The sequence below is a fragment of the Oryx dammah genome, unplaced genomic scaffold (assembly GCF_014754425.2).
Source record: "Oryx dammah isolate SB20612 unplaced genomic scaffold, SCBI_Odam_1.1 HiC_scaffold_1, whole genome shotgun sequence".
Lineage (NCBI taxonomy): Eukaryota > Metazoa > Chordata > Mammalia > Artiodactyla > Bovidae > Oryx > Oryx dammah.
Window position 1 is genome coordinate 82,844,181 of NW_024070185.1, and position 70,448 is coordinate 82,914,628.

At 49.9% G+C, this 70,448-nt stretch overlaps 2 protein-coding genes across 5 annotated transcripts in view; both read left to right on the top strand.

The window, feature by feature from the left end:
- The first annotated feature begins 10,378 nt into the window (after positions 1-10,378).
- Positions 10,379-51,746, top strand: FGD3 (FYVE, RhoGEF and PH domain containing 3). 4 transcript variants are annotated; one of them, XM_040245670.1, is made up of 19 exons: positions 10,379-10,583; positions 19,303-19,488; positions 19,632-19,722; positions 20,321-20,834; positions 27,604-27,693; positions 28,376-28,512; positions 30,723-30,879; positions 32,095-32,233; positions 32,782-32,840; positions 35,559-35,705; positions 36,009-36,101; positions 37,281-37,360; positions 38,579-38,609; positions 39,530-39,637; positions 41,003-41,065; positions 48,110-48,232; positions 48,546-48,686; positions 50,396-50,542; positions 50,800-51,746. In XM_040245670.1, exons 3-19 carry the CDS (start codon positions 19,709-19,711, stop codon positions 51,043-51,045), a joined length of 2,289 nt encoding a protein of 762 aa, XP_040101604.1. In that variant the 5' UTR covers positions 10,379-10,583; positions 19,303-19,488; positions 19,632-19,708; the 3' UTR covers positions 51,046-51,746. The 4 variants fall into 4 exon arrangements, with proteins under 4 accessions (XP_040101604.1, XP_040101614.1, XP_040101624.1 ...); XM_040245680.1 differs by having other exon boundaries at positions 10,380-10,583; positions 50,803-51,746; XM_040245690.1 differs by lacking the exon at positions 19,632-19,722 and having other exon boundaries at positions 10,380-10,583.
- A 16,788-nt stretch (positions 51,747-68,534) lies between these two features.
- Positions 68,535-70,448, top strand: part of SUSD3 (sushi domain containing 3) — a 23,594-nt gene continuing 21,680 nt past the window's right edge. Inside the window, exon 1 of the mRNA XM_040245918.1 lies at positions 68,535-68,781. Within this exon, the coding sequence (XP_040101852.1) occupies positions 68,694-68,781 (88 nt within the window). The 5' untranslated portion in view covers positions 68,535-68,693. The remainder of the gene's footprint in view (positions 68,782-70,448) is intronic.

Here is a 70,448-nt window from a genome sequence, read left to right on the forward strand (position 1 = left end):
AGTCTTTCCTCAAAAAATTGTTTTTATTAGATCACTTGCCTTTTTTTCTTATTTGATTTGTAGGAATTCTTTTTAACTTATCTTTAACTGAAGGAAAATTGCTTCACAATATTGTGTTGACCTCTGCCATACAGCAACATGAGTCAGTCATAGGTATACATGCGAACCCTCCTTCTTTAACTTCCTTCCCACCTCCCCTCCCCTCCATCCTACTCCTCTAGGTTGTTACAGAGCTCCAGTCTGAGCTCCCTGGGTCATACAGTAAATTCCCATTGGTTATCTACTTTACACATGGTAGTATATATGTTTCCATGTTACTCTCTCCATTTGTCCCAACCTCCCCTTCCTCCCCCACTGCCAACCTGTGTCCATAAGTCTGTTCTCTATGTCTGTGTCTCCATTATTGCCCTGTAAATAGGTTCATCTGTACCATCTTTCTAGATTCCATATATATGTGTTACTATACAATATTTGTTTTTCTCTTTCTGACTTACTTCACTCTGTATAATAGGCTCTAAGTTCATCCTCCTCACTAGAACTGACTCAAATGCATTCCTTTTTATGGCTGAGTAATATTCCATGGTATATATGTACCGCAGCTTCTTTATCCATTCATCTGATGATGGACATCTAGGTTGCTTCTGTGTCCTAGCTATTGTAAATAGTGCTGCAGTGAACATTGGGGTATGTGTGCCTTTTTCAATTTTGGTTTCCTCAGGATATATGCTAAGTAGTGGGATTTCTGGGTCATATGGTAGTTCTACTCCCAGTTTTTTGAGGAATCTCCATACTATCTTTGTAGGAATTCTTTATATAGTCTGGATACAAGTCATTTGTCAAATTGATGTATTACAAATATTTTCTTTCTTTTTATGACTTGCCTTTTCATTTTCTTAAGGGAGCCTCTTGATGCGCACAGGTTGTGCATGTTGATGAAGTTCATTTGTCAAGTTTTTATTGTCTGGCTAGTGTCTTTTATAGCCTAAGACGTTGCTTATTTCGAATGCATCAATGTTTTCACCTGTTTAGTTTCAGTTTTGGTGTTTGCAGTTAAGACTGTGATTCACTTCTAGTTATTTTCACCTGTGTGGTGTGAGTGGTGAGTCAAGGTTCATTTTTCCATATAGATAACCAATTAGTCCAGCTTGTTGAGAGGGTTTTCCTTTCTCATTGACAGCTGTTGGCACTTTTACTAAAAATCAACTGACCAAGTGAACGTGAGTCCATTTCTGGACTCTATTCTGTTCCGTTGATCTATTTCTCTATCTGTATGCCAATATGCTTGGAGATAGTGGAGGATGGAGAAACCCAGCATGCTGTAGTCCATGGGGTCGCAAAGAGTCAAACAGCTCTTTTGCTGTTGACTGAACAACAACAATGCCAGTATCATCACAGTGTCTTGATTTTGTATTTAATATTATTATAGTAATCATTTTACTTAATAAATTAAATCATTTTATATTTTATTGAACTAGTTCTCTGTTGGTGGACATCCACAACACCTCCAATTTTCACCTATTACCATTATGACTGTATTGCATGTCCTTTCTCATCTGTGTGAGCATGAAGGATTGACACCTGGAGTGGGCACGGCTGGGTGGGAGGAGGTATAAGCTGTGTGTTGCCATCCTTGTTTTGGTCGAGGCTCCAGACTGCTTTCCACAGGATGGTGCAGAGCAGGGGAATGGTGCACCCCAGGCACTATACTGCCCCTTTCCAAGTCAACCTCCAGTGTTTGGTGCCTCTGGAGTGCTATCTCATGGCTTGCTTCTGTGCTTTGTCATGGAGACGAACCATATGAGGAAGTAGAATTTTTTGTTTGTTTTAATTATCTTATTCGAAGAAAATGATTAAATGAAAAAATGCCTACAATGATTATATGGCTAGAAAAATAAAATGATACAAGAGAAATCTCACTCCTACCCCTATCTTCATCCCTTTCCTCTAGTTCTGTATAGATAAACCATTTTAAACTGCTTTTAAACATTTTCAAACTTACAGAAAAATTATGAGAATTGATTCAGCAAGTGTCAACATTTTCCCATATTTACTCCCTCCTTCTGTATATATAGGCAGACTTTTTTTGGTCAGAACCATCTTAAAAAAAAAAAAAAAAAAAACCCTCAGAGCTCGCAGATGGAACATTTTGTGGCTAGATACTTCCTAGTGTGTCACTCGGGCTCTGGCCGTTCCACTTTAGTGACTAGCTGTGTCGTCCTTTAAGGCAGTTTTGCCAGACGCTCCTCATTGTGCGAATTTCCCTCTGCAGTTAGCAGGTGGCCATGTGGTTTACCAGTAAGTCCCTCCTAGGTGGGTCTTGCTGTTTCCAGCCTTGCTCTTAGCAGCCTGATGCAGGCAGCTGTTGTATACTTGTGCAGGTGTGCCTGCAGAACTGTGCCGGCAGAATGCCCTCATTCACCAGAGACGTGAATGCCGGGTCAAAGGGCCGATGTGCCGTTTCACTCTCCCACCAGCCATGTGGAAAGAGCCTCTTCCCATGCCTCACCTCCCTCCTCCCTCAGTCTTTCCCAGTCTGAGTGGGAGGAAAATTATCTCAGTGTAGCTGTAATCTGTAGTTCCCTCGTTACGTGTGAGGTGGAGCCGCTTCTCCTTTTCTGTGATTATCTGTTCCTAACCTTTGCCCAGAGCTATTGGGTTCTGGATCATTTCACAGTTCCACTCAGCAGCATCCTCATCTGGCCCAAATGATAGTGGCTCACCTGATGGCAGATCAGATCAGCCATCAAAATCTTTAATCTTTAAGTCATCTGAATCTTAAAAAAATTAAAAAACTGGAACCATTTTGCAATAAAACCAAATTTAGGCTGAGTCAAATTAACAGTAAATAAATTGCTTTACATTTGGTAGCTGTTTTTTATCCTTTTGTCTTTCATGTTGCCTCACTGACACAGGGACCAGACAGTTATTTAGAATGTGAAATGTCATAAGAGACAAGATTTTGAGAGAAAGCTAACTTGCTCATGGCCTTACAACAGGATTGTTCCATCTCATTAAAATATTCAGTACTGAATTTATAATCCCTAGATTATGGAGTAGTTTTAGATGTACAGACAAGCTGCAAAGATAATATAAATTCCTATACCCTTCACCCTGCTTGCCACAACATGGGCATCTACAAAACTAGGTTCCATTTGTCAAGAAATTGGCTTGGGAGAATACCACAAACTACAGTTTTCAATCAGATTTCACCAGCATCCAATCTGGTGTATCATATTTTATTTACTATATTGTTAAGAGGGAAAAGGGATATTCCAATATATTCCCCACCCCTGAACATATATAGCTTTCTCATTAACAAAGTCTCCCACCAGAGTGGTACATTTGTTACAATAGAGCAATTGTAACAGATTGAGCAGTTGAAGAGAGAATTCGTTTCTCTTTGTATAAGTTTTTTTTTTTTTTAACAATGTAACTTTTTATATGAAGAAATAAAGCACCTTAATTCTTATGTTTTTAATGTCTTGTCACAACATAATGAATGAATGCTGGTTTTACTAGTTTTCATCTTTCTATATTTATAGCAACAGTGGGAGATTTTCAATGTTCTGACAAAATTTCTAAAGGTGCTGGAACAATGGTACTTCCCTCTGTTGGTCACAATTACTTTGCAGGCCCTTTCCTTGGTTTTGCACTGCTGTGCAATAGGGGCTGCCTGCTGCCTGGCTGGTTAGAAGGGATTTGCCCGCTCTGGGTCACTGTGATGGCAGAGGATACCCCATCAGGGACGCTGAAGTGGTATTGACTGTGTGGTTCTGATCCCCAAGGACACAGGGGGACTGTGGGCTGGAGGTCGGGGGCACATGCAGGGGCCAATAGCAATGCTGAGAGTAGGGTCTCTGATGGGAGAACAGCGGAGCTGACAGCTCTTGGACCATCTAGAAGAGTGGCTGCCCTGGGTGTATTCCAAGTTGCCTGGTACCAAAGCAGTGATTGCTCAATGCCCATGGTCCAGAATGGACATCTGATAGCTCACAAGAGTGTCCCAGGAGAGGTTGCTTACACCTGCAGTACTGCAGGACAGCAAGAGCTAGTTCAGCTCTGATCAGTACAGGCGAGAGGATGGAGCTACTCCCAGCCCTGCCACTTCCTGGTGACAAGGAAACTGGAGCCTCTGTTCTCTACCCTGCTATGGTCAGAGGATTTGAGATCTTTGACTGCCCACTCAGAATGTATGTGGGTGGGCTAGGCCTCCCCTTTTCTAGCAGGTGCTTTTCCATTGCTGGCAACCATGAGTAAAATCTGAATTTGTTCCCACGGGAAAGTGTCTTAAACATCTTCAGAATCTCACATGGGCTTAGTTACAATCTCAAAGCTCAATGCCACGTACAGTACAGATGAGAGGTGATTTTTGCCCAGAGCTAGTGCTTTTGTTGTCCCCTGTCTGCAGGAAAACCTCAGTGAAACTTGACCACATGTTTGATTCTGCATGTTCTGGGGCCATCAGATGTCCACAGCCAGTGAAACTTCTGCATGATCAGAGGACCCTGGCAGTTGATCTGATTCTGAGCAGCATTTGGGGTGGGCCAATGGGTGCCAAGTTACCTCACAAATCCAGTCCAGGTGGAGTCTGGCTCAGGTATGTGCTTAGTAAATACCAGCTAGGAAAGAAGGGTCTGCTGGCAGGTGTACCAGCAGACAAGAACCATGAAGGGGTACTGGTGATTGCTTGGGAGATGTAGAGCCGGACAGAGAGCAGAGAGGAATGGGATGAACTGGAATCTTCTAGGGCTCTTGTTTGGGTCTCTCTCATCTAATCACAGTGACCTTCAGAAAGGGAGGCATTGCTTCACTTTCATCTCCCAGATATTGTGCAAATTTCCCCTGTGACCATCCCTAACTCACGTCTCCATAGAGAAGGAGTTATGGGAGACACAGTCCAGCTTAGCTCATCAACAGTCTGGAGTCCAGTCCCCTTTATCTGATGGCTACTGGCCCGACTTCTATGCATTTACCTCTCAGATGGGGAAGAGCAAACTGGAAGATCTTGAGAACATTTCTTGAGAGGCCAAGCCTGAAGGGAGCATGTCATTCCCATTGCCCAGGGCTGGCAACACGGCCCACCATCCACAAAGGAGGTTGGGAGTAATAAAATGTGGTCACTTCACTCTCAGTACTGGTCCATATTCCTCATGCTCAAATAAGTGCAGATAAGACACAACTATATGTGGCCATTTTATGTTTAATATTTTATACGATAAAAATATCTGTTTTGGATGACCTCTGTGTCCCTTGAGCTGGGACACAACAGGTGTTGTATACACTCCTGTAGTAAACAGTGAATCAGGGTGTTCAGCTTTAAGCAGGAAACTAATGTACAGAGAGAAAAACAAATATATAGAGAGACTCCATAAACCCTGGATTTTACCACCCAAGTTCTCTTTCTTCACTCTTTCCACTGTTCTTTGTGCAGACCTGTTTGTTGAGGGCACAGCAGTAACACCGGGTAACAATCACAGGACTGGAGGCACACAAAATGCAACCAACACTCACCTCACAAGTCATTCAGCGTATCGCACACCATCAGGTCACAACACAGCTTAGTCAAAGTAGGGAGAAAATAGGAAAGGGGGTAACAAACCACTCCAGGAGAAAGTCCCAGAAGGAGGTATCTCAGCATGAGCATCAGTCTCTGGTCCAGCAGTGGATCCCTTGACCAAGCGTGAGTGGGAAGTGGCTTTGCTCCTGCAGAGCCTCTGGCAGGGCCTTCTGGAACAGCACTCAGCAGTGTGGAGTTGGGTCCTCCAGCAAAGAGGCATTAAGTCATTTGGCTCAGTGGTCTGAGCTTTTAAGAAGTCAGTCAGTAGGTGTAACAGTTACTCCAGGAGTCTTGTCTCTATCAGTCACCCCTTCTGTTCCCAGTCTTTCCTAGGACGCTGCCAAACAAGTGCCTTATCTCTGCTGACACTCTCAATGTATTACACTTAGACACTCAGAGTCCTATGTTGTACATTTCAAAACAACCAATACAGAAATTCACATGTGCCACTGTGACTGCATCTTGAGTTATTTAATGTAGCTTAAGTCCTATGAGTTTCACACAAGATGAGTAGGAATCATAACACAGAAGAAGTCAAATCACGAGATCTTCCTGGGTTCCTCTCTGACCAGTCCCTTATTCCAAGAGACTGTCATATCCTCCTCTGTGTGGGCTTGGGTGCTATGCAGCAGACCCACGTCAGGATATGGGCTGGGCCCCATTCACCGTCCCCCAGACCAGTTCCTCCTGGCTGGTTCTCTTCCTTTGGATCACCTCTTGAGTGAAATGAATGGATATTCCCCTGGTAGGAAGGTCTGCTCAACTACTCTCCCCAGCCTTTGATTCCACAAGTTCCCTTTTAGTAACAGCTTGCAGGGTTCCTCTGCCTTCCTCAGATGGGCGGTCCCTCAGTCTTTGCCAGCTGTCATGCTAGGTGGGGCTGGGAGTTTCTGGGGCAAAGCAGGGACCATGTGGGAGAGCTCTCATGATCAGTGCTGCTTCCTGTGTGGCGAGCAGCTTGGGGGAGAAGTGAGCATCCCCTTTGGAGGATGGATGGGCAGAAGGATGCAGTTTGGGGAACCTAGCCTTCCGCTGAAGAGCCTCTGACTCATGAAGCTATTCAGGGTCATAAAGAGTGAATGGCAGAGCCTTCAACATTGTTACCAGGGAACCCTTCAGGGATGAGGACACAGTTTGAACCACTGGGTCATTAATGGAATAATTGGATAGAGAAATAGGACTGTGTGCCGTTAATACCCTGTAGTCATCTCTTCACTTTGGGCTGATGCCCCATGACCATAAGTCACCCTTCGTGCATTTCCTAATGACCATTTTATATCATTGCATAATGGACCTATCCATTGCATAATGATAGCAGCATTATGCAACTCAGCAGTGGCCACAGGACTGGAAAAGGTCAGTTTTCATTCCAATCCCAAAGAAAGGCAATGCCAAAGAATGCTCAAACTACTGCACAATTGCACTCATCTCACACGCTAGTAAAGTAATGCTCAAAATTCTCCAAGTCAGGCTTCAGCAATACGTGAACCATGAACTTCCAGATGTTCAAGCTGGTTTTAGAAAAGAGAGAGGAACCAGAGATCAAATTACCAATATCCGCTGGATCATCGAAAAAGCAAGAGAGTTCCAGAAAAACATCTATTTCTGCTTTATCGACTATGCCAAAGCCTTTGACTGTGTGGATCACAATAAACTGTGGAAAATTCTGAAATAGATGGGAATACCAGACCACCTGACCTGCCTCTTGAGAAACCTATATGCAGGTCAGGAAGCAACAGTTAGAACTGGACATGGAACAACAGACTGGTTCCAAATAGGAAAAGGAGTCCGTCAAGGCTGTATATTGTCACCCTGCTTATTTAACTTATATGCAGAGTACATCATGAGAAACGCTGGACTGGAAGAAGCACAAGTTGGAATCAAGATTACCGGGAGAAATATCAATAAGCTCAGATATGCAGATGATACCACTCTTATGGCAGAAAGTGAAGAGGAACTCAAAAGCCTCTTGAAAGTGAAAGAGGAGAGTGAAAAAGTTGGCTTAAAGCTCAACATTCAGAAAACGAAGATCATGGCATCTGGTCCCATGACTTCATGGGAAATAGATGGGGAAACACTGGAAACAGTGTCAGACTTCGTTTTTTGGGGCTCCAAAATCACTGCAGATGGTGACTGCAGCCATGAAATTAAAAGATGCTTACTCCTTGGAAGGAAAGTTATGACCAACCTAGATAGCATATTGAAAAGCAGAGACATTACTTTGCCAACAAAGGTCCGTCTAGTCAAGGCTATGGTTTTTCCAGTGGTCATGTATGAATGTGAGAGTTGGACTGTGAAGAAAGCTGAGCGCCGAAGAATTGATGCTTTTGAACTGTGGTGTTGGAGAAGACTCTTGAGAGTCCCTTGGACTGCAAGGAGATCCAACCAGTCCATTCTAAAGATCAACCCCTGGGTCTTCTTTGGAAGGAATGATGAAACTCCAGTACTTTGGCTACCTCATGTGAAGAGTTGACTCATTGGAAAAGACTCTGATGCTGGGAGGGGTTGGGGGCAGGAGGAGAAGGGGACGACAGAGGATGAGATGGCTGGATGGCATCACCGACTCGATGGATGTGAGTCTGAGTGAACTCCGGGAGTTGGTGATGGACAGAGAGGCCTGGCGTGCTGCGATTCCTGGGGTCGCAAAGAGTCAGACACAACTGAGTGACTGAACTGAGCTGATTGCATAACGAAATGTCCAAAACTGAGTGACATCAGACAACACTTACCAACTCAGTTTTGGTGAGTCAGGAATTTTGGTACAGTTTGTCTCTGGCTTGGAGACTTTAGTGAGGTTGTAGTCTTACCCAGAGACTTGACTGGGGCCGGGGGTGCCCTGGCATGTCATTCACTACCTCATGGCAAGTTGGTGCTGGCTGCTGGCTGAGGGCCCAGCTCCTCCCCACATGGGGCTCTCCTTAGAGAGCAACTTAAGCACCATCATGACATGGTGGCTGACTCCCCCAGAGCAAGTGCCCTAAGAGAAAAATGCAGAAGCTGCAATGTGGTGACTGACCTGGTCTCAGAAGTTACCCTTGATATTTCTGCAGTGTCCTATTGACTGCATTACTGCATCAACCCTATTCACAGAGGGCACAGCTGCAGCAGAGTGGGGTCACCAAGATCCCTCTTGGGGCATGGCTGCCACAAACATGCTTCTTACTGGAGGGTGTCACCCACCTCCCAGTGGAGAACCCCCCACCTCCCCTGCCCCAGGATGAGAGGGCACTTTACCCCAGTTCTTTTCAGCATACTCCACCACCACATGACCCATGGGTCATTATACCTGGTCTGCTGCTATGCTGCCAGGGTTCATCTCTGCCTTCTTGGGCCCTTTCTGTACAGCATAGATCTGGGCCTGGGTCTCCAGGTCCTGATGAGGTCCCCTGGCCAATCTTCTGCCTTAGGGATGTCAACAAGGGGAAGGGCTGTGCTGGGTGATGGTGACAGGCACTGTCCTTGCCACCCTGGGCTGGAAGCACTCGGATGGTTGATCTACCCCAGGCCAGGCTCTCTTTCCTCACAAAACTCCAACCACGCATCCTGTACTATCTCCATTTTATGAGAAGAATTGGGGCTCCAAGGGGCTTAGTGATGTATGGAGGTGACACACCCCATCAGCCAGGATGTGAAACCAGGTACCCCTGAGACATAGGCTGTCCTCTCTTCCATCACTTGCTGATTGAGCTGCTCTGAGTCCACAGTAATGGCTGGGGGCCAGGTGGAACTCATCTTAATGTTGGTCTTCAGATTCCTGGAGAAGAGGCACGCATGTATCCTGGAGCTGGACCTGGGTCCAAGGTGGTCCTATCCATAGGGCCTGGCACATGGTGGATTTCTCTGCAATGAATCATGGAGGTGAGCAAGAGCTTATCAGTGTCTTAGTCATAGAATTCTTTAAGTCTTTGGTTGAAAGGAAGAATATCTGGAAGTGAAAGTGGGTAGCATCTCTCACACTACCCCCTCCCAAACAACTGGTAAATATTTAGAAGAATGGAGGGTGGAAGCAAATCCCCTCTCCAGCTGGTGTGGGCATCCCTTGGGAACCTATGGAGAAACATGGCTGTGTGGTCTGCCAAGGGAGGTCAGTGTGGACTGGAGAAATTATCTCATTAACTGGCCCCTTCAATGGTTTCATTCATTATACTCGCATGATCCCTGTGTGTGAGGTACTGCCTCTGAGGGGGCTCTATGGTGACCCCCATACAACAAGGAAACCAAGGTCCAAAGAAATATCTTTGCTTTTTAAAAAACATATAAGGCTGGATGAAGAATCCATCATTTAAACTGCACCAGAATTTGTGGTCTAAGCCTTGTAGCAATCTTGTATCTTCATATATTTACGTTTCACTCTGAAAGCCATGGAGCCCTCTCTGTGGGTGCTAGGAAGGGCTGGATCTGGCTGGAGCAGCCAGATCATCAAATATGGGACAGATCTCAGGAAATTGGAGTGGGGGTGGCGATTGGCTTCACCCCTGGGAGCACCTTGAAACAATCCATTTTCAATTTTCCAACAATCTATGGCCATTTTCACTGTTCCCACCCAAGAAAATTCAAGAAAGCCTCTGGTGACCCATTGGGCCATTTCTTTGATCTAGGAGCCACAGCCTGTATGGTCTGGAGCCAGCCCCACTGCTCAGGCACTGGATGCCCCTTCTCTGAAGGTCTGAGAGACGGGCACCTGGAAGTCTGCTTAGAAAAACCGATGGAAGCAGAGGCAGGATGACTGTAGCCTCCACACCCGGAACCACTTGGGGCACCCAGAGCAGTCTGTTAAACTTTAAACCACCACAGGCCACCTTGCAGCCAGCATCGCCTGGTCCTCGGACAGCATTCCAGCCGGCTGGGGCTGTACCTTTGCATGTGAGGCAAGGGAAGAACCAGTGAGCTTGAGTGTGTGGTAGTGCGGAAATGCAAATGCTCTGTCGTTTAGTGACCCACGTTGCGAAAACAGGCAGAAGGAAGTTGTGTTTTGCTGCTGCCTGAAGTCAGCCCTGGAGAGAAGTACGTGCGCCACAGGAGACAGGTGAGTGGTGCTGGCTCTGGGGTCTTCGCCAGCCCAGAGAGCCTCTGCTGGCCCCGTAAGGGGCACTTCTGGGGTCAGGGAAAGTTCAGAGCAGTAGTCATTTGGGGTCGGATGTCGCTAAGGCAGGAAGCTGCCGTGGTGGCGCCGAGCGGTGTCTTGTGTCCCTTTTGTCTTCCTGTGGTGCCTCTGGCATGATTTGTAGCAAGTCGTTGAGCAGTGAGTGAGCACACTGTTGAGTGTCCTGTGGCAGTTTAGACCCAAGCAAAGATGAACTTGAGGGCCGGGGTCCCTGAATAGACTGGACCTATGGAGGAGGGAAAAGTGGTCCCAAACACAGTCCCTAGAGACTGTGGGGCTTCAGAAGCCTCTGCAATCTGCATTTTAGGTCCTGACAGGGCCTGTCCATGATGGGCTGCTAGGAGGGAAGGCTGAGCCTCTTCAGAACCTCATGCTGTGCCCAGAGAGTGCAGGGTGGTGGCCAGGCCACCCCGACCTCGGGGAGGGTGATGGGCAGCCATGGGGTACCAGAGGCAGCTGTGTTTGTGCTGGTTGTACTGAGGGGGCATGTTCTAGGGCACAACTGTACCCAGAGCACTTGGCTCCCAGGACGCTGTGGCGTTTGCAGTGAGGAGTCCCTGTGATTGCAGACCATCAGCCCGATTATAGTTTCTTGGGGTCAGTGAGGTGCTGTGGGTTCCCCTTGGGAGGTGGAAAGATGGGTCTAGGGTTTTCATTGGAGGAGGGAACCTGAGTATGCAGCAGCAGGTAGCTGGTATCCTGGTGATGTTCATGGCCCACTGGGACATTTGGCTTGCAGTCCCTCCCCCATCTCTGTGACTATGGGCCACTGATTCTACCACCCAGCTTTCCCATATGTGAAGTGGGATCTGAGTTGTGCCAGGCTCCAGAGGTGAGCACAGCCCTGGGAGCCTGAGTGTGCTCAAGGAAGCTCTGCTGTTACTCACATCAGTCCTCAGACAAATCCCATGATGACTTTGCTTCACCATTCTTTTAGGAGAGGAAACTGAGGGCCACAGAGAAACTGAGGCCCATCCCTTGCCCCAGACCATGGACAGTAAGCTGACAAGCTGGGCCCAAACTCAAACCTTTGGAGCCTGGAAATTTGATTGGCAAGTGGTCCTGGGGCTGGGTGGGGCTGGGTGCGGAGGGGAGGAAGTGGTTTGTCTTCGGCTGGGTAGTTGCAGGCCAAGGCCCTGGTTCCGCAACTTGCGCTGACGTCTGTTTCCACACAAAACCAGCACCTCCAAATATGCAGTGGCCCCCAAAGCTGGACAGGACTGTATGTTCTGCACACACAGAAGCCTAGACTGCCGCAGGTCTGTTGAGGTTAGAGCTGAGATGAGGTGTTGAGCAAGGCCCCAGAGGAAGGTTGAGGCCTTGCTGCCCTGAGCCCCTTGAGAGCCTAGGGTGGGGGTTGTTGCTGGACTCAGAACAGTGATCACAGAAGAGTCTCCAGGATCACAGTCAAGTGCCAGGAGTACTGGCCTTGCTGCATCCTTGCCACCTGCTCCAGCTGGGCTCTGATGACCCCACTGACAGATGAGGAAACAGGTCCATGGAAAAGTGGATGAGCCTGGGAGTAAAAATGTAACCCTGGAGCAGTATTGACCTCAGATGTGAAACCCAAACCTGAATGGGGTGTCACTCACCTGCATGGCCCCCCGGCTGCCTACAGCTATGAGATCCATCCTGGCTCCAACCCCCAGATCCTGTCCCCTCCCCTCCAGGCTCACACACCTAGGCACGCTGCCAGCTCTTCAGACGGCATGGCTCTCTCTTGTTTGCTTTGTGCCCTTCTGGGACACTGGTCACTCTGCCTGTGATGCTGTTCTCTCTGTCTGAGTTATTGTTCCCTCTACCTGGGACGCTGTTCCCTCTGTCTGGGTTGCTGTCCCCTGTCTGAGCCCCTGTGTGTGGTAGTGATGACTGGTTGCCTAGGTTTCCAGTGAAGTGGATGGTAACCTACCTTGTACATCAGTTCTGGGGGGTTTGGTGGGGGCTACTTGGAGCCCCTTGGTGCCCAGGACACAGAGCTCTTGCTGGTGCAGCCATGCGGCTTTGGCAGGGCTAGGCCTCCGTTTCACTGTAATTACCAAACAGGGTCACTGTGCAGTTAGAGGAGATGATGTGGGGCTGTCAAGTGACAGACGGTAGGAAATGGGGTTTGACCCCCTGTAATCTTGATTTGCATTTTGTATTTTCAAAAATTTGGACTTGACCAGAGCATATTTTTGTAGGGCTATGTAAAAGTACATATTAGAAGGAAATAAAACTGAGATGTTGATTCAAATTCATCTATTCACTTACTCACTGAACATGCTTACTGAGCCCTGCTGTCTGCCAGGTGGCGGACCACATGAAGGAGGTAAGATTTCCACCTGTGTGGTCTGCAGCCGGTGGGGAGTGGAGTGGGGAGGTGTGGGTGAGCCTGGTGGGTAGGAGCTATGGAGGAGGGGGTTCTCTTCTGAGGAAGGCCTATCACAGAGCAGGGAATGAGTGCGGGGAGCTGGGCTAGGCTGTTCATCTAGAGGGAGGGCCTTGCAAAGGCCCCTGAAGTGGCTCAGTGTGGAGGGAGAGGCAGAGTCATACCTGTGTTAGGGTTTTCAGTGTCAACTGGAAGCTGTTGGAAAGTTCTTATCTGTTTTGATTCATTGCTTTTTTAAATAAAAATTTTAAACACAATCAAAAGTAGAGAGGAATATTTAGTGAGCCCAGGGTGCCCCATGGGAGAGGTCAGAATGGAACAAGGAGCCCCTGTTGCCTCACCCTGAGTGTGGGCCTAGGGATCTTAGGTGCCGTGGGAATAAACACTTTTCCCAAAAAACTTTATTACAAAACATTTAAAAAATACAGCAAAGCTCCAATAATTTTGCAGTGCTCACTCCTGAGATTCTACTTGCTTTATCATACATCCAGCTGCCTATGCAAGAAAAGATTTTACTTTTTTTTCCCAAGGTTGTGATTTTATTTCTGTAGTTGCTTTTGATGTATGGCAATGCATAGTGTCTGTAGTATTTATACTTATTCTCCTTCTAGATAAAAGTAAAATAAAAACAGAAACAAAATATGAATCAGAAATAAGCATAAAAATTTAAAGATAGAAAAAATAGGAAATAAAGAAGAAAAAGAAATATATACATAAGCAAAAAAATTAAGTTGAAGCAGTACAGGGACTTTCCTGGCAGTGGTTAAGACTCCACGCTTTCACTGCAGGGGGCATGGTTTGGAGCCTGGGTTGGTGAACTAAAATCCCACATGCCATGCAGCATGGCCAAAGAAGAGAGAAAGAAAGAAACATCACAGTGATCTGTTTCCCAGACACACCTGCCTGCTTACAGTGCAGCTCTGCTTGTGGGCCTTCTAGTCACAGCTCCTTACATTGTACCCAGTGCATTCTTGGACTTGCTTTCCCTGAACTTCTGTTAACTCAGCTCTGGACACATGTCATCACTACTGGGCTCATAGTGTAATTTTACCAACTCCTACTGTAGCTGAGCAGGCCCTGTGATGGGGAACTAGGAGCTTCAGGTGATGCTAATGGCTGGTGCTCATCAGCCTGGTGAGGTGTCCTACCCATCTTTGTCTGTTCAGTTCAGTTCAGTTCAGTCGTGTCCGACTCTTTGCAACCCCATGAATCGCAGCACGCCAGGCCTCCCTGTCCATCACCAACTCCCGGAGTTCACTCAGATTCATGTCCGTGGAGTCAGTGATGCCATCCAGCCATCTCATCCTCTGTCGTCTCCTTTTCCTCCTGCCCCCAATCCTTCCCAGCATCAGAGTCTTTTCCAATGAGTCAACTCTTCGCATGAGGTGGCCAATGTACTGGAGTTTCAGCCTTAGCATCATTCCTTCCAAAGAAATCCTAGGGCTGATCTCCTTCAGAATGGACTGGTTGGATGCAGTCCAAGGGACTCTCAAGAGTCTTCTCCAACACCACAGTTCAAAAGCATCAATTCTTTGGCGCTCAGCCTTCTTCACAGTCCAACTCTCACATCCATACATGACCACAGGAAAAACCATAGCCTTGACTAGACGGACCTTAGTCGGCAAAGTAATGTCTCTGCTTTTGAATATGCTATCTAGGTTGATCATAGCTTTCCTTCCAAGGAGTAAGCGTCTGTTAGGACCACTAAAAAGCGATGATATAGCCAGTTGGAGGTAGAGTGTTATGTGCTGCCTCGGGCTTTAAGAACCTTTATGGGACTGTTGTTGGGTCCAGTGCTGTTGACCAGTCTCCTTTCCTCCTCACTCTGCTAGCCCCATCCTGCCTTGAAGTCCCATTGACCCCCACTGAATTTTGAAGCATATGGCACCCCAGTGTCTGTGTCCATCTCCAGGTTCTCAGCACACAGGATGGAGACCACAGACTGTACCAGCCAGAGCACTTCCTAGGCTGAGGCCCCAAGACAAGTATTGTGCTTCTGGATCCTAACACTGGAGTACAGGCACCTCTGGGTCATGGAGCAGCTTTGCAGACATGCCATCAATTGTTGCATCTGGCAGGGCCTGCACAACCAGACCTTTGTCACCGCTGATAGAGCCTCGTAGGTTTCTGCAGCCTTATCCCCCAGCCTGCAACCTGCATGTAGGTGTGTGCAGCATAGCAGTTTCTGGTATTGCCCCATGGTGCTTTCAGTACTGTTTGGATTACCTCCTTCACATAACCAACCACCCCACTGAGCACTATCATCTCTCACGATTCTGGGACTGGTGGGGTGCATTCCAGTGGCTCTCATTCAGGGTTTCTCTGGGACTGTAGCCAGTCAGGGCTAGAACTGTTTCAAAGGCTTCCTCTCTGGCTCACACCTCTGATGGTTGCTGATAGCTGTCAGCTGAGGCCCCATGTTCCGGGGCTACTAAGCCATGTCAGTGACAAACCTGTGGAGATCCCTGCCCACTTGGGGCCTCCAAGGTACCAGGCGACAGGCAGCAAGTGAGATGGGCATAGTATTGATTTTAGTGGGAGCTCCTGCACTGCGTCCGTAGTGGGGACGTCCAGCGTCAGGTGGAGCAGAATCGTGGCCCGTCTGCAGGACTATCCCTGCTTGTGTCAGGCAGCTGCCAAGCAGTTTGGGGACTCCAGGACAGGGACCACACCCCTCCTGCCACCCTATCCACTGGCTGCACAGTGCACTTGGTAGTGGGGCACATTTAATTTCTCTGTGCTTCTCCAGTCCCCACGCCTCCCCTGGTCCCAGGTTTGGGGCCTTTGATACTGGCTGGTGGCAGCCTTGGGTGTCAGGGGCCCTGGGCCCTGGCTGAGTTCAGTAGCAGGCTCAACTCACCTAGGGTCAGCTCTCTCAGCTCAGAGAGCTTAGGGCTTTGAAGAGAGAGGTGAGTGGCTGGGAAGATAGAAACGACAAATGCTCCTTGGCTCCTGCATGGTTTTACATCTTTGGCCTTGGGCATGTCAGAATGAGCCTGGAACCCAGTCCAGGGGGTTCAGAGCAGCATGTCTGGTAGACTCAACTCCTGGGTGCTGATTCCCCTAGGCTACATGGCCAGGATCAGTTTTGGCATCCTTGTCTGAGACTACAACTGAGCAAGCACACAAAAGCGCTCAGCACGTCCCCAGGCACATGGAGTATGTGTGTGTGTGTGTGTGTGTGTGTGTGTGTGATTGGATGTATGTTTATGTGTATCTGTGTGTGTGCATGTGCATGTGTGTACATGTGTGTGTATGGTGGGCACCCTTGCACGTGTGCATCCTCGGCCCTAACCCTCCCTCAGCCCTCTGCTCCTCTGAGCTGTGAGGAGGGGAGGCTATAACTGGACTGGCCGGCCCTGCGCTCACCTCAGCCTTGGAAAGGCAGCAGGGAGACCAGCTGAGGCTGCGGGCTGTAGCCTGCAGCTTCCTAAGTCAGATTAGAGGGTGGTCTCAGCTGTTCTGCAGCCAGAACCACCCTCCACCAGGTACTCTGCTCCCTGGAGGACACCTTTATGCTGAGCCCTGGGTTTCCCAGTCTGGCCAAGCCTTGATCAGCTGCCCTTGCACAAAAACCCTTGCAAGATAAGATGGCCACGCCTGAAGGACCTCCAGAGGAAGGGTACAGTTCCTCTCCTTGACGGGGATCCAGGCAAGCCAGGCTGCTGCAGCCTCCCCAGGCTCTGGGCCTGCCACACCCCTTGCCACCGTCCTCTACATAGTTCATGGTTCCTTCTGTAACAAGGAAAATGACACTGATGAATGTTAGCAACTCACCAAGTCTATGTAACTCAGAGGTGTCACCTTCCTTGAAGTATAGTCAACATACAATTAACTGCATATGTTTAAGATGTACGATTGGATGTTTCAGCATACACACACGTACACACACACATGTGATGAGCACATCTGTCAACTCTGCAAGGCTTCTTTGTGTTCCATCGTAACCCCCACACCACACATACCCCTCCTTCCAGGCAACATCCTGGTCTGCTTTCTGGCATCACATGTTAGGGTACATTTCCTAGAATTCTAAATGGAAAAACAAGTAGGCACCTTTGTCTTTTTTTCACTTGAAATAATTTTTTCTAGATTCATCCATATTAGTGAGAAGTATTCCCTTTTCCCCTCAGTGATCAAAAGGTTTGTGTAGAATTGATATCAACTTTGGTCATTTTTTTCTCAAGTATTTTTCAAGCTCACTCCTTTTTAACACTCCACATATGTATTCTGGTTACACACATACTAGGCTGCTCATAGTTTTTCTGCATCTCACAATTCATTCTCTCTCTTTCACTTTAGAAAGCTTCTATAGTCTCTCCAAACTCACTAATTTTTCTTCTTTAATGTCTAATCTGCCATCAGTCCCTTCCAGTGGGTTTTGATCTCACACCTTGTGTTTTCCATCTTTAGAAATTGGATATGCATCTTTTTTTATTTACCATGTCTCTGCTGACCTTTTGAATATAAAACAGGTACTGCTGCTGCCTTAAAGAACTTGTCTGCTAATTCTAGCATCTGTATCCGATATGGGTCAATTGCAATTCATTGACTTTTCCTCCTCACTGTGGGTTGTGTATTCCTGCCCTCTATGTCTGGTAATTTTTGGTTGGATGCCAGACACTGTAAATTTCACCTTACTGGATTCTGAATATGTCTGTGCTTCTATAATTGTCCTGGAGCATTGTTTAGAAATGTTATTAAGTTGCTTGTAAACAGAGAGAGTTTCCTGTTAAAATTCATCAGTATTCGTTATAGAGCTCACCGAGGGGCTAATTATGCCCCCACACTGAGGCAAGACCCTTTCAAGTTATCTAAGTCCCTATGGATATTGGGGTTTTCAGTCTGGCTGGTGGAAACAGGATTATTCCCTGCCTTGTGTGAGCCTGAGTTGATGTTGCCTTTGATCCTTTCAGGTAGTTCTTTCTCAAGTCTTGTAGTTTCCTTGCACATGCACTGAGCTATCCCGAGGGCCCTCGTTGGTTCTCTGTGCTCCCTCTGTGCAGCTCTCTCTCTAGCCCTCTACCCTGTGACATCCAGCTGCTTTGGTGTTCCTGGATGCCCAGCGCTGTCTCCTCACTTAGGGGTCGACCTGGGATCCCCTTCTCCAGGCAGGAAATTGGTGTGACAGAGGGCTGACTGCACATGTTTCCACCTTCAGAAGCACTGTGCTTTGCTGCCTGGTGTAAGGTGTCTCTCAAACTGCTGTTTCGTATGCTTTATCCATGATTAGTTGTTTCAGGTGAGAGAGTAGCTCCAGCTAATTCAGTCTTGACCAGAAGCAGGAAGCCCTGAGGTGTGACTGCAGCAGGCTCAACCTGGCACCGGATGGCTGCAGTAGATATGCCAAAGCTGAGTGTGTGGCCTGAATTCCATCTGGCATATTTTTACTGCTGTGTCATGTCTGATTTCTGGAAACTGGAGATTATCTCCTGTGCTATGGGAAGAATGCGGCAAAGCATGCATTTTCTGTTTAGAAATATTGATATTCCTCCCCATTAAGTTCTTGAAGAATGTGGCAGTAGCAATACTAAATGTGCACCCTGCGCTGCTTTTGGCGTCACTTGACTCAGAAGGAATCTGATTGCACTGGGAGACAAGAGGGCAGGAGACTCACAGGGGCTGGATCTCTGCTTGGCTCCTGGGGCCTCACCAGCCCTCAAGGCCTAGTGCATGCAGAGGTGGGTCACACTTCTCTTCTGGGCACACTCTGCCAGGAGGCCCTTCTGCTGCATGGGTGGCCAAGGGTCAGGCTTCGGGACGCCTTTTTGATTGTGTGTCTTGAGGGGAGGGGGACCTGTGCCTCCACTGATGGTTCTTTATTTTGTTTAGTGAGAGAGGAAGGGGAGGTGTGAAGAAGCCACTGACAGCAGAGCTGATTGTGACTGTCAGCAAAGGGAGTGCATGTGTCTGGGAGGGCCTGCTGGGTCCCCTCAGTCATGATGGGCACTGCACACTCGAAGGGACCCTTTCTCCTTGAGTCATGGCATGACTGGGGACAGGCTCAATTCTGGCCCCAGTTTTAAGCCAGCCCTAGAAGCTGCTACATGCCACAGCCGTTGTCATACATGCTCCCCTGGGCTAGGGGCCAGGGAATCAGCCGTGCTGCATCTACCCATAGGCCTCTACGACCTGCTCAGGGGTCCCCTGCACTGAGAGGTGTCCTGAAGCCTCCCTACCATCTTCTCCCTGGAGAACTAGGTCTGTCACCCACGTTGCTCTCAGTGCCAGTGGAGGAGGTGGTTGACATTCTCTTTTCACCATTTTTTTTAGAACCTCCTGAACTGCTCCACTTCGAAACTGCTGGGCAAGAAAAAGATTTTCAGCAAATCCCTCACCCCCCACCCGCCGTCTCGTGCAAGGCCTTGGCCGGCCAACCGAAAGGACCCAGAAGGCAGCCGGCAGGGAGCCTGGCACCCGCCCTTCACCTCAGTGCCCTGTGCAGTCTGCCAGCCTCAGGTAACCCACTTGCTGCCCAGGAATCAGTGGCTGCTGTTCCTGGTCCCTGCCTCTTCTGCAGCCCCACTGTGGCTTCAAGTAGAAGATCTGGGGGGATGTCAGTCTCCTGCAGTCTAGTCTCACCTTTGACCCTCTCTGTGCAGGTCTGACACTTGACTGACTGACACTTGAAGGGACGTTTCCTCCACAAGGTTTTCCAGAAGAGGCACCATGTGAGAGCATGGAACAGCCCCAGTGCGTAAACGCAGCAGCAGGAGGAATTTGGGACCAAGATCCAGGCTCCTCAGCCCCTGGGTCTCTGGAAAGTGTCAGGTCACCTGTCAGACAGAATATCTCCAGTGATGTTGAGGGAGGGTCTTGATGGGGATCCTGCCTCACCTCAGAGCTACCTTGTAGGTTAGAGTGTCACGGATGCCAGAGCAGGGTGCAGACCAGATCCACTGTGCTCAAGATGGTTTTTGCTCTTATTGTATGCTTTTATTTCTAATTCATTGAGGAGCAGGTAGCTTCATGCTGCAGGATTCATTCCTCCCTCTCCTGTCTTTTTCTTTCACCCTCTCTTTTTTCTTTCCTTTCTTCCTTCCTTTGTCTCTTTTTCTCTCTCTTTCTTTTTCCCTCTCTCCCTCCCTCCATCCCTCTCTATCTTCCTTTTTTCTTTATGAAGAAATTAACTTTTAAAATAAAATGCTCTGTATTTGCCCTTGCCCGAAAAGCAGCTGAGGCTGACAGGGGTGCTCAAGTGCAGCCCCGTGTTGACTTTCTCCAGAGGGCCCTACCTGGGGGCTGCTCCACAGCCTGGCTGGCACTGACTTCACTCATTTCTCCCTGACAGGAAGCCCCCAGGCAGCCCCTCACAGAGATCAGACAACTCAGCTTTGAGGATGGAGCCAGGCGGGGGGTCCTCAACACCCCCGGCCCCCAGTGTCACCATGGAAGAGCCAGATGCTGGGCCTAATAACTCCTCCCTGGAGCAACCAAGCACAGACCCAGGGAAGCTCCCAGCGCTCCCTGTCGGGCCTGGAACTCACTACAGGGAGCCTGCCTCTGGGAGCCTTGGCAGCCAGGCCTCTGCTGGGGACATGAGCTCAGTGGGTGAAGCCAGCAGCTCTAAGATCCCTAACCGGGACAGTGGGATAGACAGCCCGTCCTGCAGCGTGGTTGGCGAGCACTTCTGTGAGGACAGCGGTGAGGCAGGCCCAAGTACCATCATCAAAGGGCCACACCCAGGGACAGCCCTGGGCAGCAAGTCTCCACAGGAGGAGGCTGATAGCGATGCAGGCGAGGGCAGCAGTGAGGAGCCAGACCCCGAGAACAACCCTTCTAAGGTTGACACGGATCCAGCCAAGGTAGGTCACCTTCCTGCACCAGGTGTCAGGGGCTGCAGGGCCCTTCTCTGAGGGTATTGGAGGTCTACAGGGTCATCACTTAGCCTGGTGCCAGTAGCAGGGTGCACACTTAAACACCACTCTCAAAGAAGCCCCTGCAATGGGTTGGTGGGCAGGCCCGATGGCAGGACCACACAAGCAGGGGTCTCCCCGACACATCAGGCAATGATCTCACTCCTGAGCCTCAGTTCCATGGCCACACAGTGGCCCAGTCTTAATGGAAACAGCGCTGCCACCAGCTCTGTTCACCGATGCTTGCTGCCTGCCTTGTGGAACCCTCATAAAGAAGGCAGCGTGGTTATCATGTTGTTTTATGAATGGGAAAACACTACGCATGGGGTGTACAGAGGCAGGAAGGGAGCCCAGGCATGGGAGTAGAGCCCCATGCAGGTGGCCCAGGGAAGCAGGTATGCTCATGCAGGGTTAGAGAAAGCTCATCTGTGTTCCTTTAGCATTTTGGGCTCTGGGCTCTGCACTGGGACTCATGGGGACATGGGAGTAAAGCTGATAGCGCTGGGTTAGAGGGACCTCATGTGCATGGGAGAACAGCATAGGTAAGCTGCAAGTGACTAGGTCTCAAGAGAAGCGCAGGTGGCCTTTGGTTGGAGATGGTATTGACAAATATGGCTGCATCAAGAGGCAGGTTTGTGGGCAAACGGCAGCCACAGGCCTACGCTGTTGTAGTCTCAGCGAGTGGGCTGGGGGCATATTTTAATATAGGTTTTATTATTATTCAGGAATGGCGAAGCCAACAAATCAGGAGATGACTTCTGTGTAAAGACAGTTTATTACTCATAGCACATGAAAAGAGGGGGCACATCATACCAAGGAGAACCAGAGAGAAACTCACCAGGGTGGGTCAGGAGACAGAGGGGGTGGAAATTGTGAGCAAGAATCTTTTTTAATCACTTAATGATTTTTTTAAATTGAAGTATAGTTGATGTACAAGTACTATTTAAGTTGCAGTAGAGTCTTTATTGTGATTTCTGAAGAGATGGATGGGTGAGACCGAGTAAGCAGGCTTAAGATTGGCCAGTCTGAATAATTTCAGTGGGCTCTGTGTACAGGGGCTGTCCCTGGATACCTCACACCTGGTCCTGTGTGATTCAGGAAAGAAGATGGTTTGCTGCGGGCTCTGGATGGGTTGGTTTGCACTTGAAAGACACTTTTTGTCTTGCTGGTGAATCCTTTATATCTCTAGGAATCAGTGTACCTTGGGAGGGACAGTATCTCCAGGGTCAGCAAGGCCCCAAAGCTTTGGTATTGAGATAATATTGGTCTTGTAGAATGAGTTAGTCAGTGTTCTTCATTCTTTGAATTTTTTGGAAAAATTTGAGAACAATTGGTGTTAATTTCCCAGTGAAACCATCTGTTCCTGGGCTTTTCTTTGTTGAGAAGTTTCTTTATTGTTTATTTAACCTCCTTATTCGTTATTGGTCCTTGCATGTTTTCTGTTTCTTTATGATTCAATCTTGGTAGGTTGTGTTTCTAGGAATTTATCTACGTCTTCTAATTTATTCAACTGTTTCATTGTCCATCTCTATGATTCCTTGTATTCTGTGGTATCGGTTGTAATGTTTCCTCTTTCATTTTATTTATTTGATTTCTCTCTCATTTTTTTTGGTTTGTCAATTTTGTTCATCTTTTCAAAAAACAACTCTTAGCTTTGTTGTTTTTTTAAATGTATTTCTACTCTCTGTTTTATCTCTGCTCTAATCTGTTAGTTCCTTCCTCCTGATTCCTTTGGGTTTAGTGTGTTATTTTTCTAATCTTGAGGTACAAAGTTAGGTTGTTGATTTGAGATCTTGCCTCCTTATACATGTATGCATTTACAGCTGTAAATGCCCATCTTAGCACTGCTTTTACCACGTTCTGTAAGTTTTTATATGTTGTGTTTTTACTTTCATCTCTCTCAAGCTATTTTCTAATTTCCTTTGTGACTTCTTTGACTGTTGTTTACTACTACTACTACTACTACTAAGTCACTTCAGTCATGTCCGACTCTGTGCGACCCCATAGACAGCAGCCCACGAGGCTCCCCCGTCCCTGGGATTCTCCAGGTAAGAACACTGGAGTGGGTTGCCATTTCCTTCTCCAATGTATGAAAGTGAAAACTGAAAGTGAAGTCGCTCAGTCGTGTCCGACCCTCAGCAACCCCATGGACTGTTGTTTAAGAGTGTACTATCTAATTTCCAGAAATCTGTGGATTTTCCAGGTTTTCCTGTGCTGTTGATTTCTGGTTTCATTCTGATGTGATTGGAAAAGATATTTCATATGATTTCAGTCTTCTTCAATTTGTTAATATTTGTTTTGTGGCCTAACACATGGTCTGATCTTGAGGGTTTCCATGTGCACTTGAGAAGAATGTATGTTCTGCCATTATTAGATAGAGTGCTCTATATATGTCTGTTAGGTTCATTCAGACACTTTTGTTCAAATCCCTTGCTTCTTTATTGATATTTTGCATGTCCTATCCAGTATTGAAAGTAGAGTACTGAAGTCTCCTACAGTTATTTTGTTGTAATCAGCTTCTTTCTTCTAATCTGTCGAAGTTAGCTTCATATATTTAGGTGTTATGAGGTAAAGAACCTGCCTACAATTCAGGAGACCCAGGTTCGATTCCTGGTTTGGGAAGATCCCCTGGAGAAGGAAATGGCAACCCACTCCAGTATTCTTGCCTGGAGAATCCAATGGACAGAGGAGCCTGATAGGCTACAGTCCATGGGGTTGCAAGAGTCGGACATGACTTAGCAAGTAAACCACCACCACCATGAGGTTTGATGCATATTTATAATTTTTATATCTTCTTGGTGAATTGATCCTTTTATCATTATATAATGTCTTTGTATTGTGTAAGGTTTTTTATTTAAAGTCCATTTTGTCTGATGTAAGTAGGCCACTCAATCTATCTGTCGACTGTTTCCAGGAAGTATCTTTTTACGTCTTTCACTTACAGCCCATGTATATCCTTAAGTCTGAAGTGAGTTTCTTCTCTGTGCTCAGTCACTCAGTTATGTTTGACTCTCTGTGACCCCATGGACTGTAGCCTGCCAGGTTCCTCTGTCCATGGAATTTCCCAGGCAAGAATATTGGAGTGGGTTGCCATTTCCTCCTCCAGATCTTCCCAACCCAGGGATCAAACTCTCATCTTCTGGATCTCCTGCTTTGACAGGTTGATTCTTTACCACTGAGCCACCTTGGAAGCCCGAGGTAGCATATAACTGAATGCTGTTTGTTTTTTTTTTAATCTGTTCAACCAATCCATATCTTTTGTTGGGGAGTTTAAATCATTTACATTTAAACAAATTACTGATATGGAAGAACTCACTATTGCTTTTTTCATTGTTTTCTATATGTTTTGTAACTTTTTTTTCCATCTCTTAGTGCTTTCCTCTTTTAAGTTTAACTGATTTTTTTGTAATAATATGCCTTGATTCCCTTCTCATTGATGCTTGTGTATATTCTATATATTTTTTCTATTGCAATTACATAAAATATTTACAGTTATAGCATTGTATTTTAAGCTGGTAAAAACTTACTTCAATGGTAAACAAAAACTCTGCTTTACAGCTGTCCCTACCAGATGATCTATGTAATATCACAAATTACATGTTTATATGAACAGTATGCCCTTTCACATAGATTTATAGTTTTTAAATGTTTTTGTCCTTTTTGTGTTATTTTGTACCAAAAATTATGGTAGTATAGCTTACTATATTTGTTTATGCATTTATTTTTATTGAAGAACTTTATATTCTTGTAAACTTCATGTTGCTATCTACCATCTTTTCACAACTTAAAGGACTTCCTTCAGCATTTCTTGTATAGCAAGTCTAGTGATAATGAACTCTTTATCTTTTGCTTATTTGAGAAAGTCTTTATTCTTCATTTTTGAAGAACCACTTTGTTGAATAAGGTATTCTTGGTTGACAGCTGTTTTTTTTTTTTTTTCTTCTTCTTCTTCAGCCCTTTAAATATAGTATCCCACTGACCCCCTTGCCACCTTTTTAAATAATAGGTCCCAGTGTGGTTCTTTGGATTTGTCCTAGTTGGAGTTCAGTGAGATTCTTGAATTTGCACGTCCATTTCATTTGGGAGACATTTTCAGCCAATAATTTATCAAGTAAACTCTCTGCTCCTTTCACTCTCTTATTCTGGGACTCCCATAATGCATATATGGTCAATTTGATAGTATTCCATGAACTTCTTAGGCTCTCTTTGCTTTTCTTCATTGTTTTTCTTTTTGTTTCTCTGACTTTCAAATGACCTAGATTGAATTTTTTAGTCTAGTTATTGAAATTTTCAGCTCTAGAATTTCTGTTTGGCTCTTTTTAATAGTTTCTATATCTTTAATTCGGAGAAGGCAGTGGCACCCCACTCCAGTACTCTTGCCTGGAAAATCCCATGGACGAAGGATCCTAGTAGGCTGCAGTCCATGGGGTCGCTGAGGGTCGGACATGACTGAGCGACTTCACTTTCACTTTTCACCTTCATGCATTGGAGAAGGAAATGGCAACCCACTCCAGTATTCTTGCCTAGAGAATCCCCAGGATGGGGGAGCCTGGTGGGCTTCCGTCTATGGGGTCGCACAGAGTCAGACACGACTGAAGCGACTTAGCAGCATATCTTTAATTATATTTTCATTTAGTTAATGCATCACTTTCCCGATTTCACTTAGTTGTCTATTTGTGTTCCTTTTTTTTTTTTTTAGCTCATTGAGCATCTATATGACAGGTATTTAATATTTTTTTATAGGCAGCTCATAGATCTATGCTTCTTTAGGGTTTGTTTCTGAAATTTTATTTTGTTCCTTTAATCACATCACGTTTCCCTATTTCTTTGTAATATTTTGCTGGAATTTGGGCATCTGAAAAACAACCACCTCTCCAGTCTTCACATGCTGGCTTTGTGCAGGGAAAAATCTTAGCCAGTCAGGCTAGAAGTTCTAAAACTTAGTAAACTTTGCTCCTCTGGCATCTCTCTGCAGATCATCAGCTCTAACATGCTTCTTGCCTCAGTTTTCAGTGTCTTTCAAACTCTGGCACTGGTCATGATAGCATTCCAAGTCTGGCAAGACAGAAACCATCCCTCAGGCAACTTCCAGATGAGACAGAACCCTGGATGTACAGTTCATTCCTTTGCTTTCATCCTGAGGGAGGAGTATCATGGGGAAGGGGAGTTCCTCCCAGTCATGCCATGCTATTTTGCTTGGAGGAGGAACGTAAAAGGGTGTTCCAAACACCAGCTGTCATTCGCCGCTTGATAGAATCTCTTCTTCGTTTTAAAATGGCTTGGAAGCCATAGTTTCTCAGCTATCTTGAGATTTCACAGAGGTATTCTTAGTTGTATATTGTTAACTCCATGTCTATGTAGGAGAAGGGGGGCCTGGAGCTTTCTTTTTTGTAAACTTATTTTCTTGAAGCATAGTTGATTTCCAATGTTATGTTATTTTTTACTGTATAGTAAATTGATTCAGTTATGCATTCTTTTTAATATGTTTTCCACTATGGCTTATCACAGGAATTGGATATAGTTCCCTATGCTATACACTAGAACCTTGTTGTTTATCCATTCTATATACTATATATAGTAGTTTGCATTTGCTAATCCCAGACTCCCAGTTCATCCCTCCTACACCTCAGCCTTCTCCTTGGCAATCACAAGTCTGTTCACTATATCTGTGAGCCTGTTTTTGTTTCATAGATAAGTTCATTTGTGTCATATTTCATATTCCACTTATAAGCGATATCCCTGGAGGAGGGCGTGGCAACCCACTCCAGTATTCTTGCCTGGAGAATCCTCATGGACAGGGAGCCTGGCGGGCTACAGTCCATCAGGGTGCAAAGAGTCGGACACAACTGAGCAACTAAGCATATAAATGATAATCACATGGTCTTTCTCTGTCCGACTTACTTCACTTAGTATGATAATATCTAGTCCATGTTGCTGCAAATGGCTTTATGTCACTCTTTACTGGCTGAGCAATATTCCCTTGTATATATGCACCACCTCTTCTTTATCCATTTATCTGTTGATGAACATTTAGGTTGTTTCTGTGTCTTGGCTATTATAAACAGTGCTGCAATATACACTGGGGTACATGTACCTTTTTAAATTCTAGTTTTCTCTGGACATATGCCCAGGAGTGGGATTATAAGATGATATGGCAACTCTGTTTTTAGTTTTTTGAGGAATCTCCATATTGGCTACATCAATTTATATCCTCACCAATAGTGTAGGAGAGTTGCCTTTTCTCCACACCCTCTCTAATATTCTTATTTGTCGACTTTTTAATGACTGATGACCACTCTGACCAGTGTGAGGTGATACCCTCATTATAGTTTTGGTTTGCTTTTCTGTAATAATTAATGATGTTGAGCATCTTTTCATGTGTCTATTGGGAGGGCTGATAGCTTTCTAATTTGCCATCTTGATGATGTCATTCCACAGTATATTTTGATGTGGCTATTGTAGCCGCTCTGCAGTCAAAGCCCTGGGAGGATAGAGTTTTCTCCTGGCTGCAGAAGATTTGAGGGGATTGGTAAAAACTATTCTGTCTCCCCCAGAAACCTCCCTGGAAATTCTATCTGTGAGCACTGAGCCTCACATCCCAGTTCCAGCAGCTTCCTCTGATCTTTGGGGGCCTGTGGTCATCCCTAGTATGCAGTATCAGATGCTGCCTCCCCCAAACTCACCATCCCTAGGTGAGTTATAGCTCTTTTCTTCACAGTGCTCTGAGCCTCAGAAGTTGCTCCACATTGCCCAGGAGCTCCTGCACACGGAGGAGACCTATGTGAAGCGGCTGCACCTGCTAGACCAGGTAACCCTCCCGGCTTGGAGCCTGCCTTTGTTGACTTCCAGAATTTCAATGAGCAGTTTCAGAGGCAAACTTTCTATCCTAGCATTGGTTAGGCCTTGCAGTTGGAATATGACTGACATGAATACTGAAACTTGGATATATTTAAATCTCCTCCAGAAATTTTTAGTTTTTGCTTTCACAGCTTGTGGCTCTGGGGGAACGGTCTTGTCTGGTCACCTTGGGGTTTTTTCTTCATGGCAGTTAAATTATCTGAGTATGTAGATGCTCTATGACAGTGGGTGGCACCCTCCCTCTTCACCTGGCAACATGGGGTTTATGAGCACAGGAAGTAAAACTCCAATAGAAACCAGGTTTTGACAGGTACTGCTTCTGTTTGTGGCTCACAAAGCAGAGACAGAAAATCAGGACCATCCATTGCCCATGAAAGGCAGATGGAAGAAAGATGGTCTGTCTCACTCTAGAGGGGACTGTCCCTGCCTCACTCCCAATTCTTGGCCATCAGTAAGCTTGCTTTAAGACCATAAGGTTCTTTAAGGCAGTTTGATGAAGCAGAAGTTTCATTAAGAAAACATAAGGCAATGGCAGCCTCTCCTGAGCTCCCACGTCTGTAGCAGAAGCATGATTGTAACCATTTGCAGTGACCCACATTTAGTGACCACTGCAAGGGCTTCTCCATGCCTAGGTTTTCTGCACCCAGCTGACAGAAGCAGGGATCCCTTCAGAAGTCACCACAGGCATCTTTTCTAATATCTCCTCCATCTATCGCTTCCACGGGCAGTTCCTCCTGCCTGAGCTGCAGGCGCGGATCACGAATGAGTGGTAAGTGCAACTCAAGGTGCCTGGGAAAGTGGAGGGGCTGACATTTCCCCAGGAGTTTGGTTCCTATGCCTTTGGAGATTGAAATTCATGGTGATCCTGTTGCAGTGTTTTGTTGTATATTCCCTGCCAAACAGCCTTTAAATCTGGGATTTGCATGCCCCCAAACCAGGAGCTACCTGGGAGACATGTCTCCTAGGGTCCTAGGCTCTCTTTTGCAGGGTCCTGGGCCAACCCTGACCCCATGGCCTCTCAGTGTCTTAGCTTCTTCATCTGCAAATTGGTGGTGGTGGTTTAGTCGCTAAGTCATGTCCGACTCTTGCGACCCCATGGACTGTAGCGCACCAGGTTCCTCTGTCCATGGGATTTTCCGGGCAAGAATACTGGAGTGGGTTGCCATTTCCTTCTCCAGGGGATCTTCCCAACCCAGGAATCGAACCCAGGTCTCCTCCATTGCAGGCAGATTTTTTACCGACTGAGCTATGAAAGAGACTTTAATACCTGCTCAGGGCTTTGTTAGTTGCTCAGTTGTATCCAGCTGTTTGCAAACCCATGGACTGTAGCCCACCAGGCTTCTCTGTCCATGGAATTCCCCAGGCAAGAATACTGGAGTGAGTTGCCATTCCCTTCAGGACTTCCCTGATTGTTCAGCTATAAAGAATTTGCCTGCAATGCAGGAGGCCTGGGTTCAATCTCTAGGTTGGGAAGATCCCCTGGAGAAGGGATTGGCTACCCACACCAGTATTCTTGCCTCGAGAATTCCATGAACAGGGGAGCCTGGCAGGCTAGAGTCCACAGGGTCGCAAAAGAGTCAGATGTGACTGAGCACCTTGAGCAGGTGCTACTGTAAATAGAATTCTCTGGGCTTCCCTGGTGGCTCAGTCAATGAAAAATCTGCCTGCAATTCAGGAGACTGCAGTGCATGAGATGTGGATTTGACTGATAGGTCAGAAAGAGCCCCTGGAGAAGAAACTGGCAAAACACTCCAGTATTCTTGTCCGGGAAATCCCATGGACAGAGAAGCCTGGTGGGCTACAGTCCATGGGGTCGCAGGAGTCAAACATGACTTAACAACTAAAACCACTAAACCAGGGCTTTGTGGAATTTAAATGTGGTTTGATGTCTGCAAACACCAGTGAATAGACCATGCTTATGGGTTTATTTTCCCTCCTAGTATATACTGCACCTCTGCTTGAAAAAATGAGATGTTTTTCTCTCTCGTGAGTGTCCCCAGAGGGCTGTCCCTTGGTCCCTCTGCTGCTTCCATTTATTTGTAGCAGAGGGACAGCTCAGCTGCAAGGCCTGTGGTGTCCCCAAGAGTCCATTCTCTAAGCTAGAGTCATGCCAGAGAGAACACAGAGGCCAGGGGCCAGGGGCTTGACTGGGGGTTGTCCCTGCATCTGCAAGGCTCAGCAAGCATCCAAGTCAATTTGTAAATATTTAGAAGGACATGCTCCACTTGCAGAGCAGGTTATACTGTGTACAAGGCCATGAGGTTAAAGCTCAGCGCTGGATTGCCTTTCTGGCTAATGCAGTGCACACCTGCTAGAAATGACTTTCCCCCTCAAGGCCCTGAAGAGACTGTCAGTACACAGACACTCCTTGTATAATAATGGTGCAAGAGTCCAGGGGGTTCCCCTCTGCCTTTGAAAGCCCGTTCCTAGTAATGCTGCAGAGGATGACTTTTTGCCTGTGCCCTTTTTTCTTCTTTTGGATTATTTCTTTAGGGTAAATCCCCCACAGTTCTAAAGTCTAATATATTAATATATTTTTGGTTCCTTTAAATTTATTTCTAAATCCCTGTCCAAACCATTCATTGTTACACAGTGCTGCTTTCCCATGATATTGCCGGAATTAGATCATCCTATTGCTCCTAATCGTTGCTCATGTAGAAGTATAATGGGGTTTTCTTGGTTCTTTTCGATAACTGTGGCTCATCAAGTGGTTCCATTATCACTAACAGCTCCTGGTTTTGAGCAATGGTTCTGTGACTGCACTGTTGAAGTACTTCACATGATCTTCTAGGTAACACACTATTTTCCATCCCATGTGATATAGGAGAGGAAAGTAAGGCTTGGAGAGGGTGACCAGTTTGCCCACCATCACACAGACTTGGAAGGCAGGCCATTGTCCCATAGCTCCCTGTGGAGTCCCTGTCCCACCCTGGCCCTTCACCGGAAGTATGTGTGTAATGATTTCATTCCCTGGTGAAGGGATGTGAACCCCCGACTTGGAGACATCCTGCAGAAGCTGGCCCCATTCCTCAAGATGTATGGTGAATATGTCAAGAACTTCGATCGGGCTATGGAGCTGGTGAGCACCTGGACCCAGCGCTCACTGGTATTTAAAGACATTGTCCAAAGCATCCAGGTACGTGGCCCCACCTCTGCTTCATGGGCATAGTGATGGGTTTGTGTTTCAACATGAAGGAAATCAGTAAAATTGTGGGATGTGTCCAGATGCTCTACTAATGCTTTGATCTTTAAAATAACTCCAAGAGACAAACCATCATTTTCATTTCATGGAAGAGGAAACTGTGGCTCAAAAAGTTTGTGTGATCCTGTCATCACAAACTATTATTCAATAGGACCAGGATCCAAATGCCAGTCTCCCTCCAGAGCATCCCTCAGTGGCTGGTACAAACACTTAGGAAAATGTTGCATCAATATTTTCTTTCTCTTTTTCTGTAAACAGACTGTTCACAGCTCTGGTTGCTATTGTCTACTGCCCTGTTGGTCTTTTTCTTACTAATTCATGCAGATTTTACATGATAAGAATGTCAGTTGTTAACTATCAAATGTGTTGCAAATTATTTTTCCCCACTGATGTTTTATTTTTTAACTTTATTTATGATTTTGTTTTCCATACAAAATTTGAGGGTTTTAATTGGGCACATTCACCAATTTTAAATAAAGTAATTCTTTTAAAAATATTTTAAGTATGAGCCACCTGCACACACATGCATACATGCACATATGTAACACGTGTGTACACACACATGTTCACACATGCATACATGCACCTACATTCCTCACTGTACCCTGGAGAGTTCATGGGCACTGAGCCCTCTGTGCTAAGGCTTTGAAGGACAGGTTCAGATTTGGGGTGGCCCCTTGATAACTTTCTGGGTCTTCCTCAGATCCCACTGTAATCAGATCACTCATGACTTCTTAGTATAGAGTCCTGGATCTGCCTGCATCTCTCAGCATCCCCATCTCTCCCCAGAGAGGATAGCTCTGATTCTGAGTGCTTCTTTCTCCCCTTTTACCTGCCACCCCTACACCCTCACCCCCTCACTTACAGCTGGGCCCTCCCAGCTGTCCGCACAGAACAGTCTCCAATGAGGATGTATATAAAAATGCCAGCACTGGGTCTAGAGCAGGCCTGCCTGGGGTGCAGCTCCTCACTCCATTGTTCAACCTCTCCAAGCCTCAGTTTCCTCTGTGTAAGATGTGGCCTGCAGTCAGTCGATTGTGGGTACTCCAGGCAGCCTTCTGGGGGCTGAAAAAGCTGGAAGTGTGGAGTGTGCCTGGGAGCCACGTGCCTGCCCATGGGTGCCCCACACCTCCTCTCTCTACCCCACAGAAGCAGGAGGTGTGCGGAAACCTGACCCTGCAGCACCACATGCTGGAACCTGTGCAGAGGGTCCCCCGCTATGAGCTGCTGCTCAAGGACTATCTGAAGAGGCTCCCAGAGGACGCCCCAGACTGGAAGGATGCAGAGAGTGAGCTGGCCTGGGCCGTGGGAGTTGGGGCTCCTGCTGAAAACCCACATCGAGAGAGACAAACAGGCAGAAAGATAGAGACAAAGAGGCAGAGACAGAGAGACAGAGACAGAGAGAAGGAAAGAGTTCCAACTGACCCCTAACAGGAAGCGACCAAGTGAGTGTAAGGGAAACCTCCCCTGCCCCCACTGCAGTGTGAGGAGAGGATGATATTCCTGTGGAGGGAACTGCTAAGTGCTGGCAGAGCTTAGGGCTCATGGAGGACCTTGTGGGACTGGCAAGGCTGCGCCTGGTGCACGGGCAGCAGCTGGTGGGCAGCAGGGGGCAGGATCTGCACAGGGGAATGGGACGCCAGCCTTGGCAGACCGCCAGCAAATGGGACACGTCTGCAAGCTTGCACTGCCCCACCCTGGGCCAGTTCTCATGAGCACCTGGTACAGCCATGGAAAAGGACAGGAGCAGGGCAGAGCCTGGCGCTCAGCCTCATGGGGTGAAGACCTGCGGAGCCGCCCAGTTTCCTGTAGCTAGATTCTGGCGTCTTTCTGCAGGGTCCTTGGAGCTCATCTCCACAGCTGCCAACCACTCCAACGCTGCCATTCGGAAAATGGTGAGTGTGGGCATTCCCAGAAGATGCCTAAGGAACCAGCAGTTTAGGGCAGGGCAAGCACAGGGTGGGCCAAGCATCATCAGTATGCATTCTCACCCACATGCCCCCAGGAAGACAGAGGCTCTGCTGAGAGCTATACAGGCCTGCCCCTTACTAGCTTGATGATTGCTAGTTATATAGTACCCTGTGCCTCAGTTTCCCCATTTGTAAAATGAGGTCACTGACAAAACTTGTCTCCTTGGGGATCCTGGGGATCAAATCACACTTCATAAAGTGCTCAGTTCAGTGTTACTTCTCAGAATTAGCATCACTCATTTGATTGTTCATTCATTCATTCAAGCTCTGTCAGCTAGGGCTGCTATAACAAAGTATTGTAGACTAGACAGCTTAAACAGCAGACATTTACCCTAACCATTCTGGAGGCTGGAAGTCCAAGATCAAGGTGCTGATGGATTTGATTCCTGGCTTGTAGATAGCCACCTTCTTGCTGTTCTCACATGGCAAAAAGAAAGCAAGTTCTCTGATGTCTCTCTTATTAGGACTGTAATCTCATCATGATCCCCTCTCCCACTCCATGACCATGACCTCATCTTAACTTAATCATCTACCAAAGGCCCCATCTCCAAATACAGCCTGAAGGTGTATTTGATGATCTTGTTGATCTAACGCCTCTGAGCAATGGGGTCTGCAGATGGGGAGGCCTCCTAGCTCATACCAACGCCTTTTGACCCAGCTGGCATTGTTTCATCACAGCCCTTGTTTGGCCTGCACACTGCCTGGACATAGTGTAAGAATTTCTAAGTCCTTATCCAGAGTTTTAGATCAGGGCATTTCACAGGAGAATCCAAATTCTTGGCTTTACCAGAAAACTCTGAAAGCCCCAGGGCCACACTTCAACCTGGGATGAGATGTGGTATCTTCTCAGAGAGCCGGCTCTCCAGGCTGCCACAGTCCCTATCCAGCCCTGGTTCCCTTAGTCCTCGGACCTATTTACTTTCACGTGGGCACTGCTGTTTTTTGAGAGGAGAAAGAAAGGGAAATATTTCTTTGACCCCACATCTTTCAACAGCGAGAAATGAGAGATGGGCAGCCTGTTTTGGGGCAGCTCTTGTCATGTGTGATCCATGTCCTATGTCCTCCTACCCGACTTTCCCCAGCATTGGGTCTGCTTTGGGGGTACCCACAGCAACCCCAACAGGCAACGTTTCACTCTAGATCCTTTTTAATCTAATTTCCCGTCTTTTTCTCCCCAATACTAAATCTAATGGAGGAGAAAGAACTGCTTCATGGAACTCCATGGTCATGGGGTCACATAGAGCCCATGGCCTTTTGGAGGAGCCGCTGTGGGCCTACATCTCTGAGGGGTATGGGATGGACTCCTGTCACACTATACCATATTCACCATGTGGCAGTTCTCACTTCAAGTCTGGTGAGGCCTCTGTGACAGTCTGGGGGCTCTTCGCAGGTGCAGGGGATGGTTTATCAGTGTGTGCTCACAGGAGCCTCTTCATGCTTCCACCTATCTATCTGTAATCTCCTCATCTTGGACCACCACTGCAGCCTCCCCACCAGTCTCCCTGGACTCTGATCCACCTTTCTCTGCTCAGAGCCTTCTATGGGTTGCTTATTTTGTCACTCTCTGTTCTGAGCCCTCCTGAGCTGCCATTCCCTCCCAGGTACACACACAAGCTCTCCAACAGGCCGTCTGCCTACCCAGCCTCCAGGACACACAGGCCCTTTGGCCCTGCCTTGTCTGTTCCTGCTTAATCTCTATGATGGGGTCCCCTTTCTGCTCCCACGTCCATATCTACCACCTGTTTCCATACCAGCAACAGAAGGGCCAACTAAACCAGCCTGCTTCCAGGGCGTGCAGATTTAGGCTGGTCAGATCTAAGGGCAGTGGCTGCTGTAGCATGGTGTATCCACTCTCCTTGTTTCTGGGTTAATATTCCTTAGGCTCAGTTCTGCCTTTTGCTGTGTTCATTCCTTCATTCCTGGCTTAGGCGCCTCTCAGCCCAGAGCTGGAACAATGAACTGCCTATCCTCTCCCATCATACCCCAGGGGAGCTGGTTGATCATATGACCACACAACCAGTCTTGAGGCCGGAGGGAGATGACCTGAGTCTAGGAAGAGGTCTGGTCTTATCATGGCCCTGGGCCATCTGAGGGTGGAGCAGGAAAGCCGGTAAGGCTAAAACACAAGAGGGGCCCAACATATCTCCTCTGACCCAAGGCCTTCACTGCCTCCCCACAGAAGGTGCTGGCATGCAGTGTGGAGGCCAAGAGAGCCAGTCCCTTTCTCTAGCTGAAGCACCTCCAGCAACTTACTTAATTTCTCTGTCTCTCAGTTTCTCTGTCTAAAGGTTGAAGACAATAATGGGATCTGCCTCATAGAACCTGTGCTAGAATTAGGTTAACTACACCATGTGTATTAAATACACTATGTGTAGAACAGGGCAGGGCCCATAGCAATGGTGCTAGCTGCTGTTATAATTGAATAGTTATTAATAATATGCGAGGTGAACTTCTGTTCTTCAGTGCCCAACTTGAGTGTCACTCGTGTTTCCCCTCACATCTGGTTGTACACAGGCTCATGGTACCATCTTGGTTCTGGTCCACACTTGGAGGCCAGGGTTCCACTCATCTCTGGGTCCCCAGCCCTGGCAGGCCTCCAGTCCCTGTGGTTGTGCAGCTGCCTGAGCCCTGTGTCTCTCTTAGGAGAAAATGCACAAGCTTTTGGAAGTGTACGAGAGACTGGGTGGGGAGGAGGACATCGTCAACCCTGCGAATGAGCTGATCAAGGAGGGCCACATCCAGAAGCTGTCGGCCAAGAATGGCACCACTCAGGACCGCCACCTCTTCCTGGTGAGCCCCCATCCAATCACACCAGCCCTGCCCACTCCTGCCCAACCCAGCTGCACGCCTCACCCAGCCCAGACGCAGAGTCCTGGCCCACCGGCAGCCCAGACCCAACCAGCAGCAAAGCCACGCCCAGCCGCTAAGCCACACCCTCAGCCCACCCCCTAGCGTGCCCTCGCCACGCCCACATTCAGCCCAGCCAACCCAGCCCTGTCCACCACCGCCAGGGCCACGCCCCACCTCCTCCCTAGGGTACTCCTCTCTGGGGTCAGACACCCCTCATCGCGTGCCTGCCCGTCCCTATCGCAGTTCAACAGCATGATCCTTTACTGTGTGCCCAAACTGCGGCTTATGGGCCAGAAGTTCAGTGTCCGGGAGAAGATGGACATTTCCGGCCTCCAGGTGGGTGAGCCCCTCCCACACAATCTGTTCCCCTGGGAAAGCACGGAGCAGGTGTAGGGACACAGGGCGCTAGCCACTCACTGCTGTGCGACTGGTCATCTGCCTGCTTCTCTGAGCCTTGCTTCTGTCCTGATCCAGGCGTGCAGGAACATCTCTTGAGTCCTGGCACCCTGGACAGAGTGGGCAGGATCCCAGCCCCTCCGCTGGGCCTACCTGCCAGCACGTGTAGGCTTCATGTTGGCTGGCTGAAGAGCCATGGCAGGCCCAGGCTGTCTCCTGTCCCCAGCACTCAGGCCCTCCTTTACAGACTCTAAGGGAAGCTTGAGGTGAATACAGATGGGGTGCCCATCCTGTCTGTTCTTTGGTCCTTGGTCCTATGCTCCCTCCACTCCTGCACCAATCTGGAACCTGGATGAGGTTCTGCTGACATCTGTACCCCAAAGCCAGACAGCCTGTTGTTCTTGCTGTCCCTCTTCCTTGAGTCCATCTGTGTCTTATGCTGTGGGGCTACTGGAGCTGGAATCAGTGCCCCTTCTCCTGTGGGGGAGTACTTTGAATTAACAGGCACTCCAAAAATGCTGGCTAAATCAAAGTACTTAGTTATTCTGAAAAGTAAAGATTTGCTAGTGATACCAAAAAAAGAAAAAAAAATCCCTTCTAATAGTGGCCTGCCTGTGGGCCACATCCAGCTGAAGGAATGCGGGGTCTAGGGGATGAAGGATGGCTCCTTGTTGCAGATGTCCCTCGATCCAAGGTACCTGCCCATGGGGCCTCAGAAACCCCTGCAGAGAAGTGGGGATCCTCCTGGCTCTTCTAAGATTTCCATCCTGTGTGTCAGGAGTGTCTGGGGGTACCCTGTGGGGAAAGGCAGTGGCACTGACTTCTTGGGAAACCCCAAGAACAGACACATTTGGCCGGCACAGTTCCAAGAACAGTGGATGAGTGGTCCTAGCCCTGCCTGGGCAGGTCAGTGGTCCACCCACCCCCATGGACTGACTCATACAGTCTCCAGCAGCAACCATGACCCTAAGCTGGACACCTTCCCTGCAGACCCTCTGGGTCCCCTCTGCCCCCTTCTCAGGGAAAACCCTCCAAGTCTGAGTGACAGTGTGAGTCCACAGTCCAGGACCTGCTAAGTGACACACTGTTTTTGTTTTGTCCTTGGTTGTATGCCTTTAGGTACAGGATATCGTCAAGTCAAGTGCAGCCCACACATTCATCATAACTGGAAAGAAAAGATCCCTGGAGCTACAAACTCGGTAGGGTCAGTTGCCTCGGTATCTGTGAGCTGTGTGAGCTGTGTGAATGTGTTTGACCTGAAATTTTAGCAGATGGCTTCCCTTTCTAAACTGGATAACCTTTTGATGTGTTTTTATTTATTCATTTAACTGGCTTATTTGTGGTTTAAAATGTTAACAGTACTAAGGGGAAGTCAGTGAAAATTAGGCCTCTACCCACCTCTTGTATCCCACCCCCAGCAGACATTTTTAACCATCTCTGAAGTATCCTTCTGGAATTTTTGTCCCCATACATACATACATGTATCTATTTTTTTTAAATCACAGATGACCATTTTCTGTCTAATTTGTTCTACATTTTGCTTTTTTCACTCAATTTATCAGAAATCATCCCATATATGATGATCATTTTCTATAATTTTCCCGTATGGTCATTGGCTGGTTCCCACTGATGGGCATCTAGGCTCCTCTGGGGTCTTGTTGTTGCTAATGGTGCTGCAAGCAGTGTCCATGAACCAAGCTTTGTACAGATGTGTTGTTATGTACATCGGACAGATTCTTGAAGTGGAACTGCTGGCCAAAGGGTAGCACACCCACTTTAAATTTTGGTGGCTATTATCACACTACCTTCTAAGATGGTGCCAGGCTCTCTCTGACTTGCAGCAGTACATGAGAGAGCCCATTTATGACCCACTGTGGCCCAGGGAGGTATTGATTTATATCCACTGCAGAGGGCTCTGCATACCAAGCTTAACCACATACAGTCACACCTGACTTCGTCTGGGCATACCTGAACCGTCCTGAACCCACATGGCCATACCTAACTCCACTTGGCCACACTCAACCTGACTGCACTTGGTGATACTGGCCTCATTGTCCCAGAGCCACTCTTCCAAGCCTTGAATTGTACTTCCAGGCAGTGAGCAGCTCAGGCATTTGCTGCAGAGCTGAGAGGAGTCGATGGTTTATAGTGAGTATCTAAGACAAAATTAGGACTTCCCTGGTGGCTCAGATGGTAAAGCATCTGCCTACAATGTGGGAGACCCGGGTTCGATCCCTGGGTCAGGAAGCTCCCCTGGAGAAGGAAATGGCAACCCACTCCAGTGCTCTTGCCTGGAAAATCCCATGGATGGAGGAGCCTGGTAGGCTACAGCCCATGGGGTTGCAAAGAGTTCGACAAGACTGAGTCTTTCACTTTCACTTTCAAGACAAAATAAAATACTGTTTTGGCTTTTTTAGGACGGAAGAGGAGAAGAAAGAATGGATTCAGGTAAAGTTCCTAAAGTTTTAAAGTCACCAAATGACCGAATTCTTGAGCAGCATATTAATTTCATTCTGGAGCAAGGGATGGGATGGCCCTGTGGCCCTTCAGGTGTTACCCATCCATCTATCCACCTTGAAGTGATAGATTGACCAAGCTTCTAAGTACCTTCAGACTCCACAAAACTTTGAATCCATTCTCTTATTTGGGGCTCCTCCTCAGTAAACAAATAAATGTAAAGGCCTGGAAGTGGGAATGCAGGGAGGTGCCTTCACCCTGGGGAGAATCTCTACTGGCTGGCAGTTTGAAGGTGGGTCTGTGTCACCTTTCTCTCCGTGGCTGGCAGGAGCGATGCATTGTGTGGAAAGAGCAGTTTGACTTCCAGGATGGAGTCTGCACTTCCAGTGACAGGCCAGGAAGCATCATGGGGCAGCCAGAGCAGGCTCAGCTCAGAGTTGGCCACGGTGGGGACATCGGTCAGGAGGGCCAAGGCAGTGTGAAGACCAAGGCAGAGAGCAGGGTGGGCAGACCACCGCCAAATGCTAACCGTTAGGGAAGTGTGGCTCACAACATTCATAGGAGAGAAACCTGAGTGAGAAGAGAAAAAGGAAATGCAAACAGATGCTAGATGGTAATGCAGTTGCAGGAAATGGGAACACAGCCTCAAATCCATATAAAATGTTCCCAGAGAGTGTCTGCTTTTGGCCTGGCGCGCTGCATGTGGGGTGGCATTGGGATCCATGGGAACTGGAGTGGGGACCTGGTCAGTCACTGGTCACATCCCTGAGCCTTGTTTCCTCACCTTATGGGGGGGCGATTGCCGAAATGTGAGGCTGTTGGCCAGGGGAAAAGGCAATGGCCATAGTGCCCTGTCCTGACCTTCCTGGAATGCTCTCTGAAGGCCCTTGTTCTTTGTGGTTTTGTTTCAGGTCATTCAAGCCACCATTGAGAAGCACAAGCAGAACAGCCAGACTTTCAAGGCCTTCAGTGGCTCCTTCAGCCAGGATGAGAACTCCCCCCTCACTCCAGAACCCCCTGTGAGAGCTGGCACCAGCTGGGTGACCTAGGCCCTTTCCACAAGGACTGGTATCTGGGAGGGAAGCTGGTCCCCACACTCTCCTCGTGCTCACTTTTACTGAGCATCCATGTGAGGACCCCTGCTGCCCGCAGGTGTGGTCAGCACTCAGAATGGAGGGAGGGAAAGACAGGGCTGGATGAAGCTGCTACATGATCCACTCCACTGTCCTCTCACGTGCACTAGGGGTTGTGATCGTATCAGCAGGGGTGGCTTCCTCCCAATGGGGAGTCATCCCCAGGCCTGGGGGGGGGCAAGGAAGCAGGATCCCCACCCACGGCCAGATAGGTGGCCCTAGGCCTTGGCCATCCCCTCTGTGTTCAGTTCAGTTCAGTTCAGTCACTCAGTTGTGTCCGACTCTTTGCGACCCCATGAATTGCAGCACACCAGGCCTCCCTGTCCATCACCAACTCCCGGAGTTCACTCAAACTCATATCCATCAAGTCGGTGATGCCATCCAGCCATCTCATCCTCTGTCATCCCCTTCTCCTCCTGCCCCCAGTCCCTCCCAGCATCAGAGTCTTTTCCAATGAGTCAACTCTTCACATGAGGTGGCCAAAGTACTAGAGTTTCAGCTCTAGCATCAGTCCTTCCAATGAACACCCAGGACTGATCTCCTTTAGAACGGACTGGTTGGATCTCCTTGCAGTCCAAGGGACTCTCTGTGTGGGCACAACCAAACATGACTTCATGGTGAGGGTCCTCAGAGACATCCCTGATGCCCAGCCCAGACTGGCTCAACAGCTCTGAGTCCAGACACCAGGCCTGGTTGGTCCTCCCTGTGGCCCACAGGCCACCTCATTATCCACTTAAATATTTGCATCAAATCTCCATTTTGTCGCTTTTTGGACTATTTTGGAAGAAAACTGTGTCATACCCAGGCAGGAAAAGCACTGTCTCCTAGCTTGAAGAGAGGTGACCTGCAAACAGGATCCCATTGCCCCACCCCATACCTGCTATTAAAGTCGATGCAGAGGCAGAGCCTGACCACAGGGCACTGAGCTCTCCATGGATGCTGAGGGAGGAGCTAGAACCCAGGGCCACCTCACATGGTGTGATGTAGCCAGCCAGGCCCAATGGGCCTTGAGAAGCTTCATACCTGCCCACCTTCCCAGCTGGGAAATGATAACTCTCCTGGGATGCCTTCAGTCCTCAGCCAGACCAGGGAGGGGCTGATTGTCAAAATCACAGCAAATGCTAGGCCCCAACAGTCTTTCTCCTGACACTGTGATCAGACGGAAGAATTGGTGATGTTCCAATATCACACTGGATGTCAGCATGTGGCCATGGGACCTCTGCTCATGCCAGCTGTCTCTGTCCTTTCCAGATGATGAGCCCCAGCTCCGAGGTGCCCGCAGTGCCAGCCAACAGTGGAGGGGGAGCCTCAGGGGTGAGTGACCCCTTCAGCTGTTGGCATGGGTGGGAGGTGGAAGTTGGGGTCAGATCAGGGTGACCTGAGGGTGAGTCCTTAGGAGTAAGCCTTCCCGTTACTCCATGAGACCTGGGTCCTTACAGTGATGGCCTCTGGGGCCTGTTGGGAGAGGGCTGGGGTAAGCCTGCTGGGACCCAAATGTCCATTTTTGGGGGTGGGTGGAGGTTACACAGCTAAGATCTTCTGAAGACTTGTGCTCTTTACCGTGAAAAGAATAGCCCTGGATGAATGTGCATCAAGGTGGTGCCTGGCCCTCAGGATGCTCAATCAGTGTGGGCAAAGATGCTGTGTCCAGGGACAGCCTATGTCCTTGTCCCCACTCGGACAGGGCCAGGTCATGGGACTATGCCTGAGTCCCGCCCACTCTGTCGGTTGGGAGATTAAGCAGGAGGGCAAATGTGTGTGCCTCGCATGCAGTGAGTATACAGTACAGGGGAGCGTCATTATTAACCCCTGGGCCTAATTGTCATGAAGTCTGATGACAGTTATAACCCTAGACTACCAGGGAGGTCTGTACCCCGCATCCTGAGAGGGGATTCTCCTGGGCACCCTCGCTTTGCCCTTGTGTGTGCATGCTCGGTCGTGTCTGACTCTTTGTGACCCTATGGACTGTAGCCCGCCAGGCTCCTCTGTCCATAGGATTTTCCAGGCAAGAGTACTGGAGTGGGTGGCCGTTTCCTTCTCCAGGGGATCTTCCCAACCCAGGGATCGAACCAGAATCTCCAGGCAGAGTCTTTACCACTAGCCCCACCTGGCCCTATTCCTCAGTTTTCCAGGCTCAAAAGAATGAGTGGGGGCCTGAGGCCCAGCCTGACACCTAACAGGGTATTTGCTCCTAGAAAGGAACATCTCCTGTGGGTGGGTCAGTACTGTCCCCACCTTCTCTCCCCCATGCCTGCCTCTCCTTCCCTCCCCCACTTCTCTTTCTCACACCCTTATCGGGACCATTCCCTTGGGGGCAGGTGCACCCCAGTCGGACAGCAAAGTCTGCCTGAATTTAGCACCAACTTCTAGAGTTCCTTCTTTCCTGGCTACAAGGGCCACCCTGCTGGTCATTACCGCCATCCTGGGTTGGCGGTTGTGAAGGACAGCTCATTTTAGGAAGCAGAAATGGGCTTGACAGGTAAGGAGACCTAGCCTTCGACTCCAAACTTCGTGGTGTGACTGGACTTGCCTGGGACAGCAGCAGAGGGAGGGACAGCTGCCTAGCTTGTCATGGGGAGTAAGTGTTCCTGTCCTGACTTAGATTTTCAATAAGAAAACTAATCTCCTCCTCCCACAACATCCATGCATTGATAGCACTGAGCCCCTGCTGAGGCCCCAGAACAGAAAGGGTGACCCCTGGCTCTGTTACAAGAGCAGAGGCTTTGCCAGGTCACACATGACCCCTGACCTGACATGTCTTGGATTGCAGGCACTGGGAAAACCTTGAGAAGTTCTTGGGCTCTGAGGGAAAGATATAGTTTTTCTAGAGCAAGATGGGGTTCAGGGACCAGTTGAGAGGAAGGGAACCCCCTTATTTGAGTGCTACTTCTGCCACACAGTATGCTGTGGGGGTCAAAAGCAGCCTGTGCTAATTTGTTCGAACTCAAAATCAGGAAATCTAAAAGCCACATAGTCAGTAGGGGAGAGATGGTCTTATCACAGCCCTTCAAACTCCCTGAGGGGCTTCCTGCATCGTGACCCTGTCTTGGTTGGCAGGGGGTGGGGGTCAGGGGGTGCACTGAGGAGGATCCAGTGCCAAGGCAGGGAGAGAGAAGCAGGAGGTGTGGCTGGCACACAGGGCAGGCAGTGCCCACTGGAGAATCTTCTAGCTGGAAGGACCTGAAGGCCACATGTTTAATGTTTTAACCTGTGAGTGGGTCCTGACATGAGGCCTTGGGCAATTCCTCACCCTCCACCCTTACTTTCTCGTGGATAGAAGAGAGACAGAAACTACGTCAGATGCCTGTTGGCCACCTGGGTGCCCCTCCAAGTGGTTGCCCAACTCCTTTTATAGGTGAAGAGGTAACTGGGAGCCCCTGAGGGTCAGGGCCTCAGCCCAGTCCAGGGGTCCGCTAGGCCAGGCTGCAGACCTGCTGAGACAGCGACACTCAGTCAGTGGATGAGCCAGGCCGCCCCTCCTTCTCCCACCTGGGGGCTCAGCCTTCTCAGGGCTCTGCAGCATCTCTGACTCGCAGATGCTTGAGATCACAGTTCAAGTTCAGGCTTCCTTGTCCCAGTCCGTTTACCCACCCCAAGCCAGGCTGGGGCCCTACAATAGACAGACATCTGTTAGCAACAGACGTGTAGCTCTGGCCCCGGCACAGGTGGCCTGGCCATGGTTTTTCTCATTTGTGTCTCGGAGAGCACAGATTTTAGTGGACTCAGGGCGACTCAGTGAAGCTCCTGTTATATAAGGCGAGTCCAAGACATACTCAGCGGATATTTGTGGAAAGCACCCAAAAGTGGATTTTAATTCTGACACTAGAAAGAGCGATTTTTGCTACAACATGCCAGATGTCAGCTTTTGGAGAGGAAATGTAACTTCACTCTTGGTGTGCTGGTTTGATTTCCTGGTGTTGTCCTCAGACACATAGTTTCCACAAGCCATCTTTCCTAAGAGAAGCTAAACCAGGAAGTTTTGCAAGGGGACCTTGCAGAAGCCCAAGACTTCCCTGTTCTGTAAAAGTTACATCTCTCTTCTCAGAAGCACAGAAATGTCAGAGTCCTCGACCCACTGTGACCACACATGGACCCCTCCACGATGCCGAGGAAGGCCCCGCCCCTGCCACCCTCTCCTCAGCGTGCACAGATTTAGTACAACCCACACTCCAGGGCCCTGGGACAGAGCTGCCCACGAGAGGAAGAGGGGCTGGGCCTCACTGGGCAGGGCCTAAGACGTAGGCCTATGTCCACACCCTTCAGGACGGATGATAACTGTGTGGCTCTGTCTTCCGGTGCTGGTTGTCAGGACCACTGTTTGGGACCCACTTCTTAACCTGAATTTTCCTCCTGCTTCCCTGCTTTATAAGTGAATCTGCTGAAGAGAAAATGCTTAGTGGAACAGGCCCTGGCACATGCCTCCTTCCAGGCCCACGCTTGCTTGTTTGGAGTGCTGCGGGTGGAGGCACTTGGCTGTTACTGGAGAAGGCCACAGTTCCACACCTCCCCGGTTAGACTTGGCCCAGCCTTTCCAATGTCTCCATACCCAGAGAGAAAATCTAAGCCTCTCCCTTTTGTTGGCCTATTCTGTATTCTCATCCAAACAGCAAGTATGGTTGGCCAAGAAGACCTGTCCCCAACAACGCAGGTGGGCTCACCCCAGCCACCTGGTCACCAACTTTCGGTGCTGGGAACTGTGTGGGGTAGTGTATCAGTGGTGGGTCACAGCGGCTTATAGTCCTCAGCATGGAGGGAGCTGGTACCTAGCCTGAACCCTGTCTGAGCACTGAGCTGCTGCCTGACAAAGGAAGCCAGGAGGGTTGCTCTGCCGAGCCCCAGCCCCAAGATGCCCTGCTCTGGGAACTGCCCTCTGTCCCTTTGGCCAGGACAGGGTCCCTGCTGTCCTGGTGACCTTCACAGGCCGAGCTCATGGCCACACACCTCTGGCCCACTACAGCCTCTCCTCCATCTTGTGGGCCAGCTCTGCCCCTTCAGCCCCCTGCCTACCCCCTGGCCCTCAGGGATACCCCGGAAGCCCCTTTGGTCCTCTGGTGTTCTCTGCAATTGTGCAGTGCTGTTTTCAGGGTCTGGAGAGCTGAGGTTCTATGGCACACGTCAGGGCTTGAAGGCAAGCCAGTGGATCCAGCCACCCTACCTCTGACCACTCCCATCCCAAGTGCCCTTGGTGTCCTCACCTGGAAAATGGGAATGACGGGGTCACCATGAAGATTGGTGGAGGGCTGGGGCTGCTGGGGCTGCTGCAGACCCGGGGATGGCCCCTCCCTTCTCTCCTCTTGTCTGAGCCCTAGCAGTTCTGGAGATGGTCTCCAAGGAAAGAACCCCGAGTGGGGCAGACAAATGTGTCTCAGGGCTACAGTGTGGCTGGCAGCCCGTGTTGGATGGCAGGGTGGCCTTGGGTGAGATGTGTGGCTGTGGGGAGCATCAGTGTTGCTTGTTGGGTCTGTGCCACCTGTTCTCCACCCACAGAGCTCTGAGGTCCTGAGCTGCATGGAATAAACTGAGAGGGGGACATCTTAAACCCAGTGTCCGTGGGGCCAGGGGTCATGAGATGGAGGAGAAGCGGGGAGGTCTTAGGCAGAATAAGTGTTCCTGTGACCCTCAGAGGCACCAGCTGTCTCAGGGCTCCTAGTACCAGGTGGCCGGAGCTGGCTTCACAGTGGTGGGGCCCACAGTGGGGACTATGAGCAGAGGCAGCAGAGCTGGGGAGCATAGGCCTGTGCTCAGGCTGCTTAACAAAGCACCACAGACACGTATTCGCTCACAGTTCTGAAGGCTGCAAATCCAGGATCAAGGTGTTGGCAGGGCTGGTTTCTCCTGAGGCCTGGCAACTTAAAAACATACAACTTAAGAGTTGAATTTGAGTTTTATTCAGGGTCTTACTGAAGACTGTGGCCCAGCAGACAACTCTGAGAAACTGATTCTAAGAGAAGGGGGGAGGAGCCAGGATATGAATGGATTTTTTTTGGCTAGGACATACATGTGGTCAGACACACATCTTAGTAAAAGATGACTGCTAATCATAAAGAACACATATCTCAAGTTACACTTTTGGTGTTTTCCTGTGCATGGGAAGATACAAGAATCTGGGGTCTTTGAAATTCTTTCTGAGACGTGCCTCTATCTTGGGGCCTGTTTATCCAGCACACAGAATGTCTCCTCTTGTATTTTCATTCTGGCCACACTGTCATGACTGCAGCGGTTGTGTCTAAAGCTTATCTAACTGGACAATGAGTGATGGCCTTTGTTCTTGCCTTGTTTACAGGCATCTCTCTTTGGCATATAGATAGCCATCTTTCCCCTGTGTCTTCCCATAGTCTTGCCTCTGAGCGTGTCCATGTTCTAATCTCCTCTTCTTGTAAGGACACCAGTTATGTTGGATTAAGGCCTCATTTACCCAAGTGACCTCATTTTACTTTAATCACCTTTTTCAAGGCCCTCTCTCCAACTACAGTCACATTCCAAGGTGCTGGGGATTAGAACTGCAAACTATGACTTCTGGGGGACACAATTCAGCACAAGCCCCTCCTTTCTGTCTCCTCACCCCTGACCAGTGCATCTCTTTCTCCTTAAGTTTGCAGAGTTTATATTAAACCTATTTCTAGCTTATTTTGTTCAGATGTTTATTACAGAAGTTTCGGACACACCGAAGTAAATAACAGGCAGCGAGCCCCGCCTCAGCCGTCTGGAGCAACTTCAGCTCTGTGCTTGGTCCCTTACTCCACTCTACAGATGAGGAAGCCAGGCTTGGAGAGGAAAAGTGACTCATGCAGGGTCCCACAGCTGAGGAGGGGCGGGGCAGGGCTCTGGAGTTTCCCCTAACTTGCACTCCTGCTAATCAGCTGGGGAAACCTAATCAGACAACCCTTCTGAGCCCCAATCCCAGCCTCACTGCATGGTCAGTGCCCCTCCCGCCCTCACTCCTGCCTGCCTCCCACTCACCTCCCAAGCCGCTGCATCAGATGGGGCTGGGGTCCTAGGCACAACTGATGTCACTATGGCCAGGGGGTAGGTGGCCAGAGCAGACCACACCAGCTCTCAAACTTCTGTTCATAGTGCAGAGGGGACAGTCCTCGATGGGAGTGTGAGGTGGGGGGTGGGGGTGCTGGGGGTGCTGGGCAGTGAGTGACTGATTTGCTTTCTATATGTTTTTTGGTTTTCTTCTTCTTTCACAAGCTCTTCTGGTGAACAATTGAAACAATCCAGATAAGAAAGTCAGATAAGAGTAACTCTACCCCAAACAGCCAATAGGATCATCAGGGTGTGCTTCCTTCCAGTCTGTTTTTCATGCATGTACCCTTTTTGGTATAAACATCACATGCTACTGTATGTTATTTTGCTATTTGCTTGTTTCCCTTAGCTGTAGACCTCAATACCTTTAATCTTCCTATATGTCACCTTGACATCTACCTCCCAGGCATGATTCATGTACCTGTTCCTTAGTTTTAAACTGCATCAGATTCTTGAAAATTTGTAAATATATGCTTACCATAAAAGGAATAAATACTTTCAAGAAAAAAGTAAAGTGATAGAAGAAAATGAAAACCTCTCTCCCACTGCTGCCTGCCACTCCCAATTTCTCTTGGCTCCAAGGACTTTGATGTGGTTCTTATAAATCTTTTTGAGAAACCTTACACAAAACAGCTTGTTTATACGTTAAAGAAAACAAAACAAAAGTAAAAGGATTTTATAGTGTGTTCTTGTGACTTGTCTTAAAGGTATTTTAACCTCTCTGAACACACACCACATTATGTTTCATGACTTCCTGTTGTTTCTCTTCTCTGGCTGAAAAGACTCATCAGTGCCCTCCTTTGTGGGAAATTCAGGCAGCATCAGAGGAGACAGAGAGGGGAGTCCAGCCCCCTGACCCTACTCCTCCACCCCAGGAGAGTGCTCTCACATGTGTTGGGTGGGCAACTGCAGGCACCACACTCTGGGGCCCAGTGAAGGATAAGAGTGTGGAAGCAAGGGCCACCTGGCCGGATGCTGGGTGCAGACACCCGGGTCCTCGGTGTCTGGACTTTGGTGCAGAGCAGCCACCATTTCCCCTGGTGTGGGTTCCGGTTGTTATCTCTGCAGACACAGCAGGGTTATGTCACTGACCTTTGTGCAAGTCATTCCAAGCATAGCGTTCCTGATCCTCTTGGAATTTCACTCTGTGTGATAGCAGGGCAGCTTCTGGGGAGCGAGGCTGAACAGGGGGCCATGGCCAGCGTGGCTCCTGCTTAACTCCCTTCTGCACGTCCAGCTTTCTTGCCCCGCATGTGCGTTGCCTGTGTGTCACACAGCTGCCACTCCACACGTGCTGGGAAGCTGACTGCAGCGGTTTGCCTCCAACAGTCTGAGCCCAGGAGAGGGTCCTCTAAGACCAGACGTGACAAGGAGAAGCAGGGCTGCAGCAGCTGTGGTGAGACCTTCAACTCCATCACCAAAAGGAAACACCACTGCAAGCTGTGTGGGGCGGTGAGTCCAGGTGGGAAGGGGCCAACAGTTGGGACCTCCATGTGCTTCATTCCTCCTCTCAATCTTCTTTCCATGCACACAGACCCCTTGGATTCTGGACCCTCCGAGCAAGAAGGCAGGGCCTGGAGGCCCAAAGGGGTCCAGCCCCGGGGCCTCTGCCTGCTGGACAAGGCTCCTGATCCCCAGGCTTGTGGGCAAGCCCTTCCCCTCCACATGATGTCACATCTCTCTTGGTCACTGTGGCCCTTCCAGCCTCCTTCTGGACAGTCTTCTGTCCCTGGGTGGTAGGGTCACAGGTGCCCTTGTCTTGTAGGTCATCTGTGCGAAGTGCTCTGAGTTCAAGGCTGAGAACGGCAGGCAGAGCCGTGTCTGCAAAGAGTGTTTCCTGACCCAGCCAGTAGCCCACTTGAGCCTCAGCCTTGAGGAGCCCCTGGAGCCCAAGCAGAGCACAGAGGTAGGTGGGCTGGGGCTGGTGAGCCTTCCAGACACAAGGCCCCAGAAGTCTTAACAGATGGTGCTCCCAGAGCTGTTGGCTTCTCTGGGACCAGGACTGATGAGGCTCAGTTGGATCCATAGGCCACTGCAGGCAGCTAGCAACTGAATGCCAAATATCTCCTTTGTGCTTGTTGAGCTTCATAGGGTCTAGTCATAGTTGAGAGCTTGGGAATCATTTGCACCCTGGAGTTAGATGGTGCATTAGTCAGCTCAGGCTGAATAACAAATACCACAGGCTGGGCAGCTTAAACAACAGAAACTTATTTCATCATAGTACTTAAGGCTGGAATTCCGAAATCAAGGGATCAGCAAGCTGGTTTCAATTGCGGTCTCTCTCCTTGGTTTGTCGATGGACTTATTCTCCGTGTCTTCACATGGTGCTCTCTCTATGGGTATCCTAATCTCACCTGTGAGGACACTGGTCATATTGGATTGGAGCCCATACATATAACCTCATTTTAACTTAATTACCTCCTTAGAGGCCTCATCTCCAAACACAGTCTCACTGTGTGTGGGGGGGTGGGGGAGGGGTGGCACTTAGGGCTTCAACATATAGGTTTAAGGGCAGACAGTTCAGCCCACAGCAGATGGGAACACATTTCATCTTCACTCACGGTCACCCTCATTGAAGGCCTGGAGGCCCTGCTGAAGTGAGATGTTGCTCCCACCTTGACCAAGCCATCAGGGCGGCAGGGACATTGAGGACACCCGCCCCCTTCTCATCTACTGTTCTCTGGAGATGGCTGCTGCCCTCCAGGCCCTCCTTGAAGGGCACTGTCTCTATTTGATGAAGTAACAGGAAAGCTGGAAAAAGAGGATATGACTTTCCAAAAAAGTGCATTTTTCCATTCTCTCCACATAACATAGTCCATGATTCTCAAGGCCAGCTGCACATTGGGGTCTTCTGGGAAGCTATTTATAATGTTCATTTCCCTTCCTAAAGGTTCTGGGGAAGGTTATCCAGGTGAGTCAGGACTCTGATTCGTGCCCCAGTTAAGAGTCTCTGTATGTCTTAGAGGTTAAGTGCATTGGTGTATTAGAACTGAGTGTAGTATTATCTCGACAGAGGAGAGAGGGGTCCCTTGCATAGCTCCCTTGGCCTTCTCATCCATGCATTTTAAATGCTGTGTCTGGGAGACCTGTGTCCCAGGTCCAAGCAGGAACCGGTTTTATCAGGTGTGTCTGAGGGATTTTCTGATGACCTAGGGGTTGTGTCCATGACTGCTCTAAACACGTCAGAAGAGAGAGAAGGGTGTGTGTGATGTTTGATGTGCATGTGAATGAATGTGTATGTGTGGTGTGTGAGGTGTGTGGTGTGTGAGGTGTGTGTGGTATGTGTGTGGTGTTATGTGTGAGGGCTGCTATGTGGGTGTGTGTGTACAGATAAATCACCAAAAGCCACCACATTCTGGTCTCCTGCAGTTCCAGTGTTTCCTACTCTGCCTTTATTTCTGTCTTTGACCTTTCTTGTGGTCTCACTCCCTAGAGGGTCCAGCCCAACCCCAAGTGGCCTTGCAGTGACCCTGGGCAAAGTCAGGTGGGCCTAGGCCTTTGTCCAGTCTGTCTTCCTGTCCTGCCTCTCTCCCCCCAGAGCCTTGGCCCTGATGCTTTCCCAGGAGAGTAGCTCTTATAAGTGAGACTCACCTGACTTGTCCTCTGCGTTCCCAGAAGCCAGTCGCTGCGGACCCCCAACCCAGCCTGCTCTGCGGCCCCCTGCAGGTGTCAGATGGCAGCACAGCATGGAGCAAGGCGTGGGCTGCCATCTCTGAGTCGGACTCCCTGGAGTTGGTGCTGCACCTCCACGGAGGCAGCCAGGTGTGTGCTCTGTCCACTGGGCCATGCTGGGGGTGGGGGTTCACCCTGCTCCGGCAACCAGAACCTCAGGCCCATGCCCATATAGGCCTGGGCCATGCTGCATGGGACCAACTTCACTTGGAGGGTGGCTCATGTGACCCTAGGGCCTGTTTCCCCGACTGTCCAGAATCACTTTTCTGCTGCCTACTTGTGGGAGGTGGTATTTAGTGATGCCAGGACTCCAGAAGCTAGGGTGCTGATGCTCCTCTACTTTTCAGCAGGATGGCCAGCTGCTCCATGCCATCCCCCTCTCCGGCTGCAGGGTGACTGTGCTGGAGCCTGCAGAGAGACTGGATGCCAGGCACGTGTGGCAGCTGCAGCAGGCCCAGCAGTCTTTGTACCTGAGCGCCCCATCTGCCGAGCTGCAGCAGCGGTGGCTGGAGGCTCTCAGCTCAGCAGCCCATGGGCGTTCATCCCAGGCCAGCCTGGGGGCCCAGCAGCCCCAGGCTCCAGCTGCCCCATGAGCTGAGTCTCTGCCATCTTTCCTAACTGTACAGCCTTCACAGCAGGGCCTATGCTCTTCTGAGAGGTGGTGTCAAGGCCACACATGGGCATGAAGAGAACCTGGACCTCTGAGGGGCCAACAGGCCGCACAGCACTTTGCTCTGGAGAGTTCCTCCATGTCAGAGAGGAGAAAAATGAGGCCCAGAGAAGGGCAGCCAACTGTCTAGGTCATCCAGCATGTCTCTCAAAGACCTGGGCTTCTGCCTGCAGGCCCCGTCGTGTGGCCCAGAGTAGGGCATAGGGTGACTGTCAAGTAAAGTCTGTCTGAGTGGGCCATGAGCAGTCACCTGTGCCAGAAGACAGAAGGAGCTCATGGGCGGTGCCCAGGGACATCTGGTGGATGTCTACAGTCATGCCATCCCTCCCAGTGACTGCCCACCATCTACACCATCTACATCCATGCGAGCTGAACCAGACCTGGCCCCTGGACTCCACCTCTCTTCTCTTTCCTCTCCCAGCGACTGGGCACAGCATTGTAGTTTTCTACTTCATTTGGAGATGCCCAAGGGGGCGAGTGGTACGTTCCTAAATAACCATGCTGCAAAACTATAGGGGGACCACACAGGCATTGTGTGGGGCCCCGAGATTTGTGCCTGCCTCCCCTGGTGGGTGGTGGACAGTGCTTATCTGCATAAATAAATAAATAAATGCTGGCAGCCAACAGGTGGACATAGCCTTGGGGCAGGGTCTCCGCACAGTGGGCCTGCTGGTGGTTGGACGGAGAATGAGGGTCACAGGGGCACAGCCAGTAATCGGGGCCTGGACCCCCATACAGGCCTGCAGGGTGCAAGTCACACTCCTGTGGGTGCCCCAGGATGCAGCGGCATCCAATGGCGAGGCCTCAGACAAGGTGCCATGCCTGGACAATTGCAGTGTTGCTGCTCATGCTAGCAGGGTGGACAGGACTGTTTGCCCCTGTAGCAAGTGGAGCCAGACTTAGCTATGGGATCGTGGGGTGCTGGGCACTCACAAAGTCGACAGGAAGGTCTATTTGGACCAGAGCCTTGGGAGAGAGCTGAGGGACTTAGGGAGTGATGAGTGAGGGGTATCCAGTCCCTTGGGATCCCCATCTCTCCAACATCCACAAGGCACCCTGCAGGGATGTCTGTCACTGCCCAGTTGTGGGCAGAGTTGCAGGGCACCTACCTGGAGGCTGAGAGGGCCATTGTGAGAGCCAGAAATGGATGACTGGTTGTGGGTGAGGTGGGGGTTGGGCTCTGGTGAGGAATGGCAGGGCCTAGGTGAGGTGAGTAGAGTCCAAGTGAGGCGGTGGGCCATAGGTAAGGTAGGCAGGGTCGGTGAGGTGCAGGTGAGGTAGGAGAGAGCACAGGTAGAGACACAGGTGATGCGGGCAGGGCACAGGTGAGCTTATGCATGAGTCAGTGCCATCCCCTGCATGCCCACCCTGCGATGCCTGCATGCTGCAGCAGCTGTATACCTGGGCCTCAGTCCTGCACCTGTGACAGCCCACCCACCCTGCAGTGGGTGTTCTGACGCTGCTTGATAACAGCAACCTGCCCACTGGGAAGGGGAGGCCAGGCCCTTCCAACTGTGCTCTTATTCAAGGAAACACAGCAAAGCCCTACGCAGGGAGCCAAGGCAGGTGTCAGAGGCAGTGAAGGGACCAGCCAGCCCCTCCCCACTGGTCCCGCCCCTTCCCCCTCGGAGCGAGGGGGCCTGGTGGGGCTCCTTCTCAGGGTCAACTCTGTAACACTCCCATCTTACCTAAATCCCAGAATGTTCCCACTTGATAGCTGAGGAAACTGAGTCACAGAAAGGACTCCTCCAAGAGTTTCACAGCTCCAGACGGAGTGCACATCCAGAATTGACCCACTGGACATGATGCCACTCTGCCAGTCTGAGGGGTCAAGACTGGGCCCCCTATTCAGGGTCCTCACCCAGGGCTGCCACTGTGGGTTCTGCCACTGTGGCCAGTTCCCCAGTGAGCTCTTGGGCTCCAGGGCAGGCCTGAGCCCTATCCTCTCTGACCCAACAGCTTGGGGGGCCTGGCATACAGGTATCCATGGTAATTTCAGGAGGGTCCTGTCCTCATTCAGCACATGGAAAGGCTGGTGAGGTGGCCATTCTGTCCCTAGCAGCTCGGGGTCCACCAGGACATTGCATTCCATCACAGTCCATCGGAGAGTGTCCTGGGGCCAACTGCAAGGGTGAAAGCAGGAGGCGTTCCATCGGCTGTGGCTGCAGCAGGACTGGGGAAAATGTCCTCGCTGTCCAGTTTGGACAGTGCTGGGCCCTGAAGATGCAGAGGAAAGGAAATCCCTGTTTGGAGTGGCTATTCCCATTGAGACACTGAGGAGAAAACGTGCAGCCATGGAAGAGAGAAGCAGGGTGTGTGTGTGTCGGCGAGGGGTGGTGGCAAGAGGTACCTGGAAGCCTCACTCCTGACCAGGACATGGGGAGGGGTTACAAAGAGGATGCCTAAGTTGAGGGCAGGGCCACCAAGATCTGGAGGAGCCAGTGAGACACAGTGAGGAGAAGGAGCCTGGGGGAGAAAAGGCCTGGTCATGGGGTCTCCACAGGGTCTTTTTTGGTGATGCTCCAGGAGGCGAGAGCCATGGGGCAGGCCTGGCGAGTCTTAATAGACCCAGTTGGCTGCAATAGGGATAACCAGGGCAGAGATGGAGACAGGGCCAGGTATCTCAACACAGACCCCCATGATGGGCACACCAGCAGTCATGGTGATATAGGGACGCTTCTGCCAACTGTGCCCACGCAGGCATGGACCTATGTGGCCAGAGCTTCCAGCTTTTCAGATGAAAGAAACTTGAATGTTCTTATGAAACATCCCAATAAATGTTAACTATTGTATAGTTTGAAGTCATGGGGTGGGTGGCCAGTGGATGGCTCCAGGGATCTCCCCGGCTAGGGGCATCTGGCCTGCCCTGAGCCCTCTGGATGCCCCAGTAAGGACTGGGAAAAGCAGGCTGCCTGCCTGAGTCTCCACACCATATGTCTGGGTGACTTTGAGACTGGGCTTCCTCCCACGCACACATTGCCAACATCTGTCCACCCTCATCTTGTCCCAATAACCCAGGGCCTGCCCACACCACACTGCCCACCCACAGAGCGGGGAGGTGGATGCACACTGGCTTTTAGCTTCTTCACTGTCCTTCCTTTTCAATCATCTCCTCCTCCCCAAGTCCAGCTCCCAATCCTGCAGGACAGGAGGCCATCACCCTGTCCTAAAGAATGCCAGTCCGGGCAGGAAAAGGTCTGAGGTACCCAACTGCCACAGGAATCAAAGGCCTGAGCTAAAAGTCTTCTGTCCCTCCAGGGGCTGCTGCCTGCAGTGTGAGGAGCACATGTCCCCACTAAGGCCACGTGGGATGTTGGCTGTGTCCCTCATAGTCGTGGGAAGAGGAAGGAGCCACCATACACAAGGGCCTGCTGCAGCCAGGCACCCAGCCCAGCCATTAGCTGAAAAGAATTATAACTCAGGGAGTGTCTTAGTAGTAATGAAACAAAGACCCAGAGAGGGAAATACACTTGCCCAAGGTCACACAGTGAATCAGAGACCCAGCTGGGTCACCCATTCACTCTCTGTCCATTTCTTCATGCAGCAAGCACTGACGGCATGCCTGTGTGCTGGGCACTAGGGTGCCAGCCACTCGGATCTCTGGGACTCAGGGGTTGAATAATGCCCTGTAGCCTTTGACTCTGCCACATTTCCAGCCTCATTTTCTCCTGCCCTCCCTTGCTCCCCTGCTGCTTCATCCTGACCTCAGATTACCAGGCTCCAGTCACTGGGTCTTCAGAACATACTAGTCTCCCTCCCATCTCAGGAAATTTGCACATGCTGTTCCTCTGCCTGGGGGTTCTTCCTTCATGACTTTGCAAGAGTCTGCTCCATGAACCTCAGTAGAGCCCTTGCCCTAATCTCTCTAGTTTTTGTTTGGGTATTTGCCTTCTTGTTTAATCTCTGTCTCCTCATCTAGAACAGAAGCTCCGAGGGCAGAATGAAGCACCTATGATAGCACCTGGCAGAAAATAAGTACTCAGTTAATATCTGCCAACAGCATTAGTGAAAGTTCAGGGATTTTGCTCTTGCCATGCAGCCCCAGAGCCTTTGGGGCTGGAATCCTCTTTTAACAGATCTTCTCTAGTGGCTCAGATGGTAAAACGTCTGCCTAAAATGCAGGAGACCTGGGTTTGATCCCTGGGTCAGGAAGATCCCCTGGAGAAGGAAATGGCAACTCCAGTATTCTTGCCTGGAAAATCCCATGGATGGAGGAGCCTGGTAGGTTTCAGTCCATGGGGTGGCAAAGAGTCAGACACGACTGAGCGACTTCACTTCACTCACTTTAACAGATCAGGAAACAGAACCAATGGCTGCCTGGAATGATAAATGCCCAGTGGCTCTCCTGCCCACTCTGAGGTCCCCAGGTATCCAGGACATAGCCAGGTTCTCCTCAGACATCTGGTCCCATTGCAGAGAATAGCACATGAGACCCAGAAAGCTGCCACACCCCCAGAAAATCACTGGGACCCAAATGGGTCTGACTTACACCTGTGCCCATCCCTCACTGCCCTCCCAGGGGACAGCAGACCCCTGTACACATGGAGGTGGTAGGATCAGCCCCTGAGCCCCGGCTCACACTCCCAGGCCTTGGGGGGCTCTAATCCTCATCCCCTAGATGCTCACAGGGCCTTCCCACCTCCTGGGGTCTGACAGGGCCCTGGAATCCAAGCCCTTCTGAGCAGCTGGTCCAGGTGCTGGGCATCCAGGAAGGAGGGGGGGCTCACCTCCTCAAGAGCTGCTGCCATGTGTCTGTAGACAAGATCTCTCTGAACGATCCTCCTGGGAGCCCAGCTGGCAACTGAGAGTGGCTGTTCTGTCGCCCATTCCTGTTAGTCACCTCCCCTTCCTCGTGGGGTTCCCAGGGGGCTGTGGATGGTCCCAGAGGACTTCAGGTGGTCACAGGGGATTCAGGTGGTCCTGAGGGGCTCCAGAGGTTTCTGAGGGCCCAAGGTGGGTCTCTAGTTTGTCTCGGGGGACTCCAGGTGGTCCTCAGGAAGTCCAGATGGTCCCTGTGAGGCTCCAGGTCTCCCCAGGGAGCTCAGGTATTCCTAAGTACTCCAAGTGATCCGAGGAGCTCCAGGTGGTCCCAAGGCAACCAGGTGTGACAGGAGGCCTGGCTCCCCACCAGTCACATACCCTCCTACATCCACCCCTGCCCCCCAATTATAAGAGGGAAAACGGAGGGCCAGAGAGGTGGGTAGGACTAAGGCAAGCCGTGGGGAGCAGCCAGGAACCCACCCCAGCAGGATGGCAAGTACCAGGTGGTGCCAAGGAGAAGAGCTGGTGGCTCAGGTGGGCCATCTGGCCCCAAGACCCTAGAAAGGGAAGGTGTGCAGAAGGCCTCCATCTGGGCCCCTATACCACAGGCTCACCGCCAGCTCTCCACTCCCTCTGCTGGGGTTGGTCCAAGACGGCCATGTGACCCAAGACAGTCAGTCTCCCTTTGAGGGTGGAGGGGGACCATCCTGGAACAAGATGAGAGGGCCTCCCAGCGAGCCCAGACTAGGATAGGAGAAAAGAGGGGAAGAAACACATCTCTGACTTTGCCTGAAGCAGCAGCGGCGAACTAATAAAGTTCATCTGGAGTCCTATTTCTTCTATGGCCTTGCCCCACCCAACAGCACCCACAGACATGGACCAGCCTGCATCCTCCAAAATGTCTTGCCTTGACCCTATATTCCCAACAGAATCCAGGCTGGCAGTATCCCTGAGAGGGACAAAACCCTCCCCTTTCCTGCCAGGACCAGGCCTGCCCCTGGGGGGCCTAGTCATCAGCACTCCAGTTCTGCCTGCTGAAAATGCGCATGCCACATCTCATGAATCTATCTTCATCTTGGAGGGCCACTTCCCTGTGCTCTATCCAAACTCAGAGAGGAAATTATAGCCCCCCGGAACATCTGCCCCCAAGGGGCACTGGAAACCTGACACCAGAGCAGCCCACCTCCAGAGAAAAATACTGGAGTAATTCCCAAAGCATCCCCACTTCCCAGAGGCAGGGCGTGGCCATTCTCTGTGTGTGGTCCTAAGCCCAGAGTCCTCCAGCATTCCCTCCTTCCTCCCAAAACCTCAGAGGAAGGGACCATTATCTTCACTCCATTCGCAGAGGGGGACACTGCAGCTCATCACTGAGAGTCCTGTCTTAAGTGGGTTCCCAGTAGCTCACAGAGGAGGGGAACATGTCTTAGGTGGGGGCCCACTGGCTCCCAGCAGGGGGCCTGTGTCTTATAACTTTCTCTCAGTAGCAGATTCTGCTACACAGATAGAATGCAAGGAGTTTATTTGGGAGGCAACCCAGGAAGAATAGTAGCGGAATGGAGAATGAGGCAGAAAAGGGAAGAAAGCCAACACAAGTTGGCTTCCTGAGTTGAATAGTGTCCCTCATCCCAAATCCATGTTTACCTGAAACCTCAGAATGCGATTTTACCTGCAAGTATATTTTTCACAGATGAACTTAGTTAAAATGAGGATCAAGTGGACCCTAAACCCAATGATTGGTGTCCTTATAAGAAGAGGACAGGACGCACAAGGAAGGCCTTGTGATGACGGAGGCAGAGACTGGCATGTCGCAACTATGAGCCAAGGAACAGCAAAGTTCACCCGGAGTGACCAGAAGCTCACTCTGGTGTGTGTGGCATAGAAGGATCCTTTCCTAGAGCTTCCAGAGTGTACACAGCCCTGACAATATCTTGATTTCAGACTACTGGCCTCCAGAACTTTGAAAGGATAAATTTCTGTGGTGTTAAGCCACTAAATTTGTACAACAGCTCTACCAAACTATTTTGTAGATTTTGTAGATTTTGTACCAGGAAGGGGGATGCTGCTATAACAGATATCTAAAAATGTAGCTGCGGAACTGGGTAATGTGTAGATGCTGGAAGAGTTTTGAGGCACATGATAGAAAATGCCTAGATTTCCTTGAAGACATTGTTGGTAGAGATACGGACAGCAAAGGTGATTCTGGTGAGACCGAGGTCTGAAAGAAGTGAGGACTCTTGGTCATATACCTGAAGAAAACCATAATTCAAAAAGATACACACACCTCCATGTTTATTGCAGCACTGTTTACAATAGCAAAGACATGGAAGCAATCTAAATGGATAAAGTAGGCATGATAGCAGCAACATGCATAGACCTAGAGATATCTCACACTAAGTGAAATAAGACAGACAGAAAAAGACAAACATCATGATGTTGCTTATATGTAGAATCAAAAAACAAACAAAAACCACACAAATGAACCCATATATAAAACAGAAATAAATGCACAGACATAGAAAACAAATTTATGTTTACCAAAGGGGAGAGTGGGAGAGAGGAATACATTAGGAGTTTGGGATTAACATATACATACTATATATAAAACAGGTAACTGATGAGGACCTACTGTATAGAACAGAGAGCTATACTCAATATTTTGCAATAACCTATAAGGGGAAATGATCTGAAAAAAAAATATATGTATGTATAACTGGACCACTTTTCTCTACTGGTGTATGACATTGTACATTTTTACTTCAATTAAAAAAAAGAAAAACCTCCAAAAAGCAAAAGAAAAGAAAGAAGTGAGGAGAATGTAGAGAAAGTTTCTATTGTCTCAGAGAATACATATATGATCATGAACATATTTTTGATATAAGTATGAACATGAGAGGTTCTTCCAGTGAGATCTCAGATGGAAGTGAAGAACTGGTTATTGGAAAAGCCATAAAGTAGCAGAAACTTGGCTGAATTATGTTCTAATGTTGAGTGGAAAGTAGAAATTGTAAGGAATGAACTTGACTATTTAGCTGAGGAAATTTCCAAGTAAAATGTTTCTCCTTGCTCTTTAAAGTCTGAGACAAAAGAAAGAAATTGGGGAAGGAACTGATAAGCAAAAAGGAATCAGCACTGGATGATTTGGGAAGTCCTCAGACAGTAAAGAATCTGCCTGCAATATGAGAGACCCAGTTTGATCCCTAGGTCGAGAAGAGCCCCTGGGGAAGGAAATGGCTACCCACTCCAGAATTCTTGCCTGGAGAATCCCATGGACAGAGGAGCCTCGCGGGCTACAGTCCACAGGGTTACAGAAAGTCAGACACAACTGAGTGACTTTCAATTCACTTCACTTCAGTTTGTTAAATTTAGGAAATTTACTGTTCAGAAAGTGTGGCCTAAAGACAGCGCCAAAGGTGTGGGAGAGCCTACTGCTGAAGAGATTAGGCACATGACTTGCAGGCCTACTCCACCATCTCAGGGGAATGAAGGAACAGAGATGGGGTTATTCAGGAAAGATCTGTGGAGCCTCTTATCTGATGGTGTGGCTCCCTGTGAATTATACAGAAGACCGGCAAGGTTTTTTGAGACTGTTACATCAGTTACCTCTGCCAGTCTAGACTGAGAGGCCCAGGGATGGAATGAAGTGAAGAATAGCTTGGAGGGCAGAGCCATGAAGGCAGAGGCAGAGAAAAGACAAGGTGGGGCTACAGCTGCTGCCAAAGCCACAGAAAGCAGGGCCACCATCATGCACCCAGAGCATCAAGCCACAAAGGGTTATTTACAGGCCTTGAAATCTACTGGAACTGGCACTGCTGGGCTTCTGACTTGCACTGGACCAGTGGCTCCTGTGTGCCTTCCTTTTTCTCCCTCTAGGACTGATTAAAGGCTTTGGGAGATGTTGGGATGGGGTGCATGTATTTTGTACATGGGGGACCAAAGTGACTTTTGAGGGGGTTAGAAGGCAGATGATGATGGGTTAAATAGTGTCCTCCACTAAAATTCATGTCCACTTGGAATGTCAGAATGTGACATTATTTGGAAGTAAGGTCTTTGCAGATGTAACTAGTTTAGATGAGGTCCATCCAATGACTGGTGTCCTTATAAAAAGAGGGAGAGAACACACAGAGACGTACTGGTGGAGGCAGACTGCAGCGGTGCACCTACAAGCCAAGGCATACCAAGGATTCACCTGTCGTTTTAAGCTTCCTGATTTGTGGTACTTCCTTGTAGTGGCCCCAGGACACTGATACACAGAGTCTATTAGCAAGCAACTGAGGTCTGGAGCAACTGAAGCCTGGCTGCAGGGGAAGCCTGTGTGCCAGTCACCCATTCCTCCCAGCAGAGACCCCAGGACAATGTTGGGGTTTTTAGATCTTCCGCAGTGAGATGAGATGAAGTGCTTGCAATGGGAACGTGTGAGCCATCTCAGTACAATGATGTTAGGGAGGGCCTGAGTAGGGTTTGGGCTCATGTGAGGCAATTTTGATGAGGGTTCAAGGAAGCAGAGCTGGGTTGGATGCTGTTAGGAAGTGGGACTTGTTCTATGCTTGAGTATCAGTAAATTTTATTGGAAAGTGTGAAGAATGAAGGGAAGCAAAAGCTGTGGCTGGTAACAAAGCAGCGGTCACTTATATCACCAGGATGGGGACGGTTAGTTATGTCTCTATCCTGGTGATATATGGTGTTGCCTGTCTCACAGAGTGACCTTGTCTGATGTTGAAGTTCGGTGACAGTTTCTGTTCATCAGGACAGCCCCAGCTTTCTCATAGTGCAGAACCATCGCCTCGGAGCTAATCTGCCCCTGGGGCTGGGGGCTGGGAGCTGGCAGCACACCGCACCATGCAAGGCCACACAAGGAAGCACCACTGTTGCTCAGGAAGCAGAGGGAGAGGGGGGCCTGTGGCGAGAACCTTTACCATGGTTTCTGCAGGAAGGAATGAGTGAGCAGGCTTTACTCCCGGGCCCTGGGACCCCAAGAGATCACAGAGGCTGGCAGCATGGGGCACAGAGTCAGGTAGGAGCAGGTATTTAATGATTAGATTGAAAAGAGGGAGTCAAGAAGAGCTGGGCAGGAACCTTTTAACTAATCACACTGTGAGTCTGGTTTTGAGAGGTGGTGGCCATCAGCAAGGCAAGGCAGGATCTGTGCACCCCCCAGTCCTCTCAAGGCTGAAGGAGCATGCTCCCCACCGAGGATCACTGTCTTCTTTACACACATTGTCTCTGCACAGGGGCCCCAGTGAGCACAGAGATACAAAGATATTTAGCCCATGCACTACCCTCAAGGATCTTGGCCTTCACCAAACGGGCTGGCCTCAGCCTCCCCTGGCCCTCCTTGAGCCTCTGAGAGGAGCTGAAAACAAGGCAGTTTCCAGGAGGACTGGGACCATGGTGGGACAGGGGAGAAACGTGTATAGCAATATGCATGATTCACATGAGCTTGGACCCACCTGGGCTGAGCTGGGTCTCGACGGGAAGGAAACCTCGAGGGCACCATCACTGGGACTCCACAGTGGGTATGTGAGAGGTGACCTTGTCTCTGGTTATGGTCTCTGCCCGCCTGCCCTCAGATAGCATCTTTATAGCCCAAGGCCAGACGAATAAAGTGTACATTCCCCTGAACAGTTCAGAAGATGTGGACAAACATCAACAACATAGACATTACTCATATTTCCTATCAGCATTTAACGCCATGTCCTCCAGCCCTCCTGTGTTTGCATCTGCTTGTGCATGTTTTATCAGAACTCAGACGACACCTACACTTAGGGTCTGAATTTGATCCTAGCTCTCTAATATGGAGTGGCCTGCTAGTGTGCAGGTACCCATCAGATACTCGGGAGAAGTCTGGCCTAGTGCTTGTGCTCCCATGGGGGCCCTCAGATTTGCTGAAGGTGAGGTCTGTCTCCCCACTTTAAACCTGAGTTCCCTGGCAGCTTGATAAACAGAATACAATGGAAGTGACATTCCAGGCGAAGGCCTGGATAAACAGGCAGTTTCCACTCCCTGTCTTCAGGAATGCTTGCTCCTAGAAGATAACACCATGTCATAAGGAAGCTCAAGCAGCCCTGTGAAGAGGTGATGATGCCCTGGGATGAGCCCTGTCTAGTGGAGTCTCACCGTGGAGCAGAGCCAAGATGCTGAGCCTGGCCTGGACTGCAGATTTATGAGCAGAAATGACTGTTGCTGTAATAAACACTATCTGTTATAAACAGTATCTGTGGTTATGCAGTCACAGGTTCACAGAGCCCTGGTCCATTGAGTGACTCTACCTGACACAGCTCTTTGTCCAGGGATGAACACATGGTCCAGCCCACCTCTGGGATGAGGTGTTGGGATGCTGAAAGAGCGGCTCTCCTGCTCTGGGATCCTTAGCCTCAAGGGCTTCCCTCAAAACTTTGAAACTGCCAACAGCTATCTCTTCTGGGTTGATATTGGGTTTCTATTCCTTGAAGATGACTAATGCAGCTATTTAGCAAATGTATGACTCAGAGGCCTGAGCCTCAGTTTCTCACTTGTAAAATGGGGACAGCAAAGCGCTCATGCTGATTACTGGAAAATCAGTAATCATCAGACTGAATGATAGAAAAGCAGCTGTCAGCACAGGGAGTGAGGAGGTGAGTAAGTACGCAGGCTGCAGGGCTCAGAACAGCCCCTTCCTGCTCTTGGCTGTCCCAACCTTCCTTCTGGCCCTGACTATGGGGCTTGCCTCCTGGGCATACTTGGACTTGCAATGTACATCTTGTCCTTCCTTTGGCCCTGGTATGAGGAGTGTTAACATGCCCATCTCAGGGAAACTGAGCGGCAGAGAGAGCCAGAAAGTCAGGCCCCAGAGGCTGGGCCTTGGGGGTAAGCGCTGTTGCTATGGACAGATCCTTCCCCCAGGCCTCAGATTCCCCATCTGTGAAATGGGAGCCCTCCAAGCACCTGTTCCATGCAGGTCTCTCCAATCTGTTCATTTGGATGGCCTTGGCCAGCCTTCCAGACCTTGTGAAAGACCACTCCCTAGGAGGCCCAGGAAGTGCCTTCCCACAAGGAGTGTGCCAGGCCACAAGCCTGGGCCTCAATGCCCCTGAGCCACAGCCTCGGTAGATGTGGCTTGGGAGAGGTGGGGAGGAGACAGGAGCCCAGAGACAGGGCAGAGCTTACTCAAAGTCGACCAGCAGGGTGCAGAAGTAGTTAAAATGCCCTGTGAGGGAGGGCCAAGAGGTCACAGGGTCTGTGTTAGGCAGGGGGAAGCAGGCAGGGAGCATGGGAGGCAGGCTCTCATACCTCTCCTGTGACTGGGAACTCAGGGTCCCGCCATGCTGGCTGTGCAGGTATATGGTCTCAAAGAAGCTTACTGGGGCTCAAAACCACCAACCCTCTGGATTACCCTGGACTCGCCAATGCACATTTTACCCCAGGCTTACCTAGGAAAAACTTCTGTCTGTGAAAACATACCTCTTCCCCCTGGCAGAGCACACCCAAACCCTATGAGTGAGCCCTCAGACCACAGTCATGAGGCATCATTCGAGCGGGCAAATGGCCACAGGTGGGATCATTCTACCTCCCTGAGTCTCCGCTTCCCCGTCTGTAAATGAGGGGCCAGTCCAAATCTTTTCTGACAGGTAGAATTCAGAACTGTCCAGTGAATGTGTGTAATCATTTACATGTATTCCACCTTTAAAATCTTTATTAGTTTCCTATTTTCTGAAAAGAGAATAGATTCATGCCTATTGCAAAACATTCAGACAATGCAGAGAAGTGTCAAGAGGCAGGAGAAAATGAGCGACAATCTGGCCACCCAGAGGTGAAGGAGGAGCCCCGGCAACAGCCATCAGGCTTTGTCCCTCCTGGGCACCCTGTGTCCTGGCTCCCAAGTGGGCCTGGCATTCAGGAGGGGCTGGTCCTCTCTGTTCTGTGACTCTGTCATCTGCTTTTATCCCCCTAGGGAAAGCACACAGCCCATAGGCCTGCTTCCTCCCAGCTGCCTTGCTACATGTCTCTAAGCCATCACTGTGAACGTGTGGGTGGTGGCTCAGATGTCACCGGGGGTAACTCACCTTTCTCCCTCCTGAAAGTCGAGGAATGCCTCACTTGTGCAGACTCAGGGCTAGGGAAGGCAACCCAGCAGTCAGAGCCTGGACCCTGGTGAGGAGTGGGCTCCAGGCAGGCGTTCCCTACAGAAAAGGACCAGCTCTGGCCTGCCTTTGGAGCAGCCAGAGGACTAGTGTGTGTGGAGGATGCCAAACAGCCTGGCAGAAAATATTTTGAGGGAGAATTCTTCTCTCCCCAGATACCCAGCTCATTGGAGCTACAAGTTTAGATTACTTTTTAAAATAATTGCTCTTAATTTAAAAATGTAATTTTTTAAAAAAAGAGGCAAAGCCCATAAGTGCTTAGTTACTTTGCTCATTCAGGTCCAACTCTCTGCGGCCCCACGGACTGTAGCCCACCAGGCTCCTCTGTGCATGGGATTTTCCAGGCAAGAATACTGGAGTGGATTGCCAATTCCTACTTCAGGGGCTCTTGACCCAGGGATAGAACCCGCAGCTCTCTCATTTCCTGCATTGGCAGGCAGGTTGCCACCTGGGCAGCCCTTAAGCCCATGAGACCAACCTGCTTCCCTGACTCTTATTTTGGGATGAAATTTTCTAGCCTTGGTCCATATGAGACGTTTTTAAGATAAAAATCTTATTTTTATACTGAGAGAAAAAATGAAGAATATTTAAAGAAAAACAAAAACCATTTTACATTTCCGAAGTTATTATGCAATTTGTGGAAAACAAACACACACAAAATGACCACCCCCTGGGGTACCATGGCCTATGGATGCTGTGTCAGGAGAATCAGGTTGAGGTAGGCTCGCTGGGACAGGCAACACTCCAGCCAAGTCTTGAGGGAAGAGAAGATGCCCAGACGAGATTTTCACATCCTCTCAAAATCTCTGGTAGCATGTGTGTAAGACCATTTTACAGAGCAGAATATTGAGACCCAGAGCTCCCAGAACCCTCCCCTTTCACCAGTCTCCCTGGTTCCTTCCTGCCAGTTCATTTATTCAACAAATGTTTGTCTGGGCATACTCTGTGCTCCCAGATGCCAATGAAGATGGGGAAGAGGTAATGGGGTGGAGGCTAGATCCCCAAATGCAGAGAGGCCAAGGCTTGGGTCAGCTTCTTAAGAGCCTCTGCTGGCTTTTTCTTGCCTCTTTGCCAGCTGCCCACATGCTGCCTTCAGCAGGGGAGCCATATGTCTTGTCTGCTTCCTAGAACTTGGGGTCATGCAGCACGGAACAGCTTTGTCTGGGAAGGGCATCAGGGAGGGCTCCCTTAAGGAGGTGGCCAGGGCCTGGGGGCCTGGGGACACCATCCTGGCATAGCACAGGCATTGCTCCCCGTCTGGGCCAGGTCTTGGAGAGGTTGGCGGAAGGTAGGGTTGGCCCAGCTTTCAGATTATGGTCCATCCCTGATAATGTCACAGTCTCCCTTCCCTTGGGAGGGCGGCAAGATCTTTTCTATCCCTTAGATGAGACTTTTAAGGCTCAGGCATCAGCTGCCTGTCAGAACTATGATCCCTGACATGAATGGGGCAGGGGGCCAGGTGGTGGCCCAAGCAGTCTGAGTCTGTGATGAGCTACTGCCTCAGTTTCCCTCCCTACCCATGGTAGGTGTTGCTGGTATTCCAGGAGCATGCCATTCCAAGAAGCCCCAGAAAAGGTGGATGGGGTCTAGATTGAGTTCATACTGGCTGAGAACCCACTGTCTTCCGCTGCTCCTGAAGATGTCTTTGACACAAGTGGGCATTCTAAGGCATAACAAGACGTACGGTTTCTTGTACAGAAGTCTCAGGCCACTTCCAGTTCCCTAAGAGGACAAATGGAGGCCAGCACCACATGCTTGAATACCCAGAACATGTAAGTGTGCTGCAGATGGACAAGAAAACACATTGTCTCATTCCCGACATGTTACAGGCTGTTATACGCTGAACTATAATCCTGAGTACCTCAGAACATGACCTTATTTTGAAATACGATCTTTATAGAAGCAATCAAGTTAAAACAAGGTCCTCAGGGTGGCCCTGTTCCAATAGAACTGGCACCCCTAGAAAAGGGGGAAAATTGGACACAGAGACAGGCATGCACAAAGGGACAGAACAGCTGTGTAAAAACCGGAATGATGCTGCCACAGCCAGGGAATTATCTGAGGAGAAGTGTGGGAGAGGCGTGGAAAAGACCACTTCTAGTGCCTTCACAGGGAGCAGAGCCCTGCCAGCACCTTCACCTCAGACTTCTAGCCTCCAGAACCCTGAGATTACACACTTCTGAAGTCCTAAGGTACCCAGTCAGTGGTACCTTGTTATAGCAGCCCCGGGAAGCATATACATTCTAAATAACCAGGCCCTAGTGTAGGCAGCCCGCAGGCAGCTCCTACCAGCTCTATCCTGTGATTTCAAGGGCCACACCAGCCCTCCCCTCCCAACCCTGCTAATGCATCTTCAGACAGCTGTCCTGGGTACAGTGTTGTACACAAAATATCAGAGCCAACAAGAAGGCCACAAGACCCCAGAGGTGGGCATGGAGCCATCTGTAGGGAATTCTGGGGTCCCATGTCCCCGAGGGCTTCCTTTTGGGGCTCAAAGGAAGACACGACTTGTGGTTCAGCTGGTAAAGAATCTGCCTGCAATGCGGGAGACCTGGGGTCGATCCCTGGGTTGGGAAGGTCCCCTGGAGAAGGGAAAGGTTATGCACTCCGGTATTCTGGCCTGGAGAATACCATGGCCTGTGTAGTCCCTGGCCTTGCAAAGAGTCAGGCATGATTGAGCCACTGTTACATGTCCCTGAATGTGGTCTGGAGGGGGCAGATCACAGTGGGCCCTGCAGACGCCCCTGGATTCTCAGCGTGGCAGATGGGACGTACATGCTTGGTTCATATCAAGGGAAATGAAGAAAGTCATTATGTGTGACCCCCAAGTCTGAAGTGGGAATTAGATAGTATGGGGAAAACAACTCTGACTCAGGAAAGAGGAGGGCCCTTATGTATTACACTGAACATGAATGTCTACCAGACTAAGAAAGCAAAGGCGGGGAGGGGCTGGCCTGCTGGGACCCTGCCCTAATGTCCCACAAGACACCAACCTCTATGCTGCTGCCTGCCAGGCACTCCGGAGCCAGTTCTGTCCACCTGGGCCATCTCAGAGACTTCCAGTGGTGGCCACACTGAACTTCTGGTTGTACCTCGAGCTTCCAAAGAATTAAGATCATAAGGCCTTTGCATCAGCTGTTCTGTCACTGACTGTCTTATGGTGGTTCTCTGGATTTATCTTGGTATTTAATCCTAGTCTAATGGTGGATCCCTGGGCCTGTCTTGGTTTGCACTGCTGGTCTAACGGTGGATCCTGTGTCTGTTTTGCTCTCCATTGCTTAGTTCAGTGTTGGGTCCCAGATCTATCTGGGTCTAATGGAGGTCCCTGTGTCTACCTGGGTCTCCATTTCTAGTCAAATGGGGCATTCCTGGATATGTCTTAGTCTGCATTCCTAATCTAATGGTGGATCCCTGTATTTGTCTGGTGCCTGTATTTGTCTCCACTACTTAGTAATGGAGGATTCCAAGGTCTGTAGGTGGACCCCTGGATCTACCATGGTCTCCACTACCTAGTCTAATGGAAGATCCCTGTGTCTATCGTTGTCTGTACTGCTACCCTAATGTTGGATCTATGTGTCTATCTTGTTCTCCACTACCTATTTAAGGGTGTGCTTAGTCACTCCAGTCGTGTCCAACTCTTTGTGATCCCATGGACTGCAGGCATCAGACTCCTCTGTCCATGGGGATTCTCCATGGAAGAATACTTAGTATGTTGCCATGCCCTTCCCAACCCAGGGATCGAACCCAGATCTTCCTCATTGCAGGCAGATTCTATACCAACTGAGCCACCTGGGAAGCCCAAGAATACTGGAATAGGTAGCTTATCCCTTCTCCAAGGGATCTTTCTGACCCAGGAATCGAACCGGGGTCTCCTGCGTTGCAGGTAGATTCTTTACCAGCCGAGCTACCAGGGAAGCCCTATTTTAAGGGCGGATCTCTGGATTTACCTTGGTCTGCACCCCTAGTCTAAAGGATGGATCTGTAAGTTTATCTTGGTCACCACTACATAGTTGGATAAACTTAGTGATCCACCATTAAACTAGGACTGCGGTCCAAGACAGACCCAGAATCTTCCACACAGATTCCTCCAGCTTTGTAGGACTGGTCACCAGGAGCTGCCTTGGGAAGACCCCGCTGTGGACTCGGTAATCTTAGAGCTTCCTCAGCATTTCCTGGGCCTGGGCGGGGTGCTGCGCCTGGGCTGGGCGGGGTCCTAGAGAGAGGAAGGGGCGGGCCGCAGCTCTGAGCCTAGCCAGGGGCCCCCTCTAAGGGGGCTGGGTAGGAGGAGTCAGGAGAGCGCAGGCCCCCCCCCAGTGTGGTGTGTGAGCCTAGGGCCAGACCCTGGAGGTCTGAATCCTGCCCCCACGACCCGGGGGTCCTCACTGAAGAAGCACAACATCATCACCCACCACAGAGGGCCTGACCCCAGTGACACAGACGGGGATCACATGTGCTACTCACCGAGAACACCTGGTCTGGGGAGGACCCTGGTGGTCTGAGGGGCAGGGACTGAGAGCAACGCCTGCGCAAGGCCCTGGAGCGAGACTTTCCGCTCCGCGACTTTCGCCCCCTCGGGGCCGACGGCTCCTGCGAGGTCGGCCCCGCCCTCTGCCCTGCGAGGGCGCGTCCTGGCCGCCCCGCCCACGCTGGCCCCTGCTTGGCAGTCCGGCCAAGCGCCGCGGAGGGCGCGGGGATGCGCGGGGCGGCGGCGACCCTCCGCCGCAGAGCGAGGCCCGGGGTGCGCAAGGGGAACGCCATGCCCACCCCCGGGAACGGCACAGGTAAGGGCAGAGGCTGCGGGCCTCGGGTGAGGTTCTGCGCCCATTACACAGACGGGAAAGGTGAGGGGCTGCGTGCACAGCTTTGGGCGGGAGCGGGGGCCGGTGGGCTGCACTCTGCCGCTGGGAGGTGCACACCCGGCGGTTAACGCCCTCCGGACCTCTCCGCAGCCCAGCGGGCGCCCCAGCGGAGCTGAAGCCCGGCAGCGAGTGCCCAGAAGCTAGGCGGCTGCGTTTAGCCGCGCGCCAGCCCAGGTGTGCGCCCTTTCCCAATGGGGGCCGCCTCGGGGTGATGCGGGGGACGGCTGCGCGACGGACGTGGGGAAACCGAAAGCGGCCTTACCTCGGGGAGATGCTCCGGTTCCTCGGCTAGCTCCTCAGCCCCACTTTACAGGTGGGGAAACTGAGCTTGAGAGAGGAGAACGACAGTCGAGCCTGGTGTGTGGCTCCGGGGTCTCCGGAAGGCTGTTATCGTAAATGTTTGATTTCTGGATTGTTCTGTAGGAGGTTCATCTTTCTGCCCGCCGTCGGTGTGGGGAAAGCGTCCGAAGCCAGGGGTTCGAATGTCCGCTTTACGCCATGAATGCGTCTGAAATTTAATCCTTTTAGAAACACAGATAAACCCAGACGTTGAGCCCCAGATGTTCCTGGAGGCTCATTGAGGGCACACCGTCAGCTCCCCTTTAAGCCTGAGGGTCTCTGCACACCTGTGCCCCAGGCCAGGCGCTGAACTGTACGGATCGAAGCCGGGCCTGGAGGAGCAGCCTGGCACAGGACACACCCCATTGGTCATGCAGCCAGTCAAGCTTAAAAGAGTGACACCTGCCACCTTGGGAGGAATGACGACTCTGTCTCAGATGGGAAAACAGGCCCAGAGAAGTCATTTTCTGAGCAGAGGCGTGTGGCTTGGTGGTGTGAAAGCCAAGACCTGAGACCTGCCCGTGGCCTGGTGGGGTGGGTTTTTCTTTAACTCCCTCTGGCAGCCTGATGTCCCGTCCCGAATTGAGTGTTTCAGTGCGTGTGAAAAGAGGATAATGTGTGTGCGAGTTGTGCAGCACTGCCTGGGGAGGTGAGTGTCCACTGTGAGGCACAGGGACTTGCCCAAGATCAGCCAAGGAGAGCGAGGGGGAGATCTGGCTACGTACAAAAGGCTGTTTTCAGAGAACTGTCCTGGGAGAAAGGGGGTCTCAGAGTCCAGTTCTTGCCCTCTATCTAGCCTGCCAGGCCTGGCCCCAGCCCTGCTACCCTGGGGGTCCCAGCCTGTGAATCTTTCCCAGGAATTCGGGGTTGGAGCCCCCCAACTTGGGATACCTCACTATCTGTGTGCCTCAGTTTCTCCATAGGCTAAGTGGTGGGCCTTGTATACCTGCCCAGGCGTGTGGGAGCCAGGGAGGTCCCAATGCACCCACCCTCACCATGGTTCCGCCCCAGGGTATCACTGTTGTCTGGACTCCTCCACTGCTCTGCTGCATAGCCCCAGTATCTTGGGCTGTGAAATGGGCACGCACCTCTCGTGGGGCAGTAAACGATGGGTATGGGGGTCTTTAGAGACAGTTTGACACTGTCTAAAACACAGGAATGGGATGGGTGTTTTTCTTGCAGTCTGTAAAATGGGTACATTATTCTGCTCTTCCTAGAGGAGCTATGCAAATCCAACCAGACAGACACAG

Excerpts from the sequence above, each read along its gene's own strand:
- FGD3 (XM_040245670.1), top strand. Across the intron at positions 32,841-35,558 it reads ACGCTGCCATTCGGAAAATG|GAGAAAATGCACAAGCTTTT; the intron begins GTGAGTGTGGGC and ends TGTCTCTCTTAG. Across the intron at positions 41,066-48,109 it reads GTGGAGGGGGAGCCTCAGGG|TCTGAGCCCAGGAGAGGGTC; the intron begins GTGAGTGACCCC and ends TGCCTCCAACAG.